The sequence below is a fragment of the Podarcis liolepis genome (genome assembly GCF_965112155.1).
Source record: "Podarcis liolepis genome assembly, chromosome: 12".
Classification (NCBI taxonomy): domain Eukaryota; kingdom Metazoa; phylum Chordata; class Lepidosauria; order Squamata; family Lacertidae; genus Podarcis; species Podarcis liolepis.
The window spans coordinates 4,695,954-4,766,573 of record NC_139563.1 but is presented as its reverse complement, the minus strand read 5'-3'; the positions used below and the strand labels follow the sequence as shown (position 1 = coordinate 4,766,573).

Sequence of the window (70,620 nt, the reverse complement as noted above, 5' to 3'; positions counted from 1 at the left end):
CCCTAAGGAAGTTATATTAGCCTCAACCAGAGCCAAGGCCTTCTCAACACTGGCTCCAGCCTGGTGGAACGCTCTGCCTCATGAGACCAGGGCCCTGCAGGATCTGATTTCTTTCCGCAGGGCCTGTAGGACAGAGTTGTTCCGCCTGGCCTTTGGCTTGGAGCCAATTTGATTCCCTCTCTCCCTCTCTTTCTTTTTCCTTTTCCTTTCTCCTGCAATGAGGCTACATTTTAATATTTTAATGTTGTATTTTAATTTTGTTTTTAAGTTGTATTCATTCAACTTGTTTTTATTATTGGTTGTTAGCCGCCCTGAGCCCGGCCTTGGCAGGGGAGGGCGGGGTATAAATAAAAGTTGTTATTATTATTATTATTATTAACCTCCACCTCTCATTTCTTGAAGGACAAGTTTGCCCTACACCTGTACTCAGTCAATGGCAAGCATCTGGTCTCCATCCCTCTGGACGAGCAGGTCACCGCCATGTGCGTCACGGAGGAGTTTGTCGTTCTGGGGACCGTTCAGTGCTCCTTACAGATCAGGGACCTGCAGAGGTAAAGGCTCACCCCTTGGTGCTCGGCTCAGTTCCCCTTGTGTCGGAACAGACAGCATCTCACATGCCTCGCTCGGACCTCTAAGCAGTCCACATTAAGCAGCCTCTGAATCTTCACATCCGACAAGGGATCTGTTGGACTACAACTCCCATCATGCCTGACGGTTGACCGCGCTGTCCGGGGCTCATGGGGGTTGGAGTCCGGCAGCACATCTGGATCAGGCCAGTGGTCCATCCAGTCCGGCGTCCTGTTCTGCAATAGCTAACCGGATGCCCATTGCGGGAGCCCCAAAGCACGACCTGAGCTCAGCTGTGGCCCTCTCCCCAGCCACTCTGGGCAGCTTCCAACAGAATATTAAAAGCACAATAAAACATCAAACATTAAAAGCTTCCCTAAACAGGGCTGCCTTCAGGTGTCTTCTAAAAGTCAGATACAGTGGTGCCTCGCAAGACAAAAAGAATTCGTTCTGTGATTCTCTTCGTCTAGCGGTTTTTTCGTCTTGCGAAGCAAGCCCATTGAAGGATTAGCGCTATTAGCGGCTTTTAGCGGCTTATCTGCTGATCGGATCAGCTGATAAGCGGCTTAGCAGCTTAGGAAAAGGGGGGGGGGAGGAAAAAGACCAGCAGGAACTCTCAAGACATTGTCGTCTTGTGAAGCAAGCCCATAGGAAATTCGTTTTGCGAAGCACCTCCAAAACGGAAAACTCTTTCGTCTAGCGAGTTTTCTGTCTTGCGAGGCATTCGTCTTGCGGGGCACCACTGTAGTTGTTTATTTCCTTGACATCTGGTGGGAGGGCGTTCTACAGGGCGGGTGCCACCACCGAGAAGGCCCTCTGCCTGGTTCCCTGTAACCTCACTTCTCGCAGGGAGGGAACCGCCAGAAGGCCCTTGGAGCTGGACCTCAGTGTCCGGGCAGAACGATGGGGGTGGAGATGTATGTGTGTGTATGTACGTATGTATAGGAGACGCTCCTTGAGGTATATGTTGCTCTTATATTTACATGAAAACCAATTAAAATTATTTGGATTTTTTGTTTTTAAATTCTAACTTACAGTAGTACTGCACTAAGATTTCCCCACGCCTGTTCCTGCCTTTATTATGCTCGTTATTTTGAGGGACACGGATGGCGCTGTGGGTTAAACCACAGGGCCTAGGGCTTGCCGATCAGAAGGTCGGCGGTTCGAATCCCCGCAATGGGGTGAGCTCCCGTTGCTCGGTCCCTGCTCCTGCCAACCTAGCAGTTCGAAAGCATGTCAAAGTGCAAGTAGATAAATAGGTACTGCTCCGGCGGGAAGATAAACAGCATTTCCGTGCGCTGTTTCTGGTTTGCCAGAAGCGGCTTAGTCATGCTGGCCACATGACCCAGAAGCTGTACGCCGGCTCCCTCTGCCAAGAAAGCGAGATGAGCGCCGCAACTCGAGTCGGCCACGACTGGACCTATCCTTTACAATCACCTTTACATATTTTAGATTTTAAGTGCCTCGGCACCTAACGCAGTCGCCCCCCTCCTCTCCTTTCAGCCTCCAAGCTGTTGTCGCCCCTTTGGCAATGAAGGTCCCCATCCACAGCGTCTCAGTGACTAAGGAGAAGAGTCACATTCTCGTGGGCTTGGAGGATGGGAAGCTGATAGTGGTCGGAGCAGGGCAGCCTCTGGAGGTAAGTGAGTGACAGCTGTCCTTCAGCTCAACTCTTCCTAGTGTTATATGCTTCTTTTCCCTTATGGGGTATCCAAGAGCCTCTATGGCAGGGGTCAGCAACCTAAGGCCCATGGGCCACAAGCGGCCCATGTTGTTGTTTAGTCATTTAGTCGTGTCCGACTCTTCGTGACCCCCTGGACCAGAGCACACCAGGCACTCCTGTCTTCCACCGCCTCCCACAGTTTGGTCAAACTCATGCTGGTAGCTTCAAGAACACTGTCCAACCATCTCATCCTCTGTCGTCCCCTTCTCCTTGTGCCCTCCATCTTTCCCAACATCAGGGTCTTTTCCAGGGAGTCTTCTCTTCTCCTGAGGTGGCCAAAGTATTGGAGCCTCAGCTTCAGGATCTGTCCTTCCAGTGAGCACTCAGGGCTGATTTCCTTAAGAATCGATAGGTTTGATCTTCTTGCAGTCCATGGGACTCTCAAGAGTCTCCTCCAGCACCAGAATTCAAAAGCATCCATTCTTCGGCGATCAGCCTTCTTTATGGTCCAGCTCTCACTTCCATACATCACTACTGGGAAAACCAGAGCTTTTACTATAGGGGCCTTTGTCGGCAAGGTGATGTCTCTGCTTTTTAAGATGCCGTCTAGGTTTGTCATTGCTTTTCTCCCAAGAAGCAGGCGTCTTTTAATTTCGTGGCTGCTGTCGCCATCTGCAGTGATCATGGAGCGGCCCCATGGGGGTCGTTTAACCGGCCCATGGACCCCCACCGCCTGCTTAGTCGATTCCCACGCACCGCACTAAACCGGCACGGAGCAGAGCGGTGACCGCCTTCCGTGACACTGGCCAGCTTCCCATTGGCTGCAAGAAGCCCCTTCAGCCAATAGGAAGCTGTGCACGCCTCTTCCGTGCCGAAAGGAGTGCTGGAAATAGCGTTTGTGCGTGTGTGTGTGTGTGTGTGTGTGCACGCACACACACTCCGGCCCATCACAGTTTCTACGGAACCGTGAACCGGCCCAAGCCACACAAAACACAACTTGGCTGACCCCTGCTATATGGAGTCCTTAAGTGGGCTCCCTATTGCTGGAGAAAATAACAGAGGCCAACCAGAGTACAGTAGTACCTCGGGTTAAGTACTTAATTCGTTCTGGAGGTCTGTTCTTAACCTGGGGTACCACTGTAGCTAATGGGCGCGCAATTTCTGTTCTCGTCTTGAAGCAAAGTTCTTAACCTGAGGTAATATTTCTGGGTTAGGAGAGTCTGTAACCTGAAGTGTATGTAACTCGAGGTACCACTGTATATTGAGAAGCAAAGCAGCTAGTAAGCCTGATCTTTATTAAACTGTTGCAACAGGGTGCTCCCCTCACCGCACGCAGGAAAGGAGGAGGAACCCAGAACAATGGTGCGCAAGGCCTTATATAGACTTTAGAAATTGCCCACCCTGTAGCCTATGGGTAGGTAAACTAAGGCCCAGGGGCCGGATCTGGCCCAGTTGCCTTCTAAATCCACGCACGTTCCGGGAATCAGCGTGTTTTTACATGAGTTGAATGTGTCATTTTATTTAAAATGCATCTCTGGGTTATTTGTGGGGCCTGCCTGGTGTTTTCACATGAGTAGAATGTGTCCTTTTATTTAAAATGCATCTCTGGGTTATTTGTGGTACATAGGAATTTGTTCATTCCCCCCCCCCAAAAAAAATAGTCCGGCCCCCCACAAGGTCTGAGGGATAGTGGACCGGCCCCCTGCTGAAAAAGTTTGCTGACCCCTGGGACTACCCCCCTGAAACATCATACAGTGGTACCTCGGGTTACAGACGCTTCAGGTTACAGACTCGGCTAACCCAGAAATAGTACCTCGGGTTAAGAACTTTGCTTCAGGATGAGAACAGAAATCGGGTGGCAGCGGCAGCGGGAGGCCCCATTAGCTAAAGTGGTGCTTCAGGTTAAGAACAGTTTCAGGTTAAGAACGGACCTACAGAATGAATTTAGTACTTAACCCAAGGTACCACTGTACATACATCACAGAAGGAGGCGGTCTACAGCAGAAATCTTGCCTGCCAGGATACCTGATAATGGTCACTGATTGCATTACCTGGGCAGCCTGGCCATTCTTTTGTGACGGTTAATACCTTAGTTCCTGAATCCAGGTCACAGGCTCACCCTATTCATACACAAATACGCCCTTAAGACAGGAATTGTAAGCAAAAAAGACTAGGGGGGGGTGCCTTTCCCATTTCCTTCATGAGTGCAGAGAAATATTTGAGGTCAATTTGGGAGAGTCAAAATGGCCTCCGGATTGCTCTCCTGTGCTTTTTCAGACTCGTGGTTTATATACCTATGTATGTGTTTGCCTTGTACATTTATGAACGTTTAATTTATATTTGAGACCTTAGAACTCTGATAACACTAATAATAATAATAATAATAATAATAATAATAATAATAATAATAATAATAATAATAATAATAATAAACTAATTCCCCACTTCCTGGTCCACCTTCTGCCTACAGGTGAAGTCGGGGCAGTTCCACAGGCGGCTGTGGCGTTCGACGCGTCGCATCTCCCAGGTGTCGTCCGGGGAGACAGAATACAACCCTGCGGAGTCCAAGTAAGCAGTTCGGGTCGGCTTTCACCTGTAGCCTCGCAGCCACGGCGGGACACGGGATCTGCCCAGCCTCACCCGCTTTGGGGGCGTCTTCCGCTGCCCGGAGGCCTCTTTGCATTGTCCCCGGAGCGTCGCGATCCGCAGAGTTCCCCTGCGTGGAAGAAGAAGGAGGAAAACAAACTTCCTCAGGGACTCACCTGCAAGTTGGAGGTCTCTTCACACACCTGGAGCAGCCTTCCTAGGGCAGCGCGCACAGAACAATCTCGGGAAAGGGGCTTCCTAGAGCCCATCCGGCTGCTCCTCGTTTCCCTGACCGAAGCACTCGATTCCTGCGGCGCTTGAAGGGGCAATTGCATGACACGGTTGTCACACCGGGAAAAGAGACAGAGGACTGGAATTGGGGGTTGGGGGGAGAGTACCTTATCCGCCTCCCCCCGATCCTTGGCAGTTTGGGGGGACAGAAACGCAATAGACACACCAGCCTCAAGACTGCGGTCTGGTCTTTCTCCGACGGCCTTAAAAGGACCCGTTTTCGTTGCACTACGTCGAGAAACTTGCACCGATCCTGAAGACGGCTGCTTCTCCCTCGCTCAGGCGGAGGTTCTGTCCTCTTGCTCTCAAGAGAGAAAGCTGTAATGGCCGGCAAATAACTCTGGCAGAGCAGCAAACCCACAAAGCATTAAGCTCGGCACGTCCTACCCCGACCCCCTAAACCAGGCACCCCCAAACTCAGCCCTCCAGCTTTTTTTGGACTACAACTCCCATCATCCCTAGCTAACAGGACCAGCGGTCAGGGATGATGGGATTTGTAGTCCCAAAAACAAGTGGAGGGCCGAGTTTGGGGGTGCCTGCCCTCAACCTACCCTCTGGTTTGAAAAAGGGAAGGAGGAGGCAACGGGGGCCCTCCCCAAAGCCCCACTCGCTCTGGAAACTGGATGGCTTGGTACCGGTGACCCCCAAGTTGAGGGGGTCGTATTGGTGGAATGGGGGTGGGCAAGGAGCAGAGCAACAGGATGTCTGTAATCTTACTGCACACGGCTGGCTTAGGGTCCCGTAAGTGTCTTCACCAGCAATAAAACCCTGCCATTTGGTAAACCTCTGTGTCTTGACCCCAGCTTTTTACCCAGCAAGCCTTAGTTTCCAGTGGCCTCTGCTCAGCATATTCGGGAGAAGACATCCATGCAGTCTTCTGGTCCCACAGAGGTGAGATTCCTGGCCTTCTAGCCTTCCGGCTGACCCACTGCTTGCTCTCCCCCCCTTGGAACAAGCCCAGCGCTCCTCTCTTAAGGGGGCCATGCTCCCTTTACCGTCACCGATCAAACATTGAAAAGCCTTCGAAGGAGCTGGCTGAGGTCTGCTGGTGATGCTGACCTGCACCTTAAGGTGCTTTCTCTTATAAGCACCAAACCTGCTCAGTGTTGAAGGTTGGTTTTTACTTTTACAGCTACCTTTGTATCAACCCTCAAGGCGAATCATCCAGGGCTTTTGGTTTTGTACCAGTTTGAAAGGTGTGTCGTTTAGACACCGTTCCCCAACTCTCCCCTTAACCAGTTGCAGCAAATTTTGAGAGCTTGGTGCTCTTTATTCTATTCACCAACCCCTAGATATCGGTCTGGGCTTCAGTTCCTTATCTTGGTGGACTGGGGCAGTGGATAGGAGGAGAAAACAGGTTTGGGTTTAACTCTAAAATCGGCGACTTGCCTGGTGTTAGCAGGAAACCTCCCATCAGCGTCACACAAGCATAAAAAGCCAGTCCGGTTGGCACCAGGTATTTTGGCTCGCAGCTCCCATCAGGCGCAGCCAGGCCTGTCAACCCAAAACATTTGGAGGGGGCACCAGGCTGGTGGAAGCTGATGTCACCAGCAGCAAGTTCCCCTTGAGGTCCAGCTTTTAAAAAAACAACAACAGGACTTTGGCCGGGTGAGAACCTTGGGAGAATAACCCGTGTGCTGCAAATTCTGCCTTCCCAGAGGACGCAAGGAGTAGGGTGGGTTCAGGGGCGTCGTTGTGGGCTGGAGAGTTGGAAGGGGGGACCTCAAGGATCATCCAGTCCACTCCCCCCCCCCCTGGTGATTCGGCACCAGGAAAAAAAAACAACGCTGGCCTTTCCCCTTAGTGGGCAGCACTGCTGCACTTCTGCGATTGCCCCTGTTTTGAAAAACTAGTTGCCAGTCCCGCAGAAGTCTAGCAAACGCACTAAGTGGGGAGGACGACTTGGCCCCATCTCTTTGGGGTTCTCGACATTTGCAGAAAGTCGAGAGAGGAAACCCGAGCCCCAAATTTCCCGTCTCTGCGCAGCTGCGCCGCTTCTTGGCACACTGCTGTGCAGATAACGCTCCGCCACGACTCTCCCGCGCACCGTAGATCCTCGGTTCTGTTAGAAGGTTCTCAGTGGGGAAACAAGTCCATCTTTCTCTTTGCCCCCTTGAGCAACTGCGTTGTGCTTTTTGCTGCGGAGAGTCGCATGTTTCCTCCCTTCCCACCGGCTGTTACGGCAGGGGCAGGGGAAAACGGCTGCGGTCGGCTGGACTGGCGGCCCCTTCTCCGCAGACTCCATTGTCTGTCGCCTTCCTACCAGCACCGTGGGGAAAGGAGAAAGATGGCAGAATGTGGGCATCGTTGGGGTTCCTTCCAGCAGGGTGAATTATTCCAGGTGAGGAATAGCAGAGTCTTGCAGAATTCTCCGCCTACGACCCGTCAATTTGCCTTGTCCCATCCGAGTTCGAGGCTCAACAGGGGAGCAGTTTGCATTCGTACAACAGGCCACTGGGCGGTTTCAAACGTCTCGGACTACAACTCCCATCAGGCCCAGCCAGCGCCGAACCTCATGGGAGTTGTAGTCCGAAACATTTGGAGGGCACCCGGCGGCTGCAATAGGCACTTCCCCCCTTCATTCGTAAAGGGAAGACCTGCGCTTTAAAAGCAAAAGCCGCCTTCGATTTCTCCCACCCACCTCCCCATCGACCTCTTCCAAAAATAATAATTCCTGGGTGAAGACCAAATTCCACAAAGTGCAATATCCGCGCTCTCTTTTTTGGCAAAAAAGACTCCCCTATCCCCCCAAAAAACCCACTGTTTTCTGTGTACATATATATATATATACACACAGGTTTTGTATCTTTTATGAATAATGTTGATCCAAACTTTTCTATTTTTTTGTATTTAAAGCGGATTGGGGGGGGGAGTTTATCTGTTTCTGAGATCCTGCTGGCTTGGAGAGAGCAAGACTCAAAACACCTCTGATGTTTCTCCATGTGGATTTGTCCTTTTGTTTCAAATGAGAATTTAAGGGGCTCTCGTCACCTTCCCAAGGCGTAGCAAACGTTTCACCGGAGAGGTCTTTGTTACCTCCTTGCTTTGACCTTGCAATCTCCTGGCTTTAGGGGGGATAAATAATAATAACAATAATAAATTATTATTTATACCCCACTCATCTGGCTGAGTTTCCCCAGCCTCTCTAGGCGGCTCCCAATCGAGTGTCTGTTTTGCATTTTGCACGTGCGTGTCTTTGAAATTCTGTGTTTTCACGCTTCCAAATGGGACAACACCAGGGCTCCCAGCTGGAACGGGTTCAGAATAGAGGTTGAACGAGGGCGGCTTTGAGGAACCTCTTCCTATGGCTGCTGGATCGTGTCCCTAACCAAGTCACACTCGATGCAGAAGGGAAAAACAGCAAAAGGGGGGGAAACAAACACTGAGCTTTGTCTTAGTGGCTTTGTCTGTTTCCCACCTGGGGATCTGTTTCCATAGCAGGATTTCTGGAAGGAGGACCACTTTTAGCTTGGGGTCCCTGTCAGAGCGGCTCTTGCCATCAGCCGAGGCAGAAAACGGACCCCATTTTCCAAGGGGCGCTCTGTGCATGCCCCAAAGCCTTATCGCTGCCGTCGCCCCTGTTCCCACCTTTCCAGTTGCTGAGGTTTTTCTCGCAACTCGGCCGGAGCGCTTGGCGACAGCCCAAGGAAAGGCTGGTGGTCCCAGCTCTGGAACAGACTGGCGCCGTCGTGATGTTACTAGACCGCAGCTCCCGCAGCTGATGGGAGTTGTAGTCCACTCCACCAGCTTGGGGAAAATCTGCCCCAAAACCTCCTGTCCGTTTGTGCAACTATACAGACCTCCATCTGAAGGACTGCGGTGACTGGTAAACACAGCAGTTCCACATCTAGAGCACTTGCAATATGCCTTACTCTTCTTTAATGTCAGCATGCAACTGTCCAGGCTTTTCCCCATCTTAAGTTTTTCCTTCCGGTGTGCAATTGGAGATGATTTACACAGAGAGGTCGGCGGAGAGCAGATGAGAGACCTGGGAGGGGAAATGGAACTCTTTATTATAACATAATGCAAAGTTTCCAGCCCCTGGTCCGATTCCTAAAGCGCTGTGCCCGTAGCTGCTTTTTCACAACTAATATGAAGGCTGCCTAGGTAAACGTAAAGGTAGATTTGCACCTGTTTTCACTGGCGAAACTTAACGGCACACAGCAAAGCAGACAGGGATCGGCTCCATCGGTGCTTTTGGGGTCTTCTTCTTGGCGTTCAGTGCTATGGAAGTGCCTAGAGGGACACACGAATTGTCCTTTTACTTTCTAGCGTGAGAGCAAAAAATTAAATGTTTCCAGTTGCGGGAAGATGGTAGGGACAAGGACAAATCCACATTGGGCTATCTACTCTCAGGAAAACGCAGCAAATCCAAGGATCTGTCCACGGTTCTTCTTTCCGAAAAAGGAAATAAAAGCACAATCTGAACTTCCGATTATTATTATTTTTTAATATAAATATGCCTTAAACTTGAAAATTTGACTACTTGCCTTGAGCTGTACTGGGCCTGCCCCACAGACTTGGTGGTATCCTGTTCACGTGACTTTGAATAAACTTTGAAAAGAAACAAGCGCAGCCTGTGAGTTCTTTTGGTCCGGCTCTCGCTGTTCCTTCCGAGTCCTGAGAGATTAAGGCAGTCATTGCCAACTCTTTGGACTGTAGCCTTATGAGGCTTTGCCCTCGGGTGGGAAGAGCATTGCGCCCAGGACAGGGAAATGGGAGTCAATCAGACACTCAAGGGATAATTTCAGAGAAAGAGCTTTATTTCTACCATCCGGGCTGGTAGAAGGAGCAAGCGTGATAACTCACAAGCTTAGCACAAGTTACAGATAGGTAGCCGTGTTGGTCTGCCATAGTCAAAATAAAAAAAATTCTTCCAGTAGCACCTTAAAGACCAACTAAGTTAGTTCTTGGTATGAGCTTTCGTGTGCAAGCACACTTCTTCAGATACACTGAAACAGAAGTTGCCAGATCCTTCTATATAGTGAGAAGGTGGGGAGGGGCATTACTCAGAAGGGTGGTGGGAATGGGTGATTGGCAGATAGCTGAGATGAGCCTGTTGACGACTCTTAACGACTGCAATAGGTCTTACAGGTTAGCACAAGTTCACCATGCTCCAACCAACTGAGCTATCACAGTCATTTGCACAGAGCATATATTCCCCTCCAGTTCCCTCCCCTTTCTCCTCCTCCTCAGGAGCCCTGTCCCATGATGAGTTTCCTGAGCATGAACAGAAAGCTCCTGTCTTTGGGACTCTTGGCGACCTTCCCAGGAAAGGGGGATGAGAAGCCAAGGGGGTTGAGGAGCCTTGCGGTTCAGCGTGTCCAAGATGTGTTGCAACCGAATAAGAATCAGTCCCCAGGCCTGAGTATTCTTGGCACTGACAGAGCCTATTCATTAGCCTTTTTGAAGCTCTCTCGTACTGGTAAAAGTAACATTTTGCCTATGCAACAGCATCTTGTGAGAAAGCAGAGAAGAGCAGAGAAAAGCTGTTTTAGAAGAAAGGGGAAATTTGGTTTTGAGGCCTGGGGTTGTAGCCTTATTGGAGTTCACTGGGTCTGCGTTGCTCCGGGACAGGAGGAAGGAAGTCAAAATGACACCGAGTTGGTTCAAAGAAAGAGTTTATTCTGCTCTCCAGATAGCAGAAGGCACTTGCGTGATTAGTCCACAGCAAGTCCAAAGAAATGACAAGTTTCATGCAGTATTTATATCCTCCAGGCACCCTCTCCCTCCTTCCAACCACGTCAGCCTATGTATGCAGGTTGACATCACATATGTTCCTGCTCTGGTACTCTCAACCATAAAAGGGATTTCCTTCCTGCACTCCTGACCATAAAAGGATATTCCTGTTCCTACTCCTATCTTGGAGCAAAAGGTCACTACTTCTGAGAACATGCTCTGGCGTTAGTCCCAGACTTGGGTCTCTGCTTCATTTGTGGTCAGGACATAAGATATGTCTGTGTCTGTTCTACTGGTAAAGTCAAGGCCAGTCTTGCCGTCAAACTGATAAGGGAGAGAGCTGTGTTCTTGTTTTGCATTTGCTCAACGGCTAAAGTTTATGCATTTTAGCTAAGGAGAAATGGGGATTTTGGTGCAGTTTAAAAATGCCTGCACAGTCAGTTTTGGGTTTGGGAAACCCATTCCTTCAGGGTGACTTCGGGGTGACTTCAAAGACAGGATTTGGGTATCCTGTCCCTTCAGGACTACAACTCCCATCAGGCTCAACCAGCACAGCCTGATGGAAGTGGTAGTCCAATTTTTTTGGAAGGTACCAGGTTGACAAAGGCACCCTCTTCCTGGAGGGTTACCTACATAAGTTCCCATCGAAGTGAATCATGCGTTTCCACAGTTCCTGATCTGTTTCAGGTTTGTGGCCCTGCTTTTGGGCCCGTGTCACAATGTCCCACGTAAAGCCACAGTGCTCAGAGGCAGGCAGATTTGGGAAAGAAAGAAGCAATCGCCCGGTTTAATGTGCATATTGTAAAAGCAGAGCCAGAGATTGAAAAGGCAGCTGGGAGCTCCAGCAGCTTAACACTTTTGTTTTGTTTTTGTTTTTTAATATATATTTATTAAAGTTTCAAAAAAGGAATTACATAAAAGCAAAAAATACAAAAATAAAATACAAAAATAAAAAAAATAAAAATACAAGAAAAATACAGAATAAGTACACAGATAAAAAGAAAGAAAAATAAAAAATCAACCTTTCCATATCTTACATTCATATCCTTGTTTCCCTGACCTCCTCACACCTCCCTTTTTTGTATTCCAATTCAATTAATTAATTCAGCAATTTCTTTCCCTCCTTATTATCCTGATCTTTGATCTTAATATATTATAACATTAAATTGTTACCTATTTAAAAATCCAATTTTCCATATTCTTTTATATCATTACCAGCTAGAAACCACTTAACTTCATTCAAACATCATTCTAACATTCATTAATTTTGCAATACTTTAAATAGTCTTTAAATTTCTTCCAATCTTCTTCCACCGACTCTTCTCCCTGGTCTCGGATTCTACCAGTCATTTCCACCAGTTCCGTGTAGTCGATCACTTTCATCTGCCATTCTTCCAGAGTGGGTAAATCTTGTGTCTTCCAATACTTTGCAATAAGTATTCTTGCTGCTGTTGTAGCATACATAAAGAAAGTTCTATCCTTCTTTAACACTGATTGGCCGACTATGCCCAGGAGAAAGGCCTCTGGTTTCTTCAAGAAGGTATATTTAAATACTTTTTTCAATTCATTATATATCATCTCCCAGAAAGCCTTAATCCTTGGGCATGTCCACCAGCCAGCAGCTTAACACTTTTGGAGCAAGGAAATGGTTCCTGCGGCCTGTTTTTGCAGAAACACGTGGCTCTAGGTTCAGACATGCAACAGGCAGCAAGATGTCTCTGGGAATCTCACGTGCAGCTCCGCAAGCTTGGGCTTGGGGTGCGAAAAAGCTCTCCAGGTGAGCACCTGCATCCTCATTCAAGGGCGATCGTCTCACCCCATCTCGCAATTTCTCCTGAAATTGCAGACAGGTTAGGAAGCACACCTCGCGTGCGTCTGGAATGCGGCGGGGTGCATGCATGTGAAAAAAACCAGGTTGCAACTTTAGGCATCCAATCTGCCTTTCCAGGTGACTCAGAGGCCCGCAGATTTTTGGGGAAATGGAAGTGGAAATGCAAAAATAAAAAAATGACAGTTCTGTGAGCCTATAAACAGCAGCTGCATCTAGAGCTATGTTACTGGGTGCCATCTAATTTTGGAAGTTAAGCAGCGTCAGGTCTGGATGGGAGACTACCTGGAAATGTCATGTATGGTGAGATTCTTGCTTTTGCTCCCATAAATTGTCACTTCGACTTTTCCATCTCAGAGCTCAGGAACCATCTCTTTTTTCCCCAAAAATCGAAAGACTCTTCTGACACCTTAACAGGGAGATGTGATGCAGATTTTTCCCATGCATGAATTTCCCATTCGGTGTAACTGGCTGCAATTTCAGGGGAAATTGTGAGACGGAAGGGAGAGCGTTTCTTTGCATCCAATGTGCCTTTCAAGGCAAAAGCCCGTGGACTTTGATAAAAAAGAGGGGATTCCTCGGTCTGAATTGCAAAAAGGGGAAATTGCAAAAATGCCTACCGCACCCAGTATTCCCAGGCGGTCTCCCATCCAAGTACTAACCAGGCCCGACCCTGCTTAACTTCCGAGATCGGACGGGATCGGGTGCATTCAGGGTGGTGTGGCTGTAGGCAGCAGAAGGGCTTTCAATGGCCCTTTTCTAGTCCTGACTCCGCCTTTGCAAGAGTTTGCACCTCCCCAGCTCTTTTTTCCTGTTCCTGCTGCCTCCTGGCGCTGACTGCCCGGGGAGAAGCGCATCTCCTTTGCTTTCTCTCCCTCTCTCCTGCCAAATCTTGCAGGCAGGAAAATGCTGGGACTTGCAACGGGGGCTTTGCAGCTGCAGAACACCTTTCCTCCGCAATTGCAACCGTGCAAGAGCTGCAAAAAACCGCTCACCGTGCATTATTTTATTTTATTCTATTTTATTTTATTTTGCATTCTGCTCTGCTAAATCCCAGAACTTGCCCTGGGTTGCAGCGGTCAGAGAGGAGGAACGAGCCTGTGCTCTCCGCGCTCCTGCCGGCAGGTGGCGCTGCGCAGTCATCCCTTAGAAAAGAACGGCGCGCGGGCGAGACAGCCACCACAAGAATAAACGCCGGCGGTCGGGGCCAGCTCGCGCATGCGCGACCATTAAGTGCTCCCGGTCCGGAGCAGCTCTGCGGCTCTCCTCCCGGGACGAGGCGCAGAAGTTGCGCGGTCGGGCACAATCGGCTCTTTCTCTCGACAGCCTCGTTCTGCAATCTCAGCTGAAGGCAGAGTTAACCCCATCCTGCCCGGCGTGCACTGAAGCCCTGGGATGAATATATTGGGGCGGGATCCTGCAATATTTTTAATTGAGGGGAGCAAACTGGGAGGCTTTGGTGGTGCTGGCAAGCAGCACGATGCTGCATGCTGCAGAAGGGAGGGCAGAGGAGCAGGGGCCGCTGAAAAAGTTGGCAACCTAGTATTTTTTTGGAATATTTTTATTAATTTTCCAAAAATAACAAAAATAAAACAACAATACAAATTCAAAACCAAACCAAAAAACTGACTTCCCCCTAGTCCCTTCCTTGGCTCCATTATTATTTATCAACATGCCACAAGTCCATTGTAAATTAAAAAACCACTAAAATTACTTATTGTCCATTCATAATAAAATTACAAGTAGTTCTTTGTTGTTTAGTCATTTAGTCGTGTCCGACTCTTCGTGACCCCATGGACCAGAGCACGCCAGGCACTCCTGTTGTTATGTACTGAAGTTCTCACCCTGGGCCAGCAGGGGGATACTGTAGATAGTTATGCAAATGAAGGATCAAAAGTGATGTTCAGTGATTGGATAGTTTTAGAAAGTTGTTACAGTAATGTTGTACTGGAGCTCTATATAAGCAGGCTGACTGAACCCTTCAGTTCAGTTCTGTTCTGGCTTGTGAATAAACAAAAGCTGTTTGAAGAATTGCTGTGTCGTCTGATATGTTCACCCACAATTTAACACCTGTCTTCCACTGCCTCCCACAGTTTGGTCAAACTCATGCTGGTAGCTTCAAGAACACTGTCCCACCATCTCGTCCTCTGCCGTCCCCTTCTCCTTGTGCCCTCCATCTTTCCCAACATCAGGGCCTTTTCCAGGGAGTCTTCTCTTCTCATGAGGTGGCCAAAGTCTTGGAGCCTCAGCTTCAGGATCTGTCCTTCCAGTGAGCACTCAGGGCTGATTTCCTTCAGAATGGAGAGGTTTGGTCTTCTTGCAGTCCATGGGACTCTCAAGAGTCTCCTCCAGCACTATAATCCAAAAGCATCAATTCTCCGGCGATCAGCCTTCTTTATGGTCCAGCTCTCACTTCCATACATCACTACTGGGAAGACCATAGCTTTAACTATACGGACCTTTGTTGGCAAGGTGATGTCTCCGCTTTTCAAGATGCTGCCTGGTAGTTCTAGAACCCTGCTAATGTATTAACATGTGTACATTGCTTCTGTATACAGTGGTACCTCAGGTTAAGTACTTAATTCGTTCCGGAGGTCTGTTCTTAACCTGAAACTGTTCTTAACCTGAAGCACCACTTTAGCTAATGGGGCCTCCTGCTGCCGCCGCGCCGCCGGAGCACGATTTCTGTTCTCATCCTGAAGCAAAGTTCTTAACCCGAGGTACTATTTCTGAGTTAGCGGAGTCTGTAACCTGAAGCATATGTAACCTGAAACGTATGTAACCCGAGGTACCACTGTATATGCAATAAAGTCCTTCCAATCTTCTTTGAATTCATTGTTGTCTCTTCCTCTTAGTCTCATTGTCAATTTTGCCATTTCAGCATATTCCTTTAATTTAATTTTCCAATCTTCTTTGGAAAAAGTTGGCAACCTTCTAGGCATCCCCTCTTTGCATTCGCCCCAAAACTGCCATCATTTATTTGTTTCTTTTCAAGAGACCCTCCCTGAGGTGAGTTGAAACTTTATGAAAAGGATAACCAGAAGGATATAACGGCAAAGATTTTTAAGCAATTTGAGCGGCACCATTCACTAAAAATTTTTACAGCATCAGTGGCACGGCTGTATGATTTTTATATGGTTTAAGGTGACACAAGTCTCTTTGTTTTATATAACTTGCAACACCTTAAAGGCTCACACGTTGGTTGTAGTGACGCAAGCTTTTGGCAACCACAGTCCTCCTCGTCAGACTTATTGAGGCACTAAACTCAGTTGCACTGACAGCAGCAGAAGAAGAAAAAGGACACAAGATTAAAAATCCTAAGCCATTTGTGCAAAGCTAGATACAACTTATTAATTTTATAATAACAAAAAAATAAAAAAGAGAACACCATCGTCAAAAATTTAAATCATAGATCTTAACTGACTTCCCTCCACTCCCCCTCCTGGTTCCATTCTTATATACTTATTCATGCACGTCCGTAAAAATCTTACATTCTTAACCGTCCAATTTTGAAACCTTATACATGTTGTTGTTACAAGTGACCTTTAGAAGATCAACTAATGTAAAAACCTATACACAAAGCTTGCAAAGCATGCATTAAACATTTCCTCATTTAAAAAAACAAAAACAAAGTCCTTTTTCTTTCTTGGGTTTTGCAAAATGTCTTTTCACCAGTGCACAGACATGCAAGCGTTAGAGCTGCTTTTCTGCATTAACTTACGTCGGTTTCTGTGTTTTGATTTTGGAGTGGCAAGCGATTAATTCAATAGGAAGAAGAGGTGGGTCTTGTACCCCCTTTGGATAAGCCAATGGGGCTCCCGGCAAAGCCAACACCCCCCAATGTCCCGCCCCCATGTCATATGACCTCAGCCACCAGCTGTCTCTATGCTGCAAAAGTGGACTTTACCCAACTTAAGAGCAGCTGAATCTGAGTGAAAGCAGCCCTGCTAAGGTACACTTATTCTTTCCAAATTAAGATTTCATTCCGTTTCCTTAAGTGTCTCGAGACAGGCCGGCAGGCAAAAAGAAAACCTTCCCTTTCTTTTTGCAGAAGGATAAATTTCCCTTCCATCCAGCCTCAAATGCAAAATTGTCTGTTCCCCTGAAGCAGCCAAGAATTCTATTGTGCTGTCCGGCTGTTCTCTTGGCCTCTTTCAAGATCCCTTCCTGCCCTTTGTTTTTGTTTTTTAAAAAATTATTTTTTATTAACAATTTCAGCAAAACAAAAACTTCAAAATATACTGTCAGAGCTGCTTGAAGATCCTAGCTCACAGAGGATCACGCTAGCCAGCGGTCATTAAGTAAAAGTCTTTATTGAATTACAGTTTCCATTCTCACGCTGCTGCGCGCAACTCTACGCCTAGTAGCTAGGTCGGCGAAGCTCCGTCTGAGTCTCCGCCCTGTGTGCACCAACTTAATATCCTAGCCTTGCTCCACCTTTTCCTCCTGACTGTCCTCCTCTGGGTCCCTCTACCCCCCGGGGCTTCTTCCTTCCGGGATTCTTCTGACGCTGACCCAGACCCTCCTGCCTCCTTGCGCCGGGCTTTAGGACCTGGCTCTCTTTCGGGGCTGCTTACTGCGCCGCCTTCCTCTGCATTTGAACTTGGCGCGCGCGCCCAACCTTCCACTTTCCTCTCAACCGTTTCTTCGCTCCCCGATGGAGGTGTGGCCATCCCCGACTCATGTCCTCCCTCCTGTGGAGGTGTGGCCACTCCTGACTCATGTCCTCCCTCCTGTGGTGAGCTGCCAGCGCTTCCCCCCTGGCTCCCTTCCTCTTCCCTGCTTCCTGGCGGTGACGCTGGTCCCGATTTCCAGCTGCTCCCCCCTGAGTCCTCTCTGGCTCTGTCTTCCTGGGGTGCCCCCCTAGACTCCCCCCTTGCCCTGGCCACTGGTGCTCCTTTCTGTGAATCCTCTGATTCACTGGAAAGACTAGGAGATCTCGGGTCGTCGTCGTCACTCATCTTTTCTTCTGCCTCCTCCCCTTCGCTCTCTGTTTCCTCCCTTGCCCGTGCTTCTGCTCCTAAACCCCTGACATCCATCCCCCCCTCGAAGCCCCCCATTCCCCCCTCCCCTCCTTCCGGTGCTGGAGCTGGGGGCTGCTGTTGCAAAGGGACGAACGTCGGGTATCGGTCGCTTCCCGTGGCAGGCCTCCATCTGAAGTCTCCTGGGTCTTCCTCCCCGCTCTCGTCGACGACAGTCACCTCCGCTTCCATCTCTGTGCCGCCGTGCTCGAAACCAGGGTCGTCCCCGAAAACGTCCATGTCCGTCTCTCCCTCACTTCCTCCTGTCGGTGTTGCTCGTCCTGGGCCTTCCAGCCACCGTCTGCGCCACTGCTCCTCTGGCCTATCGTCCCACCAATACGAGGGTTCTGATGCAGATCCCGAGGGTGACCCCTCCGGGGAACGGACGTCTTGTGTCGGGTCCTCGTCCGAGTCGAACCCCCGGAAAGTGCTGGCCGAAAGTGTGGGCGTGAAAAGCCAGTCGTCAAAACATTCTGCTGGCATAGGTCTATGGGGAAAGAGGGCATGAAACTCGTCTTTGAGGAGAGGTTCGTCCAAGGCGTAGCCCGGCACCCAGCTGTTCGCACTGGCCGGGGTGCCCTCCTTGGCGAGAAAGTATTCTACCCCCTCTTCCCCCCATCTGGAGTCCAAAATCTCAGTGACTTCGTTGATGCGCTCCTTCTGTGCCACTTCCGCGTGCCCTGTTCTGTCTCTGACCGGACTCGGCGCTGTTCCGGGTTCCTGGAACCTGTGCGGTGCCTTGTAGGGAGTGAGCACCGATCTGTGGAATACCGGATGCATTCTGGAACCCTCCGGAAGTGCCAGTCTGAAAGCTACCGGGTTGACCTGCTCTTCGACTTGGTAGGGCCCCAGTTGCTTATGCCCTAGTTTCTTCTTGGCCAACGACCTGGCCGGCACTGCGTGGGCTGCTAACCAAACCCAGTCTCCCACGTGGAGCTCTTCTCCAACCCTTCCGTGCTTGTCTGCTTGTACCTTGTATGCGTGCTTGGCCAGCTCCAGGTGGCGCCTCAGCTGATCGTGGACCTCCTGCAGCTCCGACGCGAACGCATCTGCTGTCTGCGGCTCCCCCTCCCCCATTCTTTCCAGTCCCGGGAAGGTTCTGGGGTGCCTCCCGTTGTTGGCGAAGAACGGCGTGACCCCCGTGGACACGTGCTTCGTGTTGTTGTAGGCGAACTCGGCAAGCGGTAGGTAATCCACCCACGTCGCAGGCTGTTGATTTGCATAACATCTCAGGTACTGCTGCATGATGGCATTGACCCGCTCCGCTTGCCCGTTGGTCTGCGGGTGTCTCGCCGACGCCAGGTTGATCTTGACGTTCAGGAAGCCCATCAGCTTCTGCCAGAAATTCGAGATGAACTGCCGCCCCCGGTCGGACAGAATAGACCGTGGCAGACCGTGAACCTTGAACACGTGGTCTATGAACAGTTTGGCGGTTTGCTCCGCCGTGGCCACCTTCGCACACGGAATGAAATGCGCCATCTTGGAAAACAGGTCCACCACCACCAGCACTGCCGTCTTGCCCCTTGAGCTGGGCAGATCCGTGACAAAGTCCAGGGCCACTCTCTCCCATGGTTCGAACGGTGTTTGCAGCGGTTCCAACAGTCCGGCCGGCGGTTTGTGCACTGGTTTGGCCCTCTGGCAGGTGTCGCACCTCGCCACGTAGTCTGCGACCTCCCCTCTCATTCCCGGCCACCAGAAATCCCTGGCTACTAATTCCACCGTCCTCTCCTTGCCAAAGTGCCCGGCCGTGGGCGCGTCGTGCAGCTGCTGCAGCACCTTGGCTCGAAGTTCGTCTCCCGGCACGTAGATGGCCCCTTTTCGGATGAGCAATCCATCTCGTAGCCGGAAACCGTCGGCCGCTGCCTTGCCCCTTTGCACCTCTGCCATCTTTGCTTGTGCGAAGGAGTCCTCCTGCAACGCACGTCGCACCGCCTCTAGGTCCACGGTCGCCGCGGCGCACGCCCACACTGCTGGTGCGAAGATGTGCATGGCGGCCGCTGGTGTTGCGTCCTCCAGATACTGTGGCTTACGGGAGAGAGCGTCTGCCATGATGTTGGTGTCCCCCGGGACATACTCTATTCGGAAGTCGAAGTTTGCAAAGAACTCAGCCCAACGTATCTGCCTCTGGTTCAGGAACTGTGCCGTGCGCCAGTGCTCTAGATTCTTGTGGTCCGTGCAAACCTGCACCGTGTGCTTGGCGCCGATCAGAAAGTGCCTCCACGCCTTGAACGCTGCGTGAATGGCCAGCAACTCCCTGTCCCAGATGGTGTAGTTCTGTTCGGACTTGCTGAGCTTCCTGGAGTAAAACGCTCCCGGTCGCCACACCCCCTGCGGGTCTTTCTGCAACAGGACCGCCCCCACGGCTCTGTCCGAGGCGTCTGTCTCCACCCTCATCGGCTTGCTGGGGTTGACATGAAGCAGCTGCTCTTCCGACGCGAAGAGACGCTTGAGTGCCTGAAAGGACTGCTCCGCCTGCGCTGTCCAAACGAACTTCTTCTTCTTGGAGCTAAGCGTGTCAGTGATGGCCGCTGTCTGCATCGCGAAGCCCTTGATAAACTTGCGATAGAAGTTCGCAAAGCCGACGAACCGTTGGACCTCCTTCCGGTTGCGCGGACTCTTCCAATCCAACACCGCTCGAACCTTGGCACTGTCCATGGCGAGCCCCTTGTCAGACAGCTTGTAGCCCAGAAAATCCACCTCCGGCACGTCAAATTGGCACTTCTCCAGCTTGGCGTAGAGCCTATGTTGCTTTAGCCTGCTCAGCACTTCCTTGACGTGTCCGTCATGCTCCTGCTGCGACTCCGAAAAGATCAGGATGTCATCTAAGAAACAGACGCACGTCTTGTAGAGAAGTCCCGCCAACACGTGATGCATAAACGCTTGAAAAACGTGGGAGCCATTTTGCAATCCAAAAGGCATAACTCTATATTCGTAGGTCCCCAGTGGCGTGAACATGGCTGTCTTCCACTCATCTCCTTCCCGCATGCGAATGAGGTTGTACGCCCCCCGCAGGTCTAACTTGGTGAACACTTTTCCCTTCCGTACCTTTGCGAGGAGGTCGTCAATACGGGGCATGGGGAAGTCCGATGGCCTAGTCAGACTGTTCAAAATCCTGTAATCCACTACCAGTCTTTTCTGGGGCGTGTCCCGCTTCTTAACAAAGAATACGGGACTGCCCCCCACTGCCCTGGACTCCCGGATGAAGCCGCGTTGCAAATTATGGTCAATGAACTCTTTGAGTTCCTGCAGTTCGTCCTCTGACATGGAATACAGTTTCCCTTTAGGCAGCGCCGCCCCCGGCAGCAGGTCAATTTTGCAGTCATATGGTCTGTGAGGGGGTAGCCTGTCTGCCTCCTTCTCGCAGAAAACTTCCAAAAATTCAGCGTACTTGTGTGGAATCGCTTGCAGCGTGCCTAGCAGCAGCTGTGACTCCTCTTCCTCTCCTTCCTGCCTGGGCACGATGCAGTGTTCAGCACAAAAGGAAGAGCCGAAGGTCAGCTGCCTCTGGTACCAAGCCATCGCTGGGCTGTGCTTGTCCAGCCAACTCATGCCCAATACAATGGGCGTGTCAGATAGTCGAGTGACGTTGAAGCTGATGATTTCTCTGTGATTCCCAAGTCGCATCACCATTGGTGGCGTCTGCTTCACCACTTGCCCCCCGAGCAGCTCCCTGCCATCCACCGTGACAACCTGCAGGGGCAGTGTGGCCGGCAGCAACTGCACAGCGTGCCTGTCGACAAAGTCCTGCCCTATAAAGTCCGCATTGCTGCCTGAGTCAATGGTGATTGGCACGTCCATGGTGATTCCATTGGGCAGTTGGAGAGACGCTGTGAGCCTCACTACTGGTTTGGGCGGGAGGGGGTTCACGGGCTGTAAAATCGCTGGGGACTGCGTCACTAACACGTCTGGCTGGGCCCCAGTGCCTCTTCCTCCAGCCAGACAGCCTCGTTTCCCTGCTGTGGTCCTCCTTGCTGTGTTGCTGCAGTCACCATTGCTGAGGCTGCAGTGAGCTTGTGGGGCCTCTGGGGACACTCTTTCGCCATATGCCCTGGCTCCTCACAGACGTAACACTTCCTGTTCCCTCTAGGAGGCTTCGCTTTCACTGCTGTTGGTGCTAGGGCTCTGGTTGCTGACTGAGCCCTTGCACCTCCCACCTCCATAGGTTCGGCTCCTCCTCCTGGCGGAGGCGTGGATTGCGCCCGCGCTGCTTCCCTGGGAAAGAAGGAGGGGCCCCCGGCTGGTTCGCGCCCTCCACGCCCTTCGTCCCTGTTCCACGGACGTCCTTCCAGCCTCACCCCCACTGCCAGTGCCCTCTGAACGACCTCCTGGGTGGTTCGGGGTCTCTCCCCCCTGGCGATCTCATCTTTAATCGAGTTATGCAGCCCCTCCCAAAAGAGGTCTCTTACAGGAGCCGAATCTCTGTCCCATTCCAGGGCACTGACCAAGGCGAAAAAGCGGGCATGGTACTGCCTGACGCTGGCCCTCCCTTGTCTCAGCCCATGCACCTCCTTCCGTGCAAGATCCACGTCAATACTTGATAAAAAACACCCATCCATCGCTTTAATAAAGGCATCTGCATTCTGTAGCGCCGGATCCTTATCTCTCCATAAATTGCGTAGCCATGCTCTCGCATCCCCATGCAGATGGGACATGATGAACCCCACTCTCTCTTGTTCATCTCTAAAGTCTTTATGCAGCAGTTGCAGTGCGCACAGTACGTCGGCTCTAAAGTTGGGATACTGTTGCAGGTTCCCATCGAAGTGAGAGACCAGCCCGCCTGTCCGTCTCGCCAACCCAATGCCCTCCTGCCGGGGTGTCTGCTTTGTCAGCACGTCTAACCTGACCTGGAGATCCCTGCAGGCTGCGGCTGCTTCCTCCTCCCTCTTCCTGGATGCTAGAGCCTCGGCGTTCAGTTGTGCCACCGCGTTTCTGAGTTCCTCTATCTGCTGCTCAGCCGTCATGTCGTCTGCCGTTCGTGAGCTTGCTAGTAGGCACCTGTGTCTCTCCCCTCCTCGAGGCTGTAGATGCCCACAAGTGGAGACGGAGCTTACTGTCAGAGCTGCTTGAAGATCCTAGCTCACAGAGGATCACGCTAGCCAGCGGTCATTAAGTAAAAGTCTTTATTGAATTACAGTTTCCATTCTCACGCTGCTGCGCGCAACTCTACGCCTAGTAGCTAGGTCGGCGAAGCTCCGTCTGAGTCTCCGCCCTGTGTGCACCAACTTAATATCCTAGCCTTGCTCCACCTTTTCCTCCTGACTGTCCTCCTCTGGGTCCCTCTACCCCCCGGGGCTTCTTCCTTCCGGGATTCTTCTGACGCTGACCCAGACCCTCCTGCCTCCTTGCGCCGGGCTTTAGGACCTGGCTCTCTTTCGGGGCTGCTTACTGCGCCGCCTTCCTCTGCATTTGAACTTGGCGCGCGCGCCCAACCTTCCACTTTCCTCTCAACCGTTTCTTCGCTCCCCGATGGAGGTGTGGCCATCCCCGACTCATGTCCTCCCTCCTGTGGAGGTGTGGCCACTCCTGACTCATGTCCTCCCTCCTGTGGTGAGCTGCCAGCGCTTCCCCCCTGGCTCCCTTCCTCTTCCCTGCTTCCTGGCGGTGACGCTGGTCCCGATTTCCAGCTGCTCCCCCCTGAGTCCTCTCTGGCTCTGTCTTCCTGGGGTGCCCCCCTAGACTCCCCCCTTGCCCTGGCCACTGGTGCTCCTTTCTGTGAATCCTCTGATTCACTGGAAAGACTAGGAGATCTCGGGTCGTCGTCGTCACTCATCTTTTCTTCTGCCTCCTCCCCTTCGCTCTCTGTTTCCTCCCTTGCCCGTGCTTCTGCTCCTAAACCCCTGACATATACCATATTCATTATTTTCCCCCATTAAACCCTCCCCATCCAGACTTCCCTCAGCTCCTCTCTCTGATTTCATAGCACATATTATTCCCTGCTTGTTATAAACTTGTACATATCCTTACATTATCTATCTATCATGTTATCAACCAATAAATTTGTGTGTGTTTATTCAAAGCCTGCCAAGGAGTTCCACTTCATTTTGTTGTCTTTTTAGATAATTTGTAAAAAAGCTCCCATTCTTCCTTAAAGTCCCAGTTGTCCTTGTCTCGCAGTTTGTATGTCAATTTAACCAGTTCTGCATAAGTCATCAATTTTTCTTGCCACTGTTCTTTCGTGCCCTTCTTCTCCTTTGCACTGGGGTTCAGAGAACAAGATCATCAGGAGAGTTTTCTGATAAGATTTTTGCGTCTTCTCAAAGATCAGAGACACAAGATGATACGGATGCATCTTTTGGAGGAGGAGGAGACGAGTTGGTGGGCACCCAACATAATTTTAATTATAATTTTATTATTTATACCCCACCCATCTGGCTGGGTTGCCCAGTGGCTAATAGGCTACGTTGGCCAAAAGATTGCCACAGGTTTGCATTGATTAGATCAGTGATGGCCAAACTTGGCCCTCCAGCTGTTTTGGGACTACAATTCCCATCATCGCTAGCTAACGGGACCAGCTAACAGGATCTCTGCAATGCAGGAGTATGCAGCTGTCCCAAATGGGATCAAACCTGCAACCTTGTTATCAGCACAACACCCTAAGCCAGCCTTTCTCAACTTGTGGGTCCCCCGATGTTGTTGAACTACAACTCCCATCACCCCAGCAAGCAAGGCCAGAGCTCATGGACGATGGGAGTTGTAGTCCAACAACATCTGGGGACCCACAGGTTGAGAACCGCTGCTCTAAGGCTATGCAGGCTGATTCTGCTGAACTACAGCTCCCATCATCCCTGACCACTAGCCATGCCTGCTAGGGCTGATGGGAGTTGTAGTTCCGCATCACCTGGATGGCCAACAATTCCCAGCTCTGGGTTTAGACCTTGCATGTCAGGACGGAGGCTCTGGCCACCGGCAGGCAGGTCAGACATTAAACCAGATCTGGTGATAGCTGCAACCTTGGGGTTATTGCCACCACGCTCTGATAGCACCAGCTGAGCTTTCCATTTGGGTGCTGCGCTGTGGGTTAAACCACAGAGCCTAGGGCTTGCTGATCAGAAGGTCGGCGGTTTGAATCCCCGCAACGGAGTGAGCTCCCGTTGCTCGGTCCCTGCTCCTGCCAACCTAGCAGTTTGAAAGCACGTCAAAGTGCAAGTAGATAAATAGGTACCACTCTGGCGGGAAGGTAAATGGCATTTCCATGCGCTGCTCTGGTTCGCCAGAAGCGGCTCAGTCATGCTGGCCACATGACCCGGAACCTGTACGCCGGCTCCCTCGGCCAATAAAGCGAGATGAGCGCCGCAACCCCAGAGTCGTCCGCAACTGGACCTAATGGTCAGGGGTCCCTTTACCTTTAAGCCTCCTTTGTGCCATTCGCGAGGATCGTCTGCCAAGTTTCTCCTCCTGACAGATGTGGACTGGGAGACCCGTGGGAGAGCTGCCGAGCCCGGCATTCACTGTGGACCTGGACACGGCGAAGAGGAACGCCGAGAAGATGAGGGACCGCTGCAAGGCCCTGGGCGTGGTCTTGAGGCCCCACATGAAAACCCACAAAACGCTGTGAGTGGCACCATATTGGATTGTAATAATAAATTACAGGCGGGGCAAAGTGAGAGATCACATTACCACCTTGCTTGCAATTTGGCAAGTCAAAGTACAGTTGTACCTTGGTTCTATTTTTTAATATATATATAATTTTTATTAATTTCAACATACCAATTATTATACATTCCACAGAACTTCCCATCTTATACAACCTTTTTGGACTCTGATGATCCACCATTTTTATCATTTCTTCTGCATTTCTTAAATTCCTATTGCCTTTAATTATCTTAACTCACAATATACCTCTTTAACCATTTTTGCAATAATTCAAATAATTTACCTCACAAAACTTCTTGCAAACCTACAAACGTAATCTAGTCATCACAATTACTTTTCAAATAGTCCGTAAATTTACACCAGTCTTCTGTGAATCTCTGGTCCCACAGGTTTCGAATTCTGCCGGTTAGTTTATCCAACTCTGCATAGTCCATCAATTTCATCCTCCATTCTTCTTTTGTCAGTAATTCTTCTTGCTTCCATTTTTGTGGTACCTTGGTTCTCAAATGCCTTGGTACTCAAACAACTTGGAACACAAACACCGCAAACCCGGAAGTATGTGTTCCAGTTTGCGAACTTTTTTTGGAAGCCAAACGTGCTCCGTTTTGAGTGTTACGCTTCCGATTTGGGTGTCACGCTTCCATTTTGAGTGTTATGCTGAGGTCTGCCTGTTATTGCTATGTATTTTGTGTTTTTGTGGCTCTTTTTCGTTTTGTTTTTGTGATTGTGTGGAACTCAGTTCAGCTACTGATTGATTGATTGATTGATTGATTGTGTGACTGCAATACATTGTTTATTGCTTTCATTTTATGGATCAGTGGTCTCATTAGATTGTAAAATCCATGTTAAATTTCTGTTTTAGGGGTTTTTAAAATCTGGAACGGATTAATCCGTTTCGCATTACAGCACGCCTTGGTTTTGGAACGCTTTGGTTTTGGAACGGACTTCCAGAACGAATTAAGCTTGAGAACCAACGTATCACTGTAAATCGAATTCTGAATCCTGAAAAAGGAACCGGATATCGAAATCCCACACTTACGGCTTGAAATCTGCTCCAAACTTTGCAAAGCTTTCCCCCCAATCTTCGCATATTACCCTATCATTTGTTTATAATCATCCTTTTATAGCCCAAAGGCCATCGCCACCCTGCCCCTTGCTTTTTTGCAGGAATTTTGTATCTTGAGCTCGCCAGATCTGTTCCACATTTTGCTAATCTGCTGGGAGACGGTCTGAGCAGCCGGTGGATTCCTTGTCTGGGTTTCCCGAACTGACTCTGTAATTGGTCTCTCATGTGTAGGAGAAAGGATAGGTTCTGCGTTGTGTTGCCGCCTGAGAAGCCCCAGAAGGAAATTCCCAAGGATTTATTGCATTTCTATCCTTTTATCCAATCTATTAAGTCTCCTTTTTCAATAGGTAAAGGTAAAGGGACCCCTGACCATTAGGTCCAGTCTTGTCCAAATCTGGGGTTGCGGCGCTCTTCTCACTTTACTGGCCGAGGGAGCCGGCGTACAGCTTCCGGGTCATGTGGCCAGCATGACTAAGCCGCTTCTGGCAAACCAGAGCAGCGCACGGAAACGCCGTTTACCTTCCCGCCGGAGCTGTACCTATTTATCTACTTGCACTTTGAGGTGCTTTCGAACTGCTAGGTTGGCAGGAGCAGGGACTGAGCAATGGGAGCTCACCCCGTCGCGGGGATTCGAACCGCCGACCTTCTGATCGGCAAGTTCTAGGCTCTGTGGTTTAACCCACAGCGCCACTCACGTCCCACGTCCCTTTTTCAGTACCCTTTATCAAATTATATTACAAGTGCTAATCCAATCCTACTAACATTTTTAAATGTTTGCAATGCCCCTTCATATATTCTGTAAAGTTAATCCATTCATTTCTAAAATAAATTGTCTTCTTGGTGTCTAATCTTCCCGGTCAATTTTGACGGAGAAAAGTTTTTATGGTTTTGCAGATCCAGTTTATGGCAGTGGTGTAACGTGGGTTGCCAGGGCCCCGGGCTGCTACGGAGTGTGTGTGGAGTGTGCATGGAAAGAGTAGAAGGGAAGTCACTGATACCTTAAGGATGTAAAAACGAGTACAGTGGTACCTTGGTTCTCAAACTTAATCCGTTTTGGAAGTCCGTTCCAAAACCAAAGCGTTCCAAAACCAAGGCGTGGTTTCCCATAGAAAGTAATGCAAAATGGATTAATCCATTCCAGACCTTTAAAAACAACCCCTAAAACAGCAATTTCACATGAATTTTACTCTCTAACGAGACCATTGATCCATAAAATGAAAGCAATAAACAATGTACTGCAGTCACACAATCAATCCATCAGTAGCTGAACTGGGCTCCACACAGTCACAAAAACAAAACAAAAAAGAGCCACAAAAACACAAAATAAAGAGGAAAAACAAACAGACCTCAGCGTAACACTCAAAACGGAAGTGTGACACTCAAATTGGAAGTGTAAGACTCAAAACGGAGCACGTTTGACTTCCGAAAAACGTTCGCAAACCGGAACACCTACTTCCAGGTTTGCAGTATTTGGGTTCCATGTTGTTTGAGTACCAAGGCGTTTGAGAACCAAGGTACCACTGTACTTTAAATTGTAAATATTAAAGGGGGAAATGAATATATATAATAATTGTAATTGCGTTCTTCCCTCAGGGAGGGTGGAAGTCTCATGACCGGAGGCACCCTGAGGAAGATTGTGGTGTCCACGTTGGCCGAAGGGCGGTTCTTCGCCGATGGCGGCTTTGACAACATCCTCTATGCCTACCCTCTGCCTTTTGACAAGGTGGAAGAGTGTGCAGCCTTGGCCGAGAGGCTGGATGCCTTCCATGTCCTAGTGGACAGCCACACGGCGCTCTCCCTCCTGAAGAAGAGGCCCTTGAGCCACGGAAAACGCTGGAAAGTATGGCTGAAGATCGACTGCGAAAACCACCGAGGTACCGGGGGCTCTTGCCGGGGGCAGGCCAGCACCCGCTCTGCCAGGGTGCCTGGCGCAGGGCAACTCATTTTGGGGGGCGGAACTTAATACTAGGGACGTGGATGGCGCTGTGGGTTAAACCACAGAGCCTAGGTGTGATGGCTTGAGGCTGAACCGGAGGAATCCCAGCCTGCACAGGAGTCCCCACCTCCAGGGCCGGCTGAGCCGGGGCAGGGCCTTGAATCTGAGGCGCCTGCACCTGTGCCAGATCCTCAGGAGCAGGCACCAGGTGACTGCACTCTGGCTCCGGAGGTGATGGAGGACCCATTGCCTGCAGGTGCTCCTCTCCCAGCCCTGTCAGGGGAAAGTGAGTCTCCCCTTGGGTCCAGTAACCCTCCAGCCTCTCCTGAGCTGCAGAGGCTCAGGGCAGAGAGGCAGAGGGAACTGGTTTCTCCCAGGAGGAGTGCTCGCCTTAAGGCCAGGAGAGGCGGGTCACCTGGGCGTCGGGACCGCCCCTGGCCTCAAAGAACCTAGCAGTTCAAAAGCACAAAGTGCAAGTAGATAAATAGATACCACTCCGGCGGGAAGGTAAACGCCGTTTCCATGTGCTGCTCTGGTTTGCCAGAAGTGGCTTAGTCCTGCTGGCCACATGACCCGGAAGCTGTACGCTGGCTCCCTCGGCCAATAAAGCGAGGGCTTAATTACTGTGAAAGCAGTAAAGGTGTGCTTAGTTTTTCCCACATGGTTTTTCCCATTTTGGCTTTATTTCTGTTAAATAAATCATGACACGGAGTAATATGTCATGTGTCATTTTTCATCTGAGGTTGCATTTAACTAGTTTTAAGACCTGCTAAGGAACAAGTGGCTGTTAATCATGTTCTGATCTGTACAACCACAGAATTCAGAGAGGGCGCGTTTTCTTTTCCCCACGACCGTATTAACGAAACCAAAATATCTGTTGAATTCTCCGGTCGTGTTGCGACTTTTGAGCACCCCTCTCATTTTGGGAAGTCAGAAGTTGAACAATTTAGCACCCCTTTCATGCAGCTACGTAGCTCAGCCCATGGGTAGGCAAACTAAGGCTCGAGGGCCGGATCCGGCCCAATCGCCTTCAAATCCGGCCTGTGGACGGTCCAGGAATCAGCATGTTTTCACATGAGTAGAATGTGTCCTTTTATTTAAAATGCATCTCTGGTTTATTTGTGGGGCATAGGAATTCGTTCATCATTATTTTTGTCAAAATATAGTCCGGCCCCCCACAAGGTGTGAGGGGCAGTGGACCGGCCCCCTGCTGGAAAAGTTTGCATGAGTTTCTTAATCTCAGGGTTGTGTGGGTTGAGCCCCATGTTGGGCAAAACATCCTTGCATTGCTGGAGGAAGGGACTATATGATTCTCCCTTCCAGCTCTACGATTCTATGGACTCCCCATGCATGGCGGAGCCTGGGGGTTTGGGGTGGGGCTTGGAGACAAGGGGCGGAGCCACAGCTTCCTCCTCCTCGCTGCTGCTTGTGGAACTCAGCTGGGAGGAGGATGGAAGCAAACATGGGACAACTCCTGCAATCGTTGGCTCTGTGGCGCCCCCTTGTTGTTGTTGTTTAGTCGTTTAGTCGTGTCTGCCTCTTTGTGACCCCCTGGACCAGAGCACGCCAGGCCCTCCTGTCTTCCACGGCCTCCCGCAGTTTGCTCAAACTCATGCTGGTAGCTTCCAGAACACTGTCCAACCATCTCATCCTCCGCCGTCCCCTTCTCCTTGTGCCCTCCATCTTTCCCAACATCAGGGTCTTTTCCGGGGAGTCTTCTCTTCTCCTGAGGTGGCCAAAGTCTTGGAGCCTCAGCTTCACGATCTGTCCTTCCAGTGAGCACTCAGGGCTGATTTCCTTCAGAATGGATCGGTTTGATCTTCTTGCAGTCCATGGGACTCTCAAGAGTCTCCTCCAGCACCAGAATTCAGAAGTGGTCCAGCTCTCACTTCCATACATCACTACTGGGAAAACCAGAGCTTTAACTATACGGACCTTTGTTGGCAAGGCGATGTCTCTGCTTTTTAAGATGCTGTCTAGGTTTGTCATCGCTTTTCGCCTTGCTGTACTCCTTTCCCCATTTTGAACCAATCAGCTGTTCCATATCCAGTTCTATCTGTAGCTTCTTGTCCCACATATAGATTTCTCAGGAGACAAATGGGGTGATCAGGCACTCCCATTTCTTTAAGAACTTGCCATAGTTTGCTTTCCGCCCTATCAAGTCCCAACGGGCACCAGCCAGAAAACTTGTGTGCTATGCCTCTCCCATCCCTTTTTCTCCGCTTTAATTCCAGCCGGCCTGAGGCATTCGGACCCCGCTGCCCTGGAGCTTGCCAAGGCCATCGCAGAAGGGGCCACCGAACTGGCGGGGATATACGCACACTGCGGCAATTCCTACAGCTGCCACGGAGCGTCCGAAATCCAGGCCGTGGCTCGCACCACCACTGCGCTGACCCTGAAGTTCATGGAACAGTGAGTGCTTTTAAGCCTTCATTCGTTTGCAGCATATATTTATTTATTTGCAGCTTTGAATATCCCACCTTTTCCCCTCCAGTGGCGTACACTGTTTATTTAGTCCCCACAACAAGCTGTGAGGTAGGTCAAACTGAGACGCAATGGCTGGCTTAATAATAATAATAATAATAATAATAATAATAATAATAATAATAATACAGTCTTACCTCGGGTTGAATGTGCTTCGGGTTGAGCGTGTTAGAGTTGCACTCCACAGCAACCTGGAAGTAACGGAGCGCGTTACTTCCGGGTTTCGCCACTCGCGCATGCGCAGACGCTCAAAACGACGTCACGCGCATGCGCGGAAGCGGCAAAACGTGACCCGCACAGACGCGCCGTCACTGCTTACGTTGCGTTCAGGATGCAAACGGGGCTCCGGAACGGATCCCGTTCGCATCCCGAGGTACCACTGTAATAATAATAATTTATTATTTATACCCTGACCATCTGGCTGGGTCTCCCCAGCCACCCTGGGCGGCTTCCAACAAAGTATTAAAATACAGTGGTCTGTTAAACATTAAAAGCTTCCCTAAACAGGGCTGCCTTCAGGTGTCTTCTAAAAGTTTGGTAGTTGTTGTTCTCTTTGACATCTGGTGGGAGGGCGTTCCACAGGGCGGGCGCCACCACCGAGAAGGCCCTCTGCCTGGTTCCCTGTAACTTGGCTTCTCACAGCGAGCGAACCGCCAGAAGGCCCTTGGCGCTGGACCTCAGCGTCCGGGCAGAACAATGGTGGTGGAGACGGTCCTTCAGATATACTGGACTCAGGCTGTTTAGGGCTTTCAAGGTCAGCACCAACACTTTGAATTGTGCTCAGAAACGTACTGGGAGCCAATGTAGGTCTTTCAGGACCGGTCTTATGTGGTCTCGGCGGCTGCTCCCAGTCACCTGTCTAGCTGCCGCATTCTGGATTACTTGTACTTTCCGGGTCACCTTCAAAGGTAGCCCCACATAGAGCGCATTGCAGTATCTCTCGCTTGGATTACCAAGGTCACTCAGTGAGCTTCAGCACTGAAGGAGGATTCGAACTCAAGTCTGATATACTTCCGCCACTGGCTTTGAGCCACTAAGAGCTGCCCTGGTTGAGTCAGCCCCAAACCCTGTCTTGCCCTCTTTTCGCAGAGCAAGGGGGAGCAGCTGGCCGGATCTGGAGCAGGCAAACAATGGGGCCCAGGATCCGGTCCAATACAGGCCAGCAGGCATGACATGGCAGCAGGAGTCTGTGATCCTATAGAATCATAGAACTGTAGACTTCGCAATCCCAACCTTAGGATTCCACATGTTAACGCTCTTTGATTGCATTCCTTAACACAAGTGCGACTACAAATAGCTGAGTTGGTAGAGCAGGAGTTTCTTAATCTCAGGGTCACGGGTTCGAACCCGTGTTGGGCAAGGAGACTCCTTCATTGCAGGGGGTTGGGCTACATGACCTTCAGGATCCCCGTTGAATTCTGTGCACAGTATTTTTATTTTTATTATAAAAAGAGGTGCATTTTGTGTGCATCCTCCCCCCATGTGGCCACTAGGGGGCAGTGGGCTGTCAACATCAAAAGTCCCTTATGGGCCATAGCAGAAACAACTAAGTCTGTTTTGGTTTTCATTATGTATTTTGTGTATTTTTATATTGCATTTTAAGCTGTCAACTGCGTTGAGATCTACAGGTATAGGTTGGTATGCAGATTTAACAAATAATAATACAGTGGTGCCTCGCAAGACGAAAAGAATCCGTTCTGTGATTCTCTTCGTCTAGCGGTTTTTTCGTCTTGCGAAGCAAGCCCATTGACGGATTAGCGCTATTAGCGGCTTTTAGCGGCTTATCTGCTGATCGGATCAGCTGATAAGCGGCTTAGCGGCTTAGAAAAAGGGGGGAGGGAAAAAAACCAGCAGGAACTCGCAAGACATTGTCGTCTTGCGAAGCAAGCCCATAGGAAATTCGTTTTGCGAAGCACCTCCAAAACGGGAAACTCTTTCGTCTAGCGAGTTTTCCGTCTTGCGAGGCATTCGTCTTGCGGGGCACCACTGTAATACAGCTTAACAAATATCATTGTTTCCGTACAATATTCATGTAGCATTTTGACTCCCCATTCTTAACTTCCATGATGTTCAAATCCTTTATCTTAAACGTAATACTTATTAACATATATCCTACATTACATTCCCTTATCGTTCTCGTTCCTTTGCCTATATTTCCCAGCCAGCCAGCCATTTCCTTTGACTGTAATATTTTCCCAGATAATCCGAAAAGGTTCTCCGCTCTTCCACCAACGTTTTTGTCTTTTGGGTCTCTTATTTTTGCCGTCCATTTCGCCGTCTCCATACAAGTCCCGTAGTTTTAAATTCCACTCTTCTATCGCCGGAACGTCTTCCAATGTTCTCTCTCTCTCTCTCTCTCTCTCCCTCTCTTTGCGAGGGTATGAGAAAGTTTCCTGTTTTATTGGGGCAAATTCCTCTCAGATGTTTCCGTGGAGGTTCAGATTAGTTGCAGGCAGGAAGTGGAACACAGTTTAGGGGCAGGAGGAGGGATGGCGGAGTGGGGGGAGGTGGAGAGGAGAATAAAGCAAGGGGGGGTGCAGACACAATACTTTCCAGGCCAGGCCTTTAAATCACCCACATGCAAAGCAGACGGGAAAGAGGGGGATTCGACGGAGAGACCACCGTCCTCCAGAACACACCTCCTTTTCCAGCCGTTGGAAGTTCAGAGTCTTTGATGTGAGCTTGGATGTGATGGGAACTCAGAGCATTAAAGTGGGATAGCTTACCCTCCAACATTTCTCTGGTGAAACCAGGGACGTCCCGTTCCAAAACGATAATTTTTGCTGTTTATACCCCACACATCTTACTGGGTTGCCCCACCCGCTCTGGGCAGCTTCCAACATATATATAAAAGACATAATTAAACGTTAAAAAAACCCCCAAACTTCCCCATACAGGATTGCCTTCAGACAGGTCGGGGGTCAGATAACTCCATACCCTCCAAAATTTCCCCTGTGAAAATAGGGGCATCCTACCATACCCTCCAACATTTATCTGATGAAAACAGGGACGTCCCGTTCTGTCATGATAATTTTTGCTACTTATACCCCACACATCTTACTGGGCTGCCCCAGCCACTCTGGGAAGCTTCCAACATATATAAAAAGCTACCCTGGGCGGCTTCCAGTATGTGTAAAAACATAATAAAATGCCAGACATTAAAACCTACCCGATACAGGGCTGCCTTAAAAAAAAATAAAAGAATTTTAAAAAACTTTAAACGTTAAAAAACCCAAAACTTCCCCATACAGGATTGCCTTCAGATGGCTCGGGGGTCGAATAATTCCATACCCTCCAACTTTTCTCCAGTGAAAATAGGGACGTCCTAAGGAAAAGTGCCTGTTGTCTTTGTCCATGGAGTTTTCTTGGCAGGGATACTGGAGTGGCTTGCCGGTTCCTCCTCCAGGTGGATCACGTTTGGTCAAAACTCTCCACTATGACCTGTCCATCTTGAGTGGCCCTGCATGGCATAGTTCATAGCTTCTCTGAGTTGTTCAAGCCCCTTCGCCACGGCAAGGAACTGATCCATGAAGGGGATTGATTCAAAATGGGGAAAGGAGTACAACAAGGCTGTATATTGTCTCCCTGCTTATTTAACTTATATGCAGAATTCATCATGCAAAAGGCCGGGCTGGATGAATCCCGAGCCGGAATTAAGATTGCCGGAAGAAATATCAACAACCTCAGATATGCAGATGACACAACCTTGATGGCAGAAAGTGAGGAGGAATTAAAGAACCTTTTAATGAGGGTGAAAGAGGTGAGCGCAAAATATGGTCTGAAGCTCAACATCAAAAAAACGAAGATCATGGCCACTGGTCCCATCACCTCCTGGCAAATAGAAGGGAAGAAATGGAGGCATTGAGAGATTTTACTTTCTCGGGCTCCATGATCACTGCAGATGGTGACAGCAGCCACGAAATTGAAAGACGCCTGCTCCTTGGGAGAAAGGCGATGGCAAACCTAGACAGAATCTTAAAAAGCAGAGACATCACCTTGCCAACAAAGGTCCGTATAGTTAAAGCTCTGGTTTTCCCAGAGCTTTAACTATATTTATGGAAGTGAGAGCTGGACCATAAAGAAGGCTGATTGCCGGAGAATGGATGCTTTTGAATTATGGTGCTGGAGGAGACTCTTTAGAGTCCCATGGACTGCAAGAAGATCAAACCTCTCCATTCTGAAGGAAATCAACCCTGAGTGCTCACTGGAAGGACAGATCGTGAAGCTGAGGCTCCAATACTTTGGCCACCTCATGAGAAGAGAAGACTCCCTGGAAAAGACCCTGATGTTGGGAAAGATGGAGGGCACAAGGAGAAGGGGACGACAGAGGACGAGATGGTTGGGCAGTGTTCTTGAAGGTACCAGCATGAGTCTGACTAAACTGCGGGAGGCAGTGGAGGACAGGAGTGCCTGGCGTGCTCCGCTCCAGGGGGTCACGAAGAGTCTGACACGACTAAACGACTAAACAACAACAACAAGGTATGATGTATCGGGGGGGGGGCGGTCTTGAGCTACACCCCTTCTGTGATGTATGTATGATGTTCCTGGGGGTGGTCTTGATCTACAGGGTGGCAATTTCAAAAGTCTTGCGCGCCATTGTTCTGGGTTCCTCCTCCTTTCCTGCGTGTGAGGGGAGCAGCCTGTTGCAACAGATTAATAAAGATCAAACTTACTAGCTGCTTTCCTTCTCAATATTCTCTGGTTGGCCTCTGTTATTGTCTCCTACCAATAGGGAACCTATGTTAGGACTCTATATGGGCTCTTGGATACCCTGTGTAATGGGAATTGGGGTTGCTTGTGCGTAAACTGCAAACTGCTCCAAGCTGGTCGTATAGCTACACCTTTCCCTGGTTTGACAGCCCTTAGAACGCGACTGTCTTAGTCACTGGCAGTATCCGTCAGTGGGCGTCTCCTAAACTTCTTCCAACATAGAAATTCCTTGACTCCAAGTCTCCTCCTAGATTCTCTGCGTGGAAGCCTTCTGCGCAGCGTGGGCGTGCCAAGCGGAGGTCCTGTGCTCTCTCCGCTGATTTCACTGGAAGAGTCTCGGAGCCTCCCCTCTGCAGTACTCTCAGCCAGTGGCGTAGCGTGGGGGGTGCCAGGGGTGCCGGCCGCACCGGGCGCAACATCTGGGGGGGGCGCGAGTCCAGAGGGAAGCGACAAGTTCCTTCCTCCGCCGGGCTCCCCGCCGCCACTGCCAGCCTTGCGCCCTAGCGCGCGCGCGCGCCCCGTCGCGGCTGCGCTCCACTCACTGCTCGCAGGAGGAGCAGCCGCTGCAGCAGCACCGCCGCCGCCACCGATGCCTGGCCGGGCACGGGCAGCCTCTGCACCCCGCCGCCGCCATCCCCTCGGCCCAGCCACAGGCGGCGGCTGCTTCTGCCGACTGGGAGGGAGGAGAGCTCCGAGGGGCCTCGCCGCGCCCTGCCCTCCCCCAGACCCTCCGAGGGGGTCTCCCGGCAGAAGGGGGCGCCGCTGGCTCCGGCTCTCAGCGCAAGTCTCAGCCGCGCGAGGGGGGGGGCGAGGACGGAGCATGGCTGGAAGCCCCCGGACCCGGCCGGGAGGAGGAGAGGGGAGGGGGCTTCGGCTGCCTCGGCCCGCGGGGGCTCCGCAAATAATAAATTTAATAAATTCCTGCTGAGCCTTTGGGGGGGGGTCCTTGGCTCCTTCGCTCGCCCCCAGCCCCAGTGGCGTAGTGTGGGGGGTGCAGGGGGTTGGGCGCAACATCTGGGGGGGGCGCTCGCACTCGAGCGCTGAAATCCACGGGTTAGGGGGCGCAAATTACTTGCCTTGCCCCGGGTGCTGACAACCCACGCTACGCCACTGCTCTCAGCCTCCCCTTTCTCCCTGGTGTCCCCTGGATTTCCTTCCCCAGCGGAAGCTCTCTCTCTCTCTCTCCTTGCTAGTTCCCTCCCCTGCATCATTGAAGCGTCTTACCTCTCCTCTTGCCTCTGATGGCAGTTCCCTGCCACCCTGTAAGGGGGAAAGGACAGGTTTTGTTTACAAAATGGCTAGTGGCCATCGATCGTCGTCTCCCCATGGTCATCTCTGTGTCTTGTGGCAGCGAGTCCTACGGGTTAATCCTTGTACTGCCCTACGCTTGCCTCCCATCCTGGTGGCATCTCCCTCTCCCCCCCCCCCCACCTGCCTATGGGTCAGAGGACTCCTGCACACAAGCCAGCTGCCCTTTATGTCCTCCACCAGTTAAAAAGGCCATAATTGCTGCTCTCTGGCTTGCTTTTACGAGGCACCCGGCTAATATTATGCTGTGTCCCTCCTTCTCCTCCTCCCTTAGTTTCAGGTGAGGGCCTTTGAATTCAGGTGAGGGCCTTTGAAGCTGCCTCTTCAAAGGCCGCGGGAAAGTTGGGGCTGATGTTTGCCAACGCAACTTGCAAACACACCCACACAAAGCCAGATCTCGGTTCACACCCTGGAGGGAATGGCTGGGGAGGTTTAGCGCATGGCTGTGAATGTTGGAAAGCGTACCCTCCAACATTACAATGATATACACTGAAATTCAGCCAGGGGGATTTGAGAAAGTCACTGAATAATGTTACTAAGATTGGATTAAGTATAATTAAGATGTATGTATGTATGTTTGTTTAATTTTTTTGGGAAATCAATTTTAAAAAATGGCTTTCTTTTATCCGTTCTGAATCTTCCAATATTCACATTCGTTGAGGAAAGGATTCTTGGTTTGTTAAAAAACAGGTATTCTGCGCCAGGTGTCATATATTCAGAAACCATCTTCCTGGGAGTCCAGGAAGACTGGCTCCCTGCCTTACAAGCCTTTTCCCACCTGGCCTGGGCAGGCAGGGCGTGGACTGACTCCAGCTACAAAAGCTGAGACTGTTGAACAGACTCTTGGGCTGCGGTTATATTTGGAGGGTTCTTGCTGTTGGCTTTTTTGTATCTTCTAGCTCTTGTTGTGATCTGTGTGGAAATGGTTCCGTTTGGTTGTGCAATTTTTTTAAAAAATGTTTTATTTAGCTCAGATGGTGGAGGATGGGACTTTTCATTTTGGGGTTGTGGATTCGAGTCACACCTTGGGCAAAAGATTCCTGCATTGCAGGGGGTTGGACTAGATGACCGGGGGGTTCCTTCCAACTCTGTGATTCCATGACTACTTTTGTGATGCTGTAATTATGGGCTTTTTCCATGTCGTAAGCCGCCTTGATCACGGTCTGAACTGCGGAAAGCCCGGGATACAAATAAAAAATTATGTGTGCATGCATGCCTATTGCTCACGATCCTATCCAATTCTGCAGAGTGTTTGAGGACTAGGACATTTGCAGGGAAACCAAAATGCTTGTTGACAAACTATTGTACTACCAACCTTACTGTGTGCTTGTGAAACATGGACCACTTATAAACGCCACCTCCAACTCCTCGAAAGATTCCATCAACGGCGCCTCCGAAAAATTTTACACATCCCTTGGGAAGACAGGCGAACTAATATCAGTGTACTGGCAGAAGCAAGGATCACCAGTGTTGAAGCAATAATTCTTCAACATCAACTTCGTTGGACTGGTCATGTTGTGCGGATGCCTGATGATCGTCTTCCAAAGCAACTATTCTGAACTTAAAAATGGAAAGCATAATGCTGGTGGTCAACAAAAGAGGTTTAAAGACTGTCAAGGCAAATCTTAAAAGATGTAGTATAAACACTGACAACTGGGAAACACTGGCCTGCCAGCGCTCCAGTTGGAGAACAGCCTTCACCAAAGGCGTCATGGGCTTTGAAGACACTCGAACTCAGGACTCTAGGGAGAAACGTGCTAAAAGGAAGGCACACTTGGCAAACCCTCACCATGATCAACTCCTGCCCAGAAACCAATGTCCCCACTGTGGAAGGACGTGTGGATCCAGAATTGGCCTCCGCAGTCACTTACGGACTCATTGTTAAAACCGTGTTTATGGAAGACAATCTTACTGGACTACGAGCTTTCCCCTAAACTTGTTAGTTTTTGGAGTGCTCCAAGACCATTAGTTTTTGGAGCTGAGGTATTAGTATTATTTTCCCCCTTTATCTTACTCAGGACCTTGATTTCCCATACAATGAACATGGCACAAAATATTGGTATTCAAAAAGACCTTTATTTAAAAAACAAAAATTAGAAAAATTATTTATTTAGAAAACTGAAGCTGGCTGGCTTAAGTCCTGTGGTTGGGCAACTGTACCTGAAAAATAGGAGCGCTTGGAGGGTTTGCTTTCACTGGGGGGGGGGTCCTTTTACATTACATTCCCTCTGAATTCACGCCCCTTATCTCCAGCCACCAATAAGTGGTGGGGTGACAAAAGCAGTTGTGATTTCTTTTTATTTTCTTGGCCTCTGCGAAGGCGAGATGAGCCCAAGAGCCCAGAGGGCACAAATGTTGGCAACTTGATTCTGTATCTCCAGCTGGCCCTGCCTGCCCCCAGACTCCAGGGGGTGCTCCCCCCCTCCAGAAACTGCCTCTTTCCCCTCATTTGCCATGTCCGTTTGTGACATCACAGGGAGTTGGTGGGTGTCTGTGACATCACAGGTAGTGTGTAGCCAATGGCCACAGCTGGGGAAACATCTGCACAGCCCTCGCTGGCCTCACAATGGGGGGGGCACCTCAGCAGTTATTAAAAATGAGGTGACCCCCCCATTGTGAGGCCTGGGAGGGCTGTGCAGATGTTTCCCCAGCTGTGGCCATTGGCTACCAACTCCCTGTGATGTCACAAGGGGGTGCAGCCCCCTCTTCCTGTGACATCACTACTTAGAGATTTCCCATACAATAAAAACATGGCACAAAACACAGATTTCTTTTCAGAAAACGTTTATTTTGAATAAAAATTAGAAAGCCGTTTATTTAGAAAACAGGAGCTGTCTGGCTTAAGTCCTGTGGTTCTCTTCATGACTTTCACGGCTGGTCTCGGGGGAAACCTCGCCGGCTCCGGCCGTCCCTGAAAGGCAAAGGCAAAGAGATGAGTGGGGTGGCCACCATCCGACAGCGTCCACCCAGACCCCTTGCCTTCTCCTTGCTCCACAGCATCCCAACGCCAGGCGATTGCCTCCTCCTGCTTGCCAGCTTGCCGCCACCGTCTGGTCTTGGGGAAAACCTCGCCGGCATTGGATGTCCCTGAAAGGCAAAGTCAAACACGTTGATGGGATGGCGACTATCACAGCGTCCACCCAGACTCTTCCACAGGCTTTGGTCTGACAACTTCATCCCTGACTGGCCTGCCCCGTCCAGGCAGGTTGCAGAAGTGGAGGGCCACCAGTTTGAAGCGGTAGATCCACATGGGACTACACTGGTTTCCCTGCTTTCCACCTCTAGGGCTGTGCCGGGTAGTTTCCCTCCTCGCTTTGGCCGTCGACGTAAGGTCAAGAGCTCTACGAATGTCAGCAAGCTGACAGTCTCAAAAGGTAGGTCTGTTGACCTTAGGTTGAGGGCCAAAGACAAAGGTGAATGTCACCAGATAGCGTTCACAAATGGATCGGCCAGCTTCACAGGCTCTCGGCCTGCACTGACATCCCCAAATGTGAACCTGGCTTCTCCAAGGCGCCACCACTAGAAGCCGATGGGCAACTCTCCCTCACCACAGAATCCGCCAAGGGACACTCACCCGCCGCCAAAGGGGCAGCTTCCCTCCTCGGCTTGTCCGCCTGTTAATAAACAAACTAGGCTTCCAAACCCGCTTGCATCCCCTCGGCCAGTCTTGTAGCCTTGCGGCATCAACCAGGCACTGAATGCAAGCCTTCCGGCAATCCGTCCACCACCAACAGCCGCGCCAGGTCCATTGAAACACCTCCCCCTGCTTCAGACCTGAATTTCATCCACCTTCAAGTGCGATCCCACCAGCAAGTAAACCTCAACTTGCCTTCTCCTTGCTCCACAGCATCCCAGCGCCGGGCGATCGCCTCCTTCCTCCGGCCAGCTTGCCCCACGGGGCAGGAGACCACCCGAGCTGAGTGCCTCCACTGAGGCAACTGCCTCGGCCTTTGACTTGGCCAGCATTTATACCCTCTCAGCTGCCCAATGTTTTTGTGACCTCACAATGGCAGCAGCTGGGGAGGCATCCCCATCACCCCTCAGACCTCACAATGAGGGGCGCAGCTCAGCAGCCATTGGCTCCTTGGCTTTTGACCAAGGAGATATATAACACCCCCCTCCCCAATTTGTGCCAGTATCTGTCAAGGCCACACCGGAAACCCAGGGGGGCAGGAGGGGGCATCTTTAAGCCCAGTGGTTGCGCTTCCCTCCACACAACACTGGTCAAACACACAAATGAACAGAACAATGAAAGTGAGTCTCATCTATGCACAGGAATCTTTTCAAGCAGTGACATGCAGGGAGAAAGTGATCATCTCAGGAAAAAAGCACCTTTTCATCAATCAATTATTTATTGTATTTGACTAAAAGCCATTAAAGATCCAGTTCCAGAAGCAGCCAATCCAATAAAACCTATTAAGGAAGACCCAGAAACAAGCAACTATTTACAATAACTCAAATTAATGAATTCCAAGAAGGCTGTTTTATATGTGACAAGCATCTCAGTCAGGTAATAGCCAACCTATTTTCCCTTCTGGGTTCTGTCCCTTTAGAGGTGCCAACATCTTTTCCAAAAATCTCTCTGGGGTTTTGATAGAGCTGACCATGGAGTATGCAATGGGGAAGATCTTCAGCTTCACTGACCCCACAAATTGCCTTTCAGGAACGGCCGGAGCCGGCGAGGTTTCCCCCGAGACCAGCCGTGAAAGTCATGAAGAGAACCGCAGGACTTAAGCCAGACAGCTCCTGTTTTCTAAATAAACGGCTTTCTAATTTTTTACAAAATAAACTTTTTCTGAAAAGAAATCCCTGTTTTGTGCCATGTTTTTATTCTAGGGGAAATTTCTAAGTAGTGATGTCACAGGAAGAGGGGGCTGCACCCCTTGTGACATCACAGGGAGTTGGTAGCCAATGGCCACAGCTGGGGAAACATCTGCACAGGCCTCACAATGGGGGACACACACCTCATTTTTAATAAATGACTGCTGAGGTGTACCCCCATTGTGAGGCCAGCGGGGGCTGTGCAGATGTTTCCCCAGCTGTGGCCATTGGCTATGGGCTCCCTGTGATGTCATAGACATCTACCAACTTCCTGTGATGTCACAAACAGACATGGCGAATGAGTGGAAAGAGGCAGTTTTTGGTGGGGGGAGCAGCCCCTGGAGTTTGGGGGCAGGCAAGGCCAGGGACACAGAAACGAGTTGACAACATTTGCGCCCTCTGGGCTCTTGGGCTCATCTCGCCTACACAGCTGCCGATAAAATAACAACTGGTTTTGCCTCCATACTACTTAGAAGGGTTTTCAGAGGGTTTAAACACTGCAGAGGCTTATGTGAGCCACAAAGACCCGAGTTCGAATCTCACATCCATTTGCAAACTTAAGGAGGGGTCAAGGGGAAGGAGAGATGGTTTTTCTTCAACTCCACCCCACCGCCAGTCTTATAGCTTTGCAACATTATCTTCCCTCACTCTTCTGAGATCCTTCTGCATTGTACATTTAATCTTTTTCCAATTTATTTTATTGATTTTCACAAAATTAGAAACAAACAAAAATCCTAACCTTATTAAAAAATATACTTATTAGCATTGTTAAGTGACTTCCTCGCTTCCCCTTGGTTGAATTTCAATGCATATACTTTCAACGGTTTTCCAAATCACAGTTCTTATAAAATTTAACTTGAACATTAGCATCCTTAAATCTTTTCATCAGCGCAGAGCACAACCCGAAAATACTTATCCTGAAGCGAATTTAACCCGAGGTATGACTGTACTTTATTGGAAGCCGCCCAGGGTGGCTGGGGAGGCTCAGCCAGATGGGCAGCGTGTAAATAATAAATTATTATTATTATTATTATTATTATATTATATGGTAGTGCTGCTGGCTTCAGGAGCTGCTCACTGCCATAGCGCCCACCATTTTGCCTCGCCGGAAGTCCCCATATAATGTGTCTTGTGCCGTTGAACCAATTACGCAACATTCACTCCCTACTAATAAATCAACAACACTAAAAATATAAATCCGGGGACATTCAGTGAAATCCGGGGACGGATTTTGTCTGGGGACAGATTTGTAAATCCGGGGACTGTCCCTGGGAAACGGGGATGTCTGGTAACCATAATTTAACCTTTTCCCATCTCCTCTAGGCTGAAAGAAGCCGGGGTGTCCTGTTCCATCTGCAGTATCGGTTCCACTCCCTCCTGCAGCCACCCGGTGCCTGAGATGGCGCAACTCAGCGAAGTCCACCCTGGGAACTTTCTCTTTTATGGTAAGCTTCATGGGATAAATGGAGTATTTGGGGAGGGGGCAGTAGCTCTGGATGGGGGACACATCCTGCTCCTTCCAGTACGTTTCCGAGCACAATTCAAAGTGTTGGTGCTGACCTTGAAAGCCCTAAACGGCCTCGGTCCAGTATACCTGAAGGAGCGTCTCCACCCCCATCATTCTGCCCGGACACTGAGGTCCAGCTCCGAGGGCCTTCTGGTGGTTCCCTCCCTGCGAGAAGCCAAGTTACAGGGAACCAGGCAGAGGGCCTTCTCGGTGGTGGCGCCCGCCCTGTGGAACGCCATCAGATGTCAAAGAGAACAACAACAACTACCAGACTTTTCGAAGACATCTGAAGGCAGCCCTCTTTGGGGAAGCTTTTAATGTTTGATGTATTATGGTACAGTGGTACCTCAGGTTACATACCCTTCAGGTTACATATGTTTCAGGTTACAGACTCCGCTAACCCAGAAATAGTGCTTAAGGATAAGAACTTTGCTTCAGGATAAGAACAGAAATTGTGCTCCAGCAGCACGGCAGCAGTGGGAGTCCCCATTAGCTAAAGTGGTGCTTCAGGTTAAGTACAGACCTCTGGAACGAATTAAGTACTTAACCTGAGGTACCACTGTATTTTAATATTTTGTTGGAAGCCGCCCACAGTGGCTGGGGTATAAATAACAATAAAGACATCGAGGAGAGAGCCAATCTCACTTCCCTAGGCAGGGAATTCCAAAGTTGCCTGGGAGGAGCCACCACCGAGAAGGCCCTGCCCACCTAGCTTGCCAGGGAGGGGGGCAGCAGGACTGAGAGTTGGGCCTCCCCCTGAAGATCTCAAAGCTCAGGCAGGTCCGTGCGAGGAATAGAAGCCATTATGGTAGCACCAGCTCCGCAAAGAACAGCAAGCTAGCCAGGCTCTGGCTTGCAGCAGCCTTCCAAGTCCTCTCTGGCTGAGAGGGCTGCTCTGTGGAAGTTCCTGAGATCTGTTTTTCTAACTGGAGACGACTCTGCCACTGTGCTCTGCATGCAGAAAGCTTCCCATTGAAAAAGGCAGATGGAAAAAGTTAACAATGGTATGCCAGCCCCACCTGTTTGGGGTTTTTTTGCTGGAAAGATCCACCAGAAATGGAAGTTCACTCCCACTCTCTCCCGCGCCCCCTGCACATAATTTATGTAGATTTACTCCTCCGTTTCCAGTAACACTTTCCATGTGTTTCTCTTCCCCCACAGAGCTCGTTCCAAAGCTATGCTGGCAGAGAGGGGTGGCGAGGGAATCTGTCCCCCTGCGGGGAAAGAATAAATCAGCCCGAGCGATCCGGGAGGCCCCTTGAGTTGGCGACATTTGGCACAGCGTCACAAGAGCGGCGCAGTGTCTGAGAGGGGTCCCCAGGGGTCCAGGAAAAGACGCGGGTGGCGCTGTGGGTTAAACCACAGAGCCTAGGACTTGCTGATCAGAAGGACGGGGGTTCGAATCCCCGTGACAGGGTGAGCTCCCCTTGCTCAGTCCCTGCTCCTGCCAGCCTAGCAGTTTGAAAGCACATCATGTGCAAGTAGATAAATAGGTACCACTCTGGCGGGAAGGTCAACGACGTTTCCATGCGCTGCTCTGGTTCGTCAGAAGCGGCTTAGTCATGCTGGCCATATGACCCGGAAGCTGTACGCCGGCTCCCTCGGCCAATAAAGCGAGATGAGCACCGCAACCCCAGTCGGCCACGACTGGACCTATTGGTCAGGAGTACCTCTTTTCACAGAGATCTCGGTGGTCACTATTACCTACGGCCCCATCCGCCACTGACCTATGACCCTCTGAATCTTGCCCAGGACGGAATGCAGCCCTCAAAGCCACCGTCTTCCAGCAGCAGGGCCTTTTCTGTGGTGGCCCCTGGAACAATTTCATTTGAATTCATTTATGTAAGAAACTTCCCCTCCCTCTCTGCCTTCCAGATGCCCAGCAGATGATGATCGGCTCCTGCCAGCTGGAGGACATCGCCGTCCGGGTCTTGACCAGGGTGATTGGTCACTACCCACACCGCAACCAGATGCTGGTAGACTGCGGCTGGACCGGCCTGAGTCTCCACAGCCTGGGGCAGCTGCCGACTGGCTACGCCCTGGTGGAAGGCCATCCCAACCTCAAGTAAATGGAGCTCGCTTTGGGGCTGTTGATCCTGGCCTTGTCAACATCTTAAAAGGAACAGCCTCCAAAATTTGGCTTTGCTACAAAGGGCCTTGCAGGATCTGACCAAAGGCCCATCTAGACGTGCATCCTGACTTGGGGAAGCCCAGAACGCAGGCAATAGCCTACTGCTGTCATATGTCTCCCCAGCATACCGTCTCAGGGCTTATCTGACAACATTTTGGAGGTCCCAAGTCGCAAGGTGGTTAGATTGGTCTCAACTAGGGCCAGGGCCTTTCCAGTACTGGCCCCGACTTGGTGGAACGCTCTGTCCCAAGAGACTAGGGCCCTGCGGGACTTGACATCTTTCCGCAGGGCCTGCAAGACAGAGCTGTTCCGCCTGGCCTTTGGTTTGGACTCAGTCTGACCCTTATGTTTCCCTCCCCTTATGGTTTTGATATATGGGCTACTTTTGAAATGAGGCTGCATTTTAACCTGTATTTTAAATTGGTTCCCCCCCACCAATGTTTTAATTGTTATTTTACTGGTGTTAGCCACCCTGAGCCTGAGGGTGGGGTATAAATATTATTATTATTATTATTATTATTATTATTATTATTATTATTATTATTATTATCATCATCATCATCATCCTCATGGCATCGCACAATTTTTTCCATTTGTCCCACGATTTCTGGGCACAGTTTGGGAACACGTTCCTTTTGTCTTGCCTCTTTCCGTACGAAAACCCGCAAATTTGATCCTGAATCATAACAAGCGTCAAACCGGAGGAAACGTTTGTTCCGATTTGGCAGTAAATCGTAGGTTTTGCAGGGAATATTTTTTTTATACAATGGCACCTTGGGTTAAGAACTTAATTAGTTCCGGAGGTCCGTTCTTAACCTGAAACTGTTCTTAACCTGAAGCACCACTTTAGCTAATGGGGCCTCCTGCCGCTGCTGCTGCGCGATTTCTGTTCTCATCCTGAAGCAAAGTTCTTAACCCGAGGTACTATTTCTGGGTTAGTGGAGTCTGTAACCTGAAGCGTCTGTAACCCGAGGTACCACTGTAAATGTCTACCATTTCGCCTTTTACTCGCCTTTTCTCTAAACGAAAAAGTCCGAAACGCTGCACTGGGGAGTCTCTAAAACCCCTTAATAATTTTGGCGCCCATTTCTGAACCTTTTCCCAACTCGACCATCTCCTCTTTGAGGTGAGGCAGCCAGAATTGTACACCGTCCTCCCAAACGCGGTTGGCACCTTACAGGTGCCATGTCTGCCTCACACCCATGAAATGGCTGTTTTCATGTGGCAGCACCTAACCCCCGGAACTCCCTGCCACTTGACGTCAGGCAGGCGTCTTCCCTATTCTCTTTGCAGCGCTGGCCTGATGTCAATAGGCAACCTGAGGCAGGGTCGGGAGGGACCAGAGACTCCGAAGCAAATCCTAGCGGGCTTACATATCTCTCTTTTCTCTCTGCAGGTTGGTAGGCATGACCCAGGAGCACGGCAGAATCGAACCCGTGGCAGGCAAGCTGGATTTTGCCCAGTTCCCCCTGGGCAGCCTCCTGGCGCTGATCCCTTATCACGTAAGTACGGCTTGCGCACTGGAGAGCACTTCCGCGCTGAGATGCTGGCGTGCCTTCAGCATCACTGGAGGGAAGAGTTACAGATAGGTAGCCGTGTTGGTCTGCCATAGTCATAGCCGCCCCTCCTGTCCCACAGAAAGGTGCCTCCTCACACTGCCCCACAGGGCCTGGAAAGAGGCTGCCCCCAGGCTTAGTGGCCCAATGGAGACAGGGCAAAGGTGAACGTGAGGCTAGCGCCTTACTTTGGCAGGCAGCAGCAGGCACTCCTTCATCACCAGGCACTCACCTCCCAGGCAGGCCTTGCACACAGCAAACACGAAAAAGTCTATTATTATTATTGTTATTATTTATTATTTGTACCCCGCCCATCTGGCTGGATCTCCCCAGCCATTCTGGGCAGCTTCAAACAAAGATTAAAAATACATTAAAATGTCACACATTAAAAACTTCCCTGAACAGGGCTTCCTTCAAAATAAAAAAATTCCTTCCAGTTAGCACCTTAAAGACCAACTAAGTTAGTTCTTGGTATGAGCTTTCGTGTGCATGCACACTTCTTCAGATACACTGAAACAGAAGTTGCCAGATCCTTCAATATAGTGAGAAGGTGGGGAGGGGTATTACTCAGAAGGGTGGTGGGAATGGGAGATTGGCAGATAGCTGAGATGAGCCTGTTGACGACTCTTAACGACTGCAATAGGTCTTACAGGAAAAGGCAAGGGGTGAGAAGGTGAGAAATGGCTTAGTCATGTATAATGAGATAAGAATCCAATGTCTCTGTTCAGACCAGGTCTCTCCATGGTTTTGAGTTTGGTAATGAGTTGCAATTCAGCAGCTTCTCTTTCCAGTCTATTTCTGAAATTCCTTTGTAGTAAAACAGCTACTTTGAGATCTTGTATAGAATGTCCTGGGAGATTGAAGTGTTCTCCTACTGGTTTCTCTGTTTTGTGATTCTTGATGTCAGATTTATGTCCGTTTATTCTTTGGCGTAAGGTTTGGCCTGTTTGTCCAATATAGAGAGCTGAAGGACACTGTTGTGGAGGGAAGGACACTGAAGGACATTGTTGTGGAGGGAAGAGTGTCTCTGACCATGTTCAGAGTGCCTTCCCCCCCCTCTCTGTGTGTGTGTGGTCTTCCCTCTTGATCCTCTCTCTCTCTTGCACACACACAACTTTTTTTGGGGGGGGGGATAATTTTTATTGAGTTTTACAGATTTTATCACCATCACAATCAACATTATCTCAAAAACAAAATAGGATATAAATTCACCCCCCAAAAAACCCTCACAACTTCCCTCAACTTCCTTTTCTGGTTCTTTGAATGTTTGCTTACCCCTGCTTGTTTTATTTTACCTTAATATGCGGTCTTTAACTTAAATATTATTACATTCTTCACATTTTTATCCCCTACTTGTTTTCACATTTCCTCTTGCGCTTTATTATTTTCCCATTTTTACATCTTAATTTCTACATAGTTAATTGGTAGTGTTTACTCAAACCCTGCCGGCGAGGCTACATCTTTTTGGTTTTTCTGTAGGTACAACATAAATGGTTCCCAGTCTTTTAAAAAAATCTCTATTGTCCTTATCCAGGGTTCAGCAACCTTTTTCAGCCGTGGGCCGGCCCTCAGACCTTTTGGGGGGCCGGACTATATTTTTTTGGGGGGAGGGATAAATGAATTCCTATGCCCCACAAATAACCCAGAGATGCATTTTAAATAAAAGGACACATTCCACTCATGAAAAACACGCTGATTCCCAGACTGTCCGTGAGCCAGATTTAGAAGGCGATTGGGCCGGATCCGGCCCCTGGGTCTTAGGTTGCCTACTTCTGTCCTTATCTCTTATGTTTTGCCCTTAGCTTCGCCATTTCAGCATATTCCATCCTTTTATCTTGCCATTCTTTTTTCATTGGAGTCTTGTCATCTTTCCATTTTGGGGGGGCTAGTATAATCCTAGCCGTTGTTGTCTCATACATAAATAACTTATTCTGTTCTTTTGGCAAGTCTTGACCGGTAATGCCTAACAAAATAGCTTCTGGTGGTTTTTTTTAAAAGGGTTTTTTTAATTAACAATTGCAACATAACAAAATATCGAAACATGTCATATTCGTTATTCTTTCCCCTCCCCATCAAACTTTCCCTCTCCCCCCCAAACTTCCCTCAGCTCCTCTCTCTGATTTCTCACCATATATAGTTCTCTGAATAATGTAAAACTGTATAAATCCTTATATTATCTGACTACTGTGTTAACACTCCATAAATCTGTGCATGTTTATTCAAAACCTGCCAAGGAGTCCCATTCATTCTCCTGTCTTTTTAAGTAATTTGTAAAAAGTTCCCACTCTTCTCTGAAGTCACAGTTGTCCTTATCTCGCTGTTTGTATGTCAATTTTCCAGTTCTGCATAGTTCATCAATTTCTCTTGCCACTGTTCTTTTGTCGGGGTTTCCTCATTCTTCCATCCTTGTGCTATCAAGACTCTTGCCGCTAGTGTAGCATACATAAATAGGTTCTTTGTTTTTTCTGGGCAGGTCTTGTCCTACAATCCCTAACAGAAATGCTTCTGGTTTTTGTTGTTGTTGTTTAGTCGTTTAGTCGTATCCGACTCTTCGTGACCCCCTGGACCAGAGCAGGCCAGGCACTCCTGTCTTCCTCTGCCTCCCGCAGTTTGGTCAAACTCATGCTGGTAGCTTCAAGAACACTGTCCCACCACCTCATCCTCTGTCGTCCCCTTCTCCTTGTGCCCTCCATCTTTCCCAACATCAGAGTCTTTTCCAGGGAGTCTTCTCTTCTCATGAGGTGGCCAAAGTCTTGAAGCCTCAGCTTCACGATCTGTCCTTCCAGTGAGCACTCAGGGCTGGTTTCCTTCAGAATGGAGAGGTTTGATCTTCTTGCAGTCCATGGGACTCTCAAGAGTCTCCTCCAGCACCAGAATTCAAAAGCATCCATTCTTCAGTGATCAACCTTCTTTATGGTCCAGCCCTCACTTCCATACATCACTACTGGGAAAACCATAGCTTTAACTATGTGGACCTTCGTTGGCAAGGTGATGTCTCTGCTTTTTAAGATGCTGTCTAGGTTTGTCACTGCTTTTCTCCCAAGAAGCTGGCATCTTTTAATTTTGTGGCTACTGTCACCATCTGCAGTGATCATGGAGCCCAAGAAAGTAAAATCCCTCACTGCCTCCATTTCTTCCCCTTCTATTTGCCAGGAAGTGATGGGCCCAGTGGCCACGATCTTCGTTTTTTTGATGTTGAGCTTCAGACCATGTTTTGTTGTTGTTGTTGTTTTTTTTACAAATGTCCTTTTAAACATTTTCTTCAGTTTCTGGCTTTTTAACACACACACAACCCTTGTGTCCCCGACAGGCCTGCGCCACCGCTGCCATGCATCCTGTCTACTACATCCACAGCGAGGGACGTGTGGTCGCTACCTGGAAACCAGTCAGAGGCTGGTAGGAAGACGACGAGGCGAGCAAAGACTCCCGAGCCAGAAGAGAGATGGGAACTGCCTTTATGATCCAGAAGGTGTGCAAAGCGCCTTTCGAACTCTGGCCTCACAGGACGAGTTCAGTAAAACTATGAAGCTTTTTTCTGCAGTCCTCAAGAAAAATCTGCAGCAGTTGGAGGTGAGCTTTGTCAACAATGTTTAGGCAATATACATACCGTATTTTTCACTCCATAAGACGCACCAAACCATAAGGCGCACCTAGTTTTTAGAGGAGGAAAACAAAAAAAAGAATATTCTGAATGAAACAGTGGATGTATGATTTTTATGGTTCATGCTGTGGCCACAGACATGTGATCTGATGGTGAGTTTGGGGTAGCCCAATGCAAAAATCCTGAGAATCCATGTGGACCCGTGCCTTATAACCACATTTTTGCACCATTGTGGACCCACGCAACAGTGGATGCGTGATTTTTTTGGTGCAGGCTGTAGCCATGGACATGCTATGTGATCTGATGGTGAATTGGGGGTGACCCAATGTAAAAATCCTGAGGATCCATGGGCTTTTACCTCCCCCCTCCCAGGCAGCCTCCGCTAGCGTCCCTTATCTCTCTTCCGATCCCACCGATCAGCTGTTTCCTTTCAACACTCCCTTCCCTCTTGTTTTGCCTGTCTTTTCCTTAGCTAGAGCAGTTTTTTGCTCCTCCTTTTCTTCTAATTTCTCTCCTTACTGCTTTAGTCTTCCTGTTTCCCCTCTTTGCAAGTTTGCTGTCTTTACCTCCCCACTCCCTGGCAGCCTCCTTAATCTCTAGCGTCCCTTATCTCTCTCCCCGACCAGCAAATGATCAGCTGCTTCCTTTCAACACCCCTTTCCCCCTTTCAAAAAAAAAGCATGATCTGCTTTTTGCCCCTGGGCAATTTGGCTTCAGGGACCACACATTTGCTCCATAAGACACACAGATATTTCCCCTTACTTTTTAGGAAGAAAAAAGTGCGTCTTATGGAGGGAAAAATACGGTACGTAATAGACAATCTTTATAGAATTCCTTTAAACAATAACAAGTTCAAAATGAAATCTTAGATTCAGGAGTCTCTGAAAGCCTTTAAATGAAGAGAGGTACCAAACTTAGTACGATGAAAGATAAGCTGTGAAGCTTTGTGTATTCAGCAAATATAATGTCCAACACTGAACAGAGATCCCAGATTTTGACTGCTGTTTCATAGTTCTTCGTCAGTGTGGTGGGAGAATATAGAATTGTTTCATAAACTGAAAATAAAATTTTACAGACGATGACCTGCATGACACATCACTTTACAAAAATTATAAACTGTGATACAAACATTAATGAAAAAGAGTACATACCCCATCTTATTTCAAATGAATATATGTGAATGAATGGGGGTGAGCTAGCAGGGTGGATTTGATTTAAATCGAATCGATTTACCGTATTTTTCGCCCTATAGGACACACTTTTTCCCCTCCAAAAATGAAGGGGAAATGTGTGTGCGTCCTATGGGGCGAATGCAGGCTTTCGCTGAAGCCTGGAGAGCGAGAGGGGTCGGTGCACACCGACTCCTCTCACTCTCCAGGCTTCAGGAAGCTCTGCGCAACCCTCGGGAGACCAGCTCCAAGGGTTGTGCAGAGCTGCCTGCAGTCCCCGGCTCAGCGCAGCTCTGCGCGGCCACCGGGAGCCAGTCGCGAAGTCCCGCTCCCCTCCCGATGGCTGTGCAGAGCTGCCTGCAGTCCCAGGATCAGCACACTTTCCCCCATAGCCAGCCCCACAAGCTCGGGGGACAGCGGGGAGGCAGAGCGCGCCTTCCCGCTGTTCCCCGACCTGGTTCTTCCAGCCCTGCACCTGGGGGGGAAATAAAAATATATATATTTATTTCCCCCAAAAAAACTAGGTGCATCCTATCGGTCGGAGCGTCCTATGGGGCGCAAAATACAGTAAATCACGATTTTAAATCACTAGTCAGTAAGACTTGATTCAAATCTCTCTTTTTTAACAGACAGACTCATTCTTGCTGGTATTGTCCTAATATTGACAACCAGATTAAGGTTTCACTTTTGGAATAATAAAAGTTTCAGAGTATTTTTCACAGTTATGTCAAAAATTACTGATTTGGGTATACTATTAGAAATACATAGGCCGATAATTATGACGTTATGGTGAGGTTTAACTGTTTATATTTGGACAACTTTGCCGCTGTACTTTATTGGAAGGAGAAAAACAATCATTTCCTTAATAACAATTTAAACAATTCATTTAACTAAGACAGTAACATTATAGCATGTGTATCCATGTTTGCTAACTGATGTGGTTAAACAATTTAAAAAAACACACACTTAGACAGGGTTTTAGCACACATGAAAAGCTCTAAACAAATCCTTATTTCCTGATGAATAGCCTTTGGACTATATTGTAACTTCAGCAGAAAACTATCTTTAGAAAGATATTACCTCCAGAAGCATTTTATTTTAAAAATCTGATTCAAATTAAAAAAAAATCCAATTTTAAATTTTAAAAATCTGATTTTGGGTTGTTTTTGTTTTTTAAAAAACAAAACTATTGATTTTTATCCACCCTGTGAGCTGGGCAGCCAGAAACATCTCTTATGTCTGTGAGCAGTTACACTATGGAACTCCCTGCCTACTGAAACCTTTGAAGCATAGTGTCCCCCTGCTTAAAACATTTTTTGTTAGGCAAGCCTGCCCAGACGCGTAAATGGTGACAGGTTTTCATCTCCTTTCAACCTGCTGTTAACTGTAATGATTTTTAAAAAGTGTTTTTAATGCCTTGTTTTAAACTTTTTTTAACGGATGATTTTAATGTAGTGAACCGCCTAGAGGTTTGATTACAAATAGGCAAGATTCAGATTTTGTTAAATGAATAAATGAGATGAACATAACCACTCCTGTAAACGGATCAGAACAAATGATCAATAAACAGCGGCTATAATCTAACATCTGTGTGAGCTTTGTGTGTGCCAGTCAGGATGAGTGCTTGATAAACAGGTTCTTCTGGAAGGAGCCCTTGGCCACTCGTAAAAGATAATAGAAAGATTCGGCGCTGGGAACTGAGAGGTTTACAAAGTTTTAGTTGGTATTAGAGGTGTAGCAGGAACCCCCCCCCACCCCAATCATTCTGTTTGCACAAACTTCACACACACTCACACTCACGCACTACATATGCCACATTTCTGTTATAAATTCATAGAAAATCAACCATACATCGGATTTGCACTGTTCCATTTTTATTTTACTCCATATGACAATGACTATCAAAGGGGGGGCGGTGATTCTGGGCAGCCATAATCCCTTCACCATCCCAGCACATCCACAGGAGCCCTGCCCAGTTGCTATGTCAACCCTGATAATCCCAGACAGAAGACAATCAAAATCATAAAGAACAGTGGATTCACCACAGGCTGAAACAAAGGACGATGATCAGATCTTCCCTCTGGGGGCAGGAAACTGCAAACTCCCCATTGTCACCTGGAAAGTACTCATGGGGAGGGGGAAAGGAGGAACCAGCTGGGTGACTGGACACTCAGGTTACCACCACAACTCCTCCCTCAACCCCTCCTTTCTGTAATGTATGCATGATGTCAACCCTTTCTGTAATGTATGCATGATGTCAACCCCTCCTTTCTGTAATGTATGCATGATGTTTCTGGGGGTGGGCTTGACCTAGAGGAGGGGAATTTCAAAAGTTTTTATAAGGTCTTGCAGCCCATTGTTCTGGGTCTTTTCCTCTCTCTTGCAAGTGAAGGAAATACCCTGTTGCAACAGTTCAATAAAGGCCAAGCCTACAGGCTGCTGTTTTGCTCCAAGTTATCCTGGTTGGTGTCTTTGTTTTGTCCAAGAGAGCCCTCGGATTTTTCCGTTAACAGAGGGCTTTTGTAAAAACCAGAGCGCCACAACTATCGCTTTTGATGCTTATCAGCTCCTAACCTGAGATTAAATATTCTTATTATTACGACTACAATTTATTACGCATCTTTTGCCCCAAGGCAAACCTGAAAGCTCATACCAATAACAAACTTAGTTGGTCTCTAAGGTGCTACAGAGACCTCACCTTGCCGACAAAGGTCCGCATAGTAAAAGGTATGGTTTTCCCAGGAGTGATGTATGGAAGTGAGAGCTGGACCATCAAGAAGGCTGATCGCCAAAGAATGGATGCTTTTGAATTCTGGTGCTGGAGGAGACTCTTGAGAGTCCCATGGACTGCAAGGAGATCAAACCTCTCCATTCTGAAGGAAATCAGCCCTGAGTGCTCACTGGAAGGACAGATCCTGAAGCTGAGGCTCCAAGACTTTGGCCACCTCAGGAGAAGAGAAGACTCCCTGGAAAAGCCCCTGATGTTGAGAAAGATGGAGGGCGCAAGGAGAAGGGGACGACAGAGGACGAGATGGTTGGATAGTGTTCTCGAAGCTACCAGCATGAGTTTGACCCAACTGCGGGAGGCAGTGGAAGACAGAAGTGCCTGGCGTGCTCTGGTCCAGGGGGTCACGAAGAGTCGGACACAACTAAACGACTAAACAACAACAACAAACAATTCTGTGACATGCAGAGAATAACAAATGTTGAAAAACCAGAGAGAGGAGCTGAGGGAAGTCTGGGGGGGCGTGTGTGTAAGGGTGGGGTTTTTCTTTTTGGGGGAGGGGGGAAGGAAAAATGGGGAGGGCGAAAAATGAATGAGGATGATGTATTTCTGATCATTTGTTATGTTGAAATTCTTAATAAAAAAAAATCCAAAAAAAAGGAAGAAGTACCAAGCAAGGTGGACTTCTTGTTCCCTCACAGACCCTCTTTTCCAACGCCCCCACCAAGTGTTTCCCAGGTACCTGCCCAGCCACCCCCAATTCTAACCTGCAGGATTAACAAATGGTATATATTTTTCCGCTGGTGGGAAGAATAGGCAGGAGTTGTTGAGGCACTTCAAAGGAGGGTCATTGAGAAAGATCAGAGGCAGGCAGCTGTGTGGCCAAGCTCTCCCCCCCCCACTGGGAAGGAGAGGGCCCTAGAATTTTATGATCCCCTGGCCGGATCCCTTTAAAGTCCTGGGATCTTTGTGTTACGACCCTCGCACAGCCAGCGCTCACCCTTGCTCTTAATCTTTCCGAAGCTGCCTGTTCAGAAGGGGTGGGTGTGTTTTGGGGGAAAGGGGGTGAGTGTGTAGGGCTCCCAGCCCCCCACGTCCACAAAGCCAAAGAAATTGCAAGATGTCAGTCTATTTGACAACCACCACTTGGGTCTGGCTGCCACACATTTGCTCAGTGAGGAAGATATAAGAGGAATAACACGGTTACAGGTAGGTAGCCGTGTTGGTCTGCCATAGTCGAAACAAAATTTAAAAATTCCTTCCAGTAGCACCTTGTTGTTTGATCTTCTTGCAGTCCATGGGACTCTCAAGAGTCTCCTATACGGGCCTTTGTTGGCAAGGTGATATCTCTGCTTTTTTTTATCTATCTAAATATTATCAATAAAAAGTTTGTGTATGTTTATTCAAAACCTGCCAAAGAGATCAATTCATTTTGTTGTTTCTTTAAGGGTCTTTGTGAAGGGTTCCCGTTCATCTTTAAAGTCACAGTTATCCTTGTCATGCAATTTATATGTTGGTTTTGCAAATTCTGCATAGTGCATCAGTTTCTCTTGCCACAGATCTTTGGTCAGGATTTCTTCATTTTTCCATCCTTGTGCTATTAAGACTCTTGCCACCGTTGTCGCGTACATGAAGATATTTTTTAGTTTCCTTGGCAGGTCTTTTCCTACAATCCCTAACAAAAATGTGTGGATCCAGAATTGGCCTCCACAGTCACTTTCCCTACCACCTCATATGCTTCCCACTTAACTTGACTTCACATTAAACCCCAGAGTCACAAAAACTTTCGCTGTGATTCCTGCGTTGTAAGAGGTTCAATCCGATGAGACTCTGGGTCCCTTCCAACTTTGCAGCGCTATGATCATATGAAACAATTTGCAGCAACACTATGAATCTAGAAGGACACTGACAAACTGGAACGTGTCCAGAGGAGGGCAACCAAATTGGCCAAAGGCCTGGAAACGATGCCTTATGAGGAACAGCTAAGGGAGCTGGGCATGTTTAACCTGGAGAAGAGGAGGTTAAGGGGTGATATGATAGCCATGTTCAAATATATAAAAGGATGTCACATAGAGGAGGGAGAAAGGTTGTTTTCTGCTGCTCCAGAGAAGCGGACACGGAGCAATGGATCCAAACTACAAGAAAGAAGATTCCACCTAAACATTAGGAAGACCTTCCTGACAGTAAGAGCTGTTCGACAGTGGAATTTGCTGCCAAGGAGTGTGGTGGAGTCTCCTACTTTGGAGGTCTTTAAGCAGAGGCTTGACAACCATATGTCAGGAGTGCTCTGATGGTGTTTCCTGCTTGGCAGGGGGTTGGACTCGATGGCCCTGGTGGTCTCTTCCAACTCTATGATTCTATGATCTCTAATCTTCTTTGCAGCCTTTGCAAAGACAGGCACTTCCTTTGTCACATAGCCACCTGTTTCACCCAAGAAAAAGAATTGTGCTGTTTCTACCAAGGTATTCCTTCTGTGTGTCAACAAAGATTTTCAGAAATCTCTCTTGGATCAGCGTATTAGGGCAGATTAGCAGACAGGGGAAAATGTCTTCTGCCTGATATTGGCCACAAGTACAGAATCTGCCTTCGTAAGTGAGCTTGTTAGAGCCACCATCCGGGACTGCATTTCACAGAATCACAGAATTGTACAGTTGAAAGGGACCTTGACGGTCATCTAGACCAAACCCCTACCATGAAGGGATCTCAACCGAAGTATCCATGACAATTGGCCATCCAGCCTCCGGGATTTCTTCAGGAAGCACACATGCATTTAGTAAAATAGGTAAAGGTAAAGGGACCGCTGACCATTAGGTCCAGTCATGGCTGACTCTGGGGTTGCGGCGCTCATCTCACTTTATTGGTCGAGGGAGCCAGCGTATAGTTTCTGGGTCATGTGGCCAGCAGGACTAAGCTGCTTCTGGCGAACCAGAGCAGCGCACGGAAACGCCGTTTAGCTTCCCGCCAGAGCGGTACCTATTGATCTACTTGCACTTTGACCTGCTTTCGAACTGCTAGGTTGGCAGGAGCAGGGACTGAGCAACGGGAGCTCACCCCGTCGCGGGGATTTGAACCGCCGACCTTCTGTTTGGCAACTCCTAGGCTCTGTGGTTTAACCCACAGCGCCACCTGTGTCCCTAGTAAAATAACCGGCTCTAAAAATGCTGTTTTAAAAAAACAGAATACCAATGTGAAAATTTGGATTTGCCTATTTGTTGCATGGCCCTTCTGTAATCTACCCAGAATAATAGGATTGTTGTTAACCAGAGTGGTGATGTAGTTGAGCTGGGTGCACAAAACTCTTAGCTTTTGCGTGGCCATAATGAAGCCTGCTGTACAAAGGGAAGAATCGTACCTGGTGCTCCGCCTACTTTTTCCTTCTGGCCCCGCCCACCTCTGACATGCGGTCCTCCTGGGAGGTTACCCACCCCTGCCCTAAACCCCAAAATAAGATCTGGCCAGCCCAGGTCTCTTAGAAGATCCACGACAATTTTCTCCAGCCCCAACTGCTGAGTTTGCAGAACGCTCATCGTCAATTTGTGGTGACCCCGGGAGGCAACTGGTTCTTCAGGCTTTTAAGCAGGTTCCCCATCACATGGGAACTTTTGTGGGGCTGAAACTGCATTCAGAGTGCAAACATGCAAAGACACACCCCCAGCTGGCGGCCCCTGCAAAATCAGAGCAGGTCTGCAAAACAGGAGAATCAGGTATTTGGGGGTTGGGGTGGACCAGCAAAGTAACGTGGAAGACAAGGGGCACACACCAGGGTCCTTAATGTTGCCGTTGCTACACACAAGCCTCCTGGGACTTGATGTGGGTGGGTGTGGGGGACTCCCTGGTCCAGAATGGGGTGACTGTGCCCCTGAAGGACCAGGTGCGCAGCCTGGGAGTCATTTTGGACTCACAGCTGTCCATGGAGGTGCAGGTCAATTCTGTGTCCAGGGCAGCTGTTTACCAGCTCCATCTGGTACGCAGGATGAGACCCTCACTGCCTGCAGACTGTCTCGCCAGAGTGGTGCATGCTCTGGTTATCTCCCGCTTGGACTACTGCAATGCGCTCTACGTGGGGCTACCTTTGAAGGTGACCCGGAAACTGCAACTAATCCAGAATGAGGCAGCAAGACTGGTGACTGGGAGTGGCCGCCGAGACCATATAACACCGGTCTTGAAAGACCTACAATGGCTCCCAGTACGTTTCCGAGCACAATTCAAAGTGTTGGTGCTGACCTTTAAAGCCCTAAACGGCCTCAGTCCTGTATACCTGAAGGAGCGTCTCCACCCCCATCGTCCAGCCCAGATACTGAGGTCCAGCTGCAGGGAACCAGGCAGAGGGCCTTCTTGGTGGTGGCACCCGCCCTGTGGAACGCCCTCCCATCAGATGTCAAAGAAATAAACATCTGACGTTTAGAAGACATCTGAAGGCAGCCTTGTTTAGGGAAGTTTTTAATGACTGATGTTTCAATGTATTTTTAATCTTTTGTTGGAAGCCGCTCAGAGTGGGCGGGGTATAAATAAAATATATTATTATTATTATTATTAGACAGGAAATAGCATAGAATCAAATACAGTGGTACCTCGGGTTAAGTACTTAATTCGTTCCGGAGGTCCGTTCTTAACCTGAAACTGTTCTTAACCTGAAGCACCACTTTAGCTAATAGGGCCTCCCGCTGCCGCTGCGCCGCTGGAGCACGATTTCTGTTCTCATCCTGAAGCAAAGTTCTTAACCTGAGGTAATATTTCTGGGTTAGCGGAGTCTGTAACCTGAAGCGTATGTAACCTGAAGCGTATGTAACCCGAGGTCCCACTGTAACTGTAGGGTTGGAATCGATTGTCCCAGCTCCTTGGTTTCTCCCAAAAATTAGTTCTCCCTCGTGAAAATTCATCTAGTATGGATTTCTCTGCCAGGGTCCTACACGAGAGTAGGACGATCCTAACAATAAACACACCTGTGTGTGACTAAATTTACAGTGGTACCTCGGGTTACAGATGCTTCAGGTTACAGACGCTTCAGGTTTACAGAATCCGCTAACCCAGAAATAGTACCTCAGGTTAAGAACTTTGCATCAGGATGAGAACAGAAATCGCGCGGCGGCGTTGGGAGGCCCCATTAGCTAAAGTGGTACTTACGAACAGTTTCAGGTTAAGAACGGACCTCCAGAACGAATTAAGTTCTTAACCCGAGGTACCACTGTACTTCTCTTTTTTTGCAAGAGGTTTTGCCTTTGCACATTGGATGTTATTTCTCACTGTTTCCCCATATTTTTGCGTACTTTCACCGCCATGGATGTGTTCCGGTCGGACAAGTCTGCCTTGCAAAATTCAGAGGAGCGACCTATGCCGTCGCAAAGGATTAATAAGCAAGGGGGATATCCTCACTGAAGCACTGCAAGTTGCCTGGGCATCTCTGAGCCCTCTGAGCAACATTGCCTGGGGGTGAAGGGGGGGGGGACTGTTCTGCCTGCTTCCGGCTCTTAAAACCCAGCTGGGATACCAGCAAGATCAAAGGCACCAGCCTCTGCTACTGTTCATCTGGCAGGGTTAATAGACCCCCCCCCTGGCCGGGCAGATTCCAAAGAGTGGGAGGGAGAGATCAGAGGGAAAGGCACACATACGCCCTTTCCAAAAAAAAGGAAGAGGAAGAATGAACAAGCCCCCTTTTATCTAAATGAGTGGTATTTAGATAACAGGCCTGCTCAGCAAACAGCTTGTGGGCTGCCCCAAAATTATACCCCTTGCAAGCCCCCGCTCTCTCCAAATACACTATCCTGGCCTGTTCAGGACCAAAAAAAACCCCAAACCCTGCCTGGGAACAGGTTTAGGGTTTTCCAACACTCCCACGACCTCCATTCCGATACATTTGAATGACAGGAATCATTTAAACCAGGAGCCAGCAAACTTTTTCAGCAGGGGACCGGTCCACTGTCCCTCAGACCTTGTGGGGGGCCGGACTATATTTTGCGGGGAAAAACAACTGAACAAATTGCTATGCCCCACAAATAACCCAGAGATGCATTTTAAAGAGGAGGTGAAGGGGTGATATGATAGCCATGTTCAAATATATAAAAGGATGTCATATAGAGGAGGGAGAAAGGTTGTTTTCTGCTGCTCCAGAGAAGCGGACACGGAGCAATGGATCCAAACTACAAGAAAGAAGATTCCACCTAAACATTAGGAAGAACTTCCTGACAGTAAGAGCTGTTCGACAGTGGAATTTGCTGCCAAGGAGTGTGGTGGAGTCTCCTACTTTGGAGGTTTTTAAGCAGAGGCTTGACAACCATATGTCAGGAGTGCTCTGATGGTGTTTCCTGCTTGGCAGGGGGTTGGACTCGATGGCCCTTGTGGTCTCTTCCAACTCTATGATTCTATGATTCTATGAAATAAAAGCACACATCCTACTCATGTAAAAACATGCTGATTCCTGGACCGTCTGCGGGCCAGATTGAGAAGGCGATTGGGCCGGATCCGGTCTCCGGGCCTTAGTTTGCCTACCCATGATTTAAACGGACGTTATTATTAAGGGTTTGTTGTTTGTTGTTTTTGTATTCAGCCTCCATCGAGCAAAAAGGTGGCTTTTCCCCCCTCCCTCCCCCCTCATTTAATGCCCACAACGACCCTGTGAGGTGGGTTAGACTGAGAATGCGTGACTAGCCCAGGCGCACTCAATGAGCTTCGCTGCTGAGTTGGGATTCGAACCCTGAGCTCGCGCCAGATCCTAGTCTGACGCTCTAACCACTACACCACAGCAGCTCTCATGCATTTAAAGGTCTTCCTAATTCATATGGTAGCGGCTTTTTCAGTGAAGAAAGCATATATATATATATATACACACACACACACACATATACTTGTGTGTGTGTGTGTGTGTGTGTGTGTGTGTGTGGTACCTTGGTTCTCAGACTTAATTCGTTCCGGTAGTCTGTTCCAAAACCAAAGTGCGCTTTTCCATAGAAAGCAATGCTTTTCAATACCTTTAAAAACAACCCCTGAAACAGCAATTTAACATGGATTTAATGAGACCATTGATCCGTAAAATGAAAGCGAGAATTAATCTACTGTACCATAAAATAAATAAGACAGTATTGTAGATGATAAAAATTAAAATTAATTTCTGCAGTCACACAATCAATCCATCAGTAGCTGAACTGGGTCCCACACGGCCACTAAAACAAACCGAAAAGCCTCAAAAACAAAAAGGCAAAATAAATCGCAAAAGCAAAAGGAACGTTTGTAAACCGAGGTACCACTGTATGATTATGGTATAGGCCATCCCAATTTCCATCGGAGAAATGTTGCGTGTCGGCAAGACAGGTTAAAAACAGGCAGGCGAAAGACCTCTCCGCAAAGTGGGGGGAACTGATGGCAGAGATCTGCTGGGATCTCTCCTTGCCCTTTGCGATGAATGGGAGTGCAGCAGTGGCTCAGAGCAGCTCCATTCATTTCAATGGCACTTGCGCAGGAGAGCGTTGTGAAAAGGAGTTGGTGCTGACCTTTAAAGCCCTAAACGGCCTCAGTCCTGTATACCTGAAGGAGCGTCTCCACCCCCATCGTTCTGCCCGGACACTGAGGTCCAGCTCCGAGGTCCTTCTGGCGGTTCCCTCCCTGTGAGAAGTGAGGTTACAGGGAACCAGGCAGAGGGCCTTCTCGGTGGTGGCGCCCACCCTGTGGAATGCCCTCCCACCAGATGTCAAACAACTACCAGACTTTTAGAAGACATCTGAAGGCAGCCCTGTTAGGGAAGCTTTTAATGTTTAACAGACTACTGTATTTTAATACTTTGTTGGAAGCTGCCCAGAGTGGCTGGGGAAACCCAGCCAGATGGGCGGAGTATGAATAATGAATTATTATTATTAATATTAATATTATAACTTTTTTCTTCTTGGAAAAAAACACAATTTCCTCTATCATCAAGGGATGAACCTTTGCTTAGAAGCACTGAAAAAGGGACTAATTCTTCTCAGTTGTGGAAAAAGGTCACCCAGAAATGAAAAGTTGGAATCACCATATAGAATAATCATAATCTTCATCATCATCATCATAAGCTGAAGTCCTAAGCATTCTTTTTGGGAGCAAGTCCTGTCGTTTCTGCTCTGTATATGTGATTGAAATTGGTCTGTACAAGTGTATGAACATCAAGGAATCTTGGGGAAAGAGCCTGCAGTCTTTTCAGCTGCTCTTCGGCTCACCTTCGTCTTAAGGTAAAGGTAAAAGGACCCCTGACCATTAGGTCCAGTTGTGGCCCACTCTGGGGTTGCGGCGCTCATCTCGCTATATAGGCCGAAGGAGCCGGCGTACAGCTTCCGGGTCATGTGGCCAGCATGACTAAGCCGCTTCTGGCAAACCAGAACAACGCACGGAAACGCCGTTTACCTTCCCGCCAGAGTGGTACCTATTTATCTACTTGCACTTTGACGCGCTTTTGAACTCTTAGTTGGCAGGAGCAGGGAGCAATGGGAGCTCACCCCACCGCAGGGCTTTGAACTGCCGACCTTCTGATCGGCAAGTGCTAGGCTCTGTGGTTTAACCCACAGCGCCACCCGCATCTTACTTATTGGTTAATTGGTTATAGCAGGCACATCCGACTCACAAGATAATAATCATAATATAATCATAATTTATTATTCATACCCTGCCCATCATTCCCCAGCCACCCTGGGCGGCACCCAACAGAATATTAAAAACATAAATATTAAAAACTTTCTTCTTCTTCTTCTTCTTCTTCTTCTTCTTCTTCTTCCTCTTCTTCTTCTTCTTCTTGTAATATTCCAAAAAACCCCGATAGCACGCCATGTACAATTTTGGCCGACACCTCCCCCCCCCAAAAAAACCCCTCTTTTTCTCTTGCCAATGCCATCTTCCCACCCCAAACCCTACCCTCCCCTTTCAACATTATCTCTACATTCACAGTCAGCTTGTAAAAATGGTTATTGACTCTGCATCCCGCTGTCTCTTTTGTCAGGAGGGATGTATGTAGACAAGGCCCTTCCTGGACTGGGGGAAGGGGCCGGGGTTTCCAGAGATCAAGGGATGGAAAAGAAAGACCTGTTAGGTCAGCCCCCTGGGGCCAGGGCAAGTTTATGTCCTCCTCCCTCCCGTCTTTTTCCCTCCCCCTTCTCCTCAATTCCCCTCCTTGCAATAAACCCAAGCAGTGGGGGTGTCCCTTTCTGGTTTTAATTGTTTTAAACTGCGGGCTCCGGGCTTCTCAGCCTCGATCAAAGTTAGCCTCTCCGAAATCAATAACAACTGGGCCAGGGGTGTTAGGCAGAGTGAGAGGTTGGCAATCCTGTCTCCCTTCTTAGGTGAGTGTTTGAGGACTGGGACATTCGCAGGGAAACCAAAATGCTTGTTGACAAAGCTATTGTACTATCCCAACCTTCCTGTGTGCCTGTGAAACATGGACCACTTATAAACGCCATCTCCACCTCCTCGATAGATTTCATCAATGGTGTCTCCGAAAAATTTTAAACATCACTTGGGAAGATGCGGGTGGCACTGTGGGTTAAACCACAGAGCCTAGGACTTGCCGATCAGAAGGTCGGCGGTTCGAATCCCCGTGACTGGGTGAGCTCCTGTTGCCTGGTCCCTGCTCCTGCCAACCTAGCAGTTTGAAAGCACCTCAAAGTGCAAGTAGATTAATAGGTACCGCTCCGGCAGGAAGGTAAACGCCGATTCCGTGCGCTGCTCTGGTTCGCCAGAAGCGGCTTAGTCCTGCTGGCCACATGACCCGGAAGCTGTACGCTGGCTCCCTTGGCCAGTAAAGTGAGATGAGCGCCGCAACCCCAGAGTCGGCCACGACTGGACCTAATGGTCAGGGGTCCCTTTATCTTTACCTGGGAAGACAGGCAAACTAATACAGTGGACACTCAGATTGCAAACTTGATCCGTGCGGGATGCACATTCACAACTCATAGTGTTCGCAACCCGCAGCGGCGTTTCTGCGCGGGTTGCGATTCGGCACTTCTGCGCATGTGCAAAGCATGATTTAGCACTTTGCACATGTGCGACCCCCGGAACCCGGAAGTAACCCATTCCGGTACTTCGGGATTTCAGCGGGTCCGTGACCTGAAATGCAACCTGAAGTGTCTGTAACCCGAGGTATGACTGTACCAGTGTACAGTGGTACCTCGAGTTAAGTACTTAATTCGTTCCGGAGGTCCATTCTAAACCTGAAACTGTTCTTAACCTGAACCACCACTTTAGCTAATGGGGCCTCCTGCTGCCGCCGTGCCGCCAGAGCACAATTTATGTTCTCATCCTGAAGCAAAGTACTTAACCTGAAGCACTATTTCTGGGTTAGCGGAGTCTGTAACCTGAAGCATCTGTAACCTGAAGCGTATGTAACCTGAGGTACCACTGTACTGGAAGAAGCGAAGATCACTAGTGTCGAAGCAATGATTCTTCAACATCAACTTCGTTGGACTGGTCATGTTGTGCGGATGCCTGATGACCGTCTTCCAAAGCAACTACTCTATTCTGAACTTAAAAATGGAAAGCGTAATGCTGGTGGTCAACAAAAGAGATCCAAAGACTGTCACAAGGCAAATCTTTAAAAAAATGTAGTTTAAACACTGACAACTGGGAAACACTTGCCTGTGAGCGCTCCAGTTGGAGAACAGCCTTTACCAAAGGTGTCTTGGGCTTTGAAGACACTCAAACTCAGGAGGAAAGGGAGAAATGTGCTAAGAGGAAGGCACGCTTGGCAAATCCACACCGTGATCAGCTCCTGCCCAGAAACCAGTGTCCCCACTGTGGAAGGACGTGTGGATCCAGAATTGGCCTCCATAGTCACTTACGGACTCATTGTTAAAACCGTGTTTACGGAAGACAATCTTACTTGGCTATGAGGGATCGCAGAAGAAGAAGAAGAAGAAGAAGAAGAAGAAGAAGAAGAAGAAGAAGAAGTATTCATGTCGCTGAGCGCCTTAACTACACAGTTCCAGGAAAGATTGGCGATCAGTACGCAAGCAGAGCTCTTGCAGTGGCCAACTAGATGCCCCTTATGGGAAGCCCGAAAGCAGGACCTGAACACATCAGCGTAGAATTACAGAACTGTAAAATTGGAAGGGGTTCCCCAAGGTCATTTAGCCCAACCCGCTTCAATGCAGGAATCTTTGGCCGAACATGGGACTCAAACCCACAACCCTGGGATTAAGAGTCTCATGGTCTCCCAACTGAGCTATCCACCATGAGCCAAGGTTAATGCATTTATTTTTGGAGTTTCCTGGACCTGAGTCCACCCTCCACACTTGCGATTCCCAGCAGTGTTAGAAACTCGAATATATACAAGTTCATCGCCAAACGGCACCTTAAACCTAGGTGTATTTAATAATATATTGTATTTAATTTTGGGGTATCAGAATTATGGGGTATCAGAAAAAAAGCAAAAAGCAGAGACATCACCTTGCCAGCGAAGGTCCTTATAGTTCAAGCTATGGTTTTCCCAGTAGTGATGTATGGAAGTGAGAGCTGGACCATAAAGAAGGCTGATCGCCGAAGAATGGATGCTTTTGAATTCTGGTGCTGGAGGAGACTCTTGAGAGTCCCATGGACGGCAAGAAGATCAAACCTCTCCATTCTGAAGGAAATCAGCCCTGAGTGCTCACTGGAAGGACAGATCCTGAAGCTGAGACTCCAAGACTTTGGCCACCTCATGAGAAGAGAAGACTCCCTGGAAAAGACCCTGATGTTGGGAAAGATGGAGGGCACCAGGAGAAGGGGACGACAGAGGACGAGGTGGTGGGACAGTGTTCTCGAAGCTACCAGCATGAGTTTGACCAAACTGCGGGAGGCAGTGGAAGACAGGAGTGCCCGGCGTGCTCTGGTCCAGGGGGTCACGAAGAATCAGACACGACTAAACGACTTAGCAACAACAACAACATCAGAATTTTTAGGGGGTTAACCAGGCTGGGATAGCTAGGGTAGCAGGCTTGTTGGTCTTTGAATGTCTGATGTAGATTTTTTTTCAACTTCGTTGTTCTGTATGGGACAATGACAATAAAGATTATCATATTCTGTCGTTACGGTCACCGCAACGAGGTGTCTAATGTGCCATTTCCCCCCAGTGAGAGTTGTTGTTGTTGTTGTCAATTTAATTTCTGTACCACTTTATAATTTAAAGGGGAGTGGGGACGAAAAGAGGTTTACAGAGCATTAAAACATCACATAAAACCATCCAGAGTAATAGAAATTTCAAGCTTCAAGGAAAATATTTCAGGTGACATTGATTTATTCATGTTCTTAATTGATAGAGCCGCCCCATCGCAGAAAAACTCTCGGAGGGAAGTGAGGTGTAGTGGTTAGAGTGTCATACTAGGACCTGGGAGATCAGGGTTCAAATCCCCACTTGGTCTTGAAGCACCCTGGGTGACCTTGGAGTCAGTGACAGCCTCTTAACCTCCCTCACAGGGTCGTTGTAGAGATTATTGTTTATTTTTATTGTTATTCATGTTTTTATATTGTATTTTATGCTGCTTTTACAATTGTTTTAAATTTGTTGTTAGCCACCCTGAGCCCGGTTTTTGAACCAGGAAGGGCAGGGTATAATAATAATAATAATAATTATTATTATTATTATTATTATTATTATTATTATTATTATTAACTGGGGGGGTGAACCACATACTCCTTGGACGAAAAGTTGGGAGATAAATGCAGGAAAACATGGGCCTCACTCTGAGCTCTTTAGTGGGAGCATGGAATAAAAATGCAAGGAATAATATTATAATCACTTCACTTCCCTCCCCTCCCCTAAGGTAAAGGGACCCCTGACCATTAGGTCCAGTCGTGACCGACTCTGGGGTTGTGGCGCTCATCTCGCTTTACTGGCCAAGGGAGCCGGTGTACAGCTTCCAGGTCATGTGGCCAGCATGACTAAGCTGCTTCTGGCGAACCAGAGCAGCGCACGGAAACACCGTTTACCTTCCCGCTGGAGCGGTACCTATTTATCTACTTGCACTTTGACGTGCTTTCGAACTGCTAGGTTGGCAGGAGCAGGGACCGAGCAACGGGAGCTCACCCCGTTGCGGGGATTTGAACCGTCGACCTTCTGGTATGCAAGCCCTAGGCTCTGTGGTTTAATCCACAGCGCCACCCGCATCCCTAATCTATGAACATAAAGGTAAAGGTAAAGGGACCCCTGACCATTAGGTCCAGTTGTGACCGACTCTGGAGTTGCAGTGCTCATTTCACTTTATTGGCCAAGGGAGCCGGCGTACAGCTTCCGGGTCATGTGGCCAGCATGACTGAGCCGCTTCTGGCGAACCAGAGCAGCGCACAGAAACGCCGTTTACCTTCCCGCCGGAGCGGTACCTATTTATCTACTTGCACTTTGATGTGCTTTCAAACTGCTAGGTTGGCCGGAGCAGGGACCGCGCAATGGGAGCTCACCCCGTCGTGGGGATTCGAACCGCCGACCTTTTGATCGGCAAGTCCTAGGCACTGTGGTTTAACCCACAGCGCCACCAGCGTCCCTTTCCCCTCCCCTACGCCCCTTTAAATTTCAAGACATCCATTGAAAACTTTTATTTCTGCCACAGAGCGCTGTCAAGCTCGTTATTTTATTCTGCCCCTAATAAAACCTGCTCTTTGCGTTACGCTCTCTTGCTGCGGTCTCGAACCCGCCACGGTTTCAGAGATTATTCAGCGCTGCTGTGTTTTAATTTTGCAAGCTGTTTTGTGCGCCTCCAGGGAAGAGGAGCAAGATTATTATTATTTTTTTTAAAGAGAACGTCTTCGTGGCCAAGCACAGAGCGAGAAAACAAAGTGCCGTCCTCGATTCTCCTTATTGGTTTGCTTAAGTGATGAATCGCTTTCCCACGGAGATGCCTCGAAGCGATTAGCAATTTTAAAAAAACACGCCGAAAATTAAAAACACGCACATCAGCAATAAAAGCAAGCAGCAATTTCAACCCCAATACAAATACCGGCTGCGAATAAAATCTCCCTGGTTGGGAAAAAGGAAGCTGCCCTAGAGGCGCCGAACTGTCTACAACATTCAGAAGTCGGTCTCACTGATTCAGAGAGCCTTACTCCCAGGAAAGCAGGTATATTGGGTTGCAGTCTTGAAATGCCTGCTCTAGAAAAACCCCACTTATCTGGGAGTTAAGTCCCTCAGGATTCAATAGGACTCACTCACTTGTTTCTCCATTGCAGGGGGTTGGAATAGATGACCGGGGGGTACCCCTTCCATCCCTACTTTTCTGATTTGATTGCACTGTAAGGCTGCGCTCCGATACTGACATACTTAGGAGCAAGCCCCATTGAACTCAGTCGGATATACTTCTGAGTAGACCATTATCGGATGACATGGAAAGGCTGCATTCCTATCCCTTCTCAAGGGAGCTTGCTTCTGAGTAGGCTTGCCTAGGCCTGTCCTAAGAATCAGGCCCCATAGAGCAGGGGTAGGCAACCTAAGGCCCGGGGGCCAGATCCGGCCCAATCACCTTCTCTTTTTAAAAAAATATTTTTTATTGAATGATTTTATGTTGCAAAAAAAACATTACAACCATACCACCACAAAATATAATTGAGAAATAAAAATTACATACATCAATATTTTGTTTGTTATTTACCGTCTTATTTCCTCCCAAATATTCCATACAAAACACACACACACAAAATAATAATAATGATAATAATGAAAATAATTCCCCCCACCCCGACTTCCGGGTTAGCGCCTCCGGCAATGGCGGATTTCCTCTGATCGGGAGGAATCCGCTCCGTGGAAATCAGGGTCTGGACCGCCACGGCGAGGCGGAGACCCACTAAAAACCACAGGCGGGAGAAGCCTGTGGACGTGGGATTCGGCTGGCACCTTTTGCGCCTCCCCTACTCACGGGGAAACCCGGTTTCGGGGATCCGGAGCGACGTGGGGTGAGCAGCGCGGTGCTTCGAATCGACTGCTTCTTTCACGGAGTGAAGCCGCATTGCTGTTGCCGGAGAGCGCTGACTTTTTCCTGTGGACAATTGGACTTTAAACAACTACCCGTGAGTAGAACGGAAAATTGGTTCTTTAAACATCTTAATTTGGCACCGAAACGGGAAGGTTTCAAACAGGAAGTCTGCCTTCCTCTTTTGTAAATAGATTGAAGCAAAGGCGCTGCAAGCTAAAGTCTTGGAAAGCCTCTTCTAAAGGATTAAATTTCCATCGGTTAAAACTACTAAACCCCCCTTGGAAGCAGGAGAAGGGGGGGGGGGATTTTAGATTGCCTAAGCCTGCAGGAGAGAGAGTGAAGAAAGATAAATTACCACCATTTTGAACCTGGGAACGGGCTGCCAGTAAGATCGACGTTTTGGGAAAGTTCATTGACTGTGAATAAAACGTATGTTGACAGATAGTTAAATAAGAGAAATATATTGTTTCCATTGTTTCCTTTTGCACCTAAAAAGGAGCAAAAGTAGCTGAAAATTGAAACTAATTTTGTTGCTGGATCTGCGTTTAAAAGGACGGATACAAATAGAAATTGTTTCCTCTAGAGGGAGCTTTTGAAACTGTTGCAGGAGTGGAGCTGGGGAATTTTCCAGCTGCAGAGATTAAAGACCGTGAGAATCAGAGATTGACCTTGGACAAGAATGTCGACAGAAGAAGCCTTAGTGATTGCATTTTGCAAGATAAGTGCTTTATTGGAACAGCTTCATGAGAAGACGGATGTGATGACTACTAAAATTGATAATTTGGGACAAAAAATGACTGATTTGGGACAAAAAGTGAATACCTATACAGAAACTACTCAGGAATCGATTCAGGAATCCACTTTGACATGGCAAGTTGTGGAGAAGACGAGGGAGAAAGCTGTTGTTGAACCTCAAGTAATACAAGTGGAGAGAGCCCCAGCCGTTCAGAGGCAATTTGATGAATATAAGCTGTTGCCTTCTACAATTGAATATAGAGAAAGCCAGATTTGGAGGGATGGAGTCCCGCTTGAAGGAAAGTTCGATAGATCCCCTTATGCAGGGATGCTCTGGCTTTTGGGATCTGGATTTGGGTCAGGGGGAGATTGGAGTTGTGGGGGCCTTTAGCTTCGGAGGGATTTTGAAACACGCTCTGAAATATCTTATGGACTTTAGTTTTGACTATGGAGAATGGGCTAACCTGTCGAGAAGGAATAAAGACATTGTTAGGTTGGAGTTTCCCCGAGATCTACTCCTCAGCGCCAAAGGAAGGAAATTAAGAACAAGATCAGCAGAAGATAAAGTTAAGTGCATGTATAAATATGAAGATCATCTGCAGAAGGGACATGGAGAAGAGTTAAGAGCCTCGGACAGAAGATCACCAGGTTGATGGACCATATGGAATTGATAGAAAGGACTGACAGAATCCGAGACCAGGGAGAAGAGACGGTGATAGAAGATTGGAAAAAAGTTTAAAATTTATTTAGAGAAATAT

The 70,620-nt window shown here is 48.8% G+C and overlaps 2 protein-coding genes and 1 long non-coding RNA gene across 13 annotated transcripts in view; 2 read left to right on the top strand and 1 right to left on the bottom strand.

The window, feature by feature from the left end:
• The window catches only part of NBEAL2 (neurobeachin like 2), a 227,338-nt gene extending 217,661 nt beyond the window's left edge, over window positions 1-9,677 (top strand). For all 10 annotated transcript variants that reach the window (XM_083466478.1, XM_083466481.1, XM_083466483.1 and 7 more), the window contains 3 exons: window positions 403-551; window positions 2,071-2,206; window positions 4,701-9,677. In XM_083466478.1, the coding sequence (XP_083322604.1) occupies window positions 403-551; window positions 2,071-2,206; window positions 4,701-4,802 (387 nt within the window). In that variant the 3' untranslated portion in view covers window positions 4,803-9,677. The remainder of the gene's footprint in view (window positions 1-402; window positions 552-2,070; window positions 2,207-4,700) is intronic.
• Window positions 9,678-16,476: 6,799 nt separating this feature from the next.
• Window positions 16,477-53,101, top strand: LOC310689437 (D-serine dehydratase-like). Of its 2 annotated transcripts, none has more exons than XM_083467150.1 (9): window positions 16,477-16,566; window positions 25,038-25,186; window positions 27,888-28,168; window positions 30,465-30,642; window positions 42,877-42,998; window positions 44,936-45,125; window positions 46,588-46,693; window positions 50,058-51,582; window positions 52,086-53,101. In XM_083467150.1, exons 2-8 carry the CDS (start codon window positions 25,038-25,040, stop codon window positions 50,145-50,147), a joined length of 1,116 nt encoding a protein of 371 aa, XP_083323276.1. In that variant the 5' UTR covers window positions 16,477-16,566; the 3' UTR covers window positions 50,148-51,582; window positions 52,086-53,101. The 2 variants fall into 2 exon arrangements, with proteins under 2 accessions (XP_083323276.1, XP_083323275.1); XM_083467149.1 differs by having other exon boundaries at window positions 16,490-16,566; window positions 24,986-25,186.
• LOC310689527 lies at window positions 39,500-41,389 on the bottom strand. Its single transcript, XR_014517448.1, has 2 exons — window positions 40,562-41,389; window positions 39,500-39,819 (listed from the first exon to the last, which is right to left on the bottom strand). It is a non-coding gene; the product is annotated as an uncharacterized lncRNA (long non-coding RNA).
• Window positions 53,102-70,620: the final 17,519 nt, after the last annotated feature.

Excerpts from the sequence above, each read along its gene's own strand:
- LOC310689437 (XM_083467150.1), top strand. The coding sequence starts at position 25,038 with ATGTGGACTGGGAGACCCGTGGGAGAGCTGCCGAGCCCGGCATTCACT. Across the intron at positions 30,643-42,876 it reads ACCCTGAAGTTCATGGAACA|GCTGAAAGAAGCCGGGGTGT; the intron begins GTGAGTGCTTTT and ends CATCTCCTCTAG. Across the intron at positions 42,999-44,935 it reads TGGGAACTTTCTCTTTTATG|ATGCCCAGCAGATGATGATC; the intron begins GTAAGCTTCATG and ends TCTGCCTTCCAG.